The 65,119-nt window shown below is 44.2% G+C and overlaps 1 protein-coding gene across 3 annotated transcripts; it reads left to right on the forward strand.

Moving 5' to 3' along the window:
- The first annotated feature begins 27,831 nt into the window (after positions 1-27,831).
- Positions 27,832-59,802, forward strand: adad1 (adenosine deaminase domain containing 1 (testis-specific)). Of its 3 annotated transcripts, none has more exons than XM_029727891.1 (12): positions 27,832-27,955; positions 50,663-50,836; positions 50,980-51,120; positions 53,280-53,447; positions 53,573-53,647; positions 53,824-53,949; positions 57,131-57,254; positions 57,715-57,873; positions 57,988-58,220; positions 58,529-58,769; positions 58,933-59,065; positions 59,283-59,802. In XM_029727891.1, the coding sequence occupies exons 2-12, from the start codon at positions 50,671-50,673 to the stop codon at positions 59,394-59,396; spliced, it is 1,680 nt and encodes a 559-aa protein (XP_029583751.1). In that variant the 5' UTR covers positions 27,832-27,955; positions 50,663-50,670; the 3' UTR covers positions 59,397-59,802. The 3 variants fall into 3 exon arrangements, with proteins under 3 accessions (XP_029583751.1, XP_029583760.1, XP_029583745.1); XM_029727900.1 differs by having other exon boundaries at positions 57,736-57,873; XM_029727885.1 differs by having other exon boundaries at positions 27,834-27,955; positions 57,703-57,873.
- Positions 59,803-65,119: the final 5,317 nt, after the last annotated feature.

Raw genomic sequence — 65,119 nt, forward strand, 5'->3', positions numbered from 1 at the left:
CTGGTCTCAGACAATCCCGCAGGGTCCTGGGTTGGCGTGGTTACACGTGGTCTGCGGTTGTGAGGCCGGTTGGACGTACTGACAAATTCTCTAAAACAATGTTGAACATTAAAGTCTCTGGCAACAGCTCTGGTGGACATTCCTGCAGTTAGCATGCCAATTGCACGCTACCTTAAAACATAAGACATCTGCAGCATTGTGTTGTGTGACAAAACTGCACATATTTAATCAGCTTCTTGATATGCCACAGGTGAACAGACGAGTGGATGGATCATCTTGGCAAAGGAGAAATGCTCACTAACAGGGACACAAACAAATTTATGTACACAATTTGAGAGAAATAATATTTTTGTGCGTATGGAACATTTCTGGGATCTTTTATTTCAGCTCATGAAACACGGGAAAAACACTTTACATGTTGTGTTAATATTTTTGTTCAGTGTCGTTCTGGACTTTAGGAAGAGCTGTGTATTTTGACCAATTGCCAGGTTTGAAAGAATCTTTTAAATCCAGTGAATCAATTTCAGTTAAATGAATCTGAGAAATGACTGAAGAGTTGTGACGTTTCCCTTTAACACTACTTATGAAACTGAAATAAATCAAATAAAATCGGCAATAGGGTTATCGACAGATAAGTCATTAATGCCACCAATGCTACCTACATGAACATCCCTGTCACCTTCTCGTTCCCAGAGTGACGAGGGATGTGATTGCACGGAGCGGTACTGGTGAGACAGTGACACTCCAGATGGGGAGACAGGAAAGGGAACTGTCATGACAGTGGCTTGATCACACACAACCAAACACTGCAATAACAATGTTTGTAGTGCGCAACAAAAAGGAAACTCAACTGCATAAGAGGTACTTTTCACTGCAGAGGAAGTACGCTGTCTGTGACTTAACCCGGAAAACCTGCAACCAGGTTTGATTGAATTTTTTTAAACGGCAGTGAAAATGCACTCTTTCCTTTTAACAAGCCTATGTAACATATGAAGAGGTTTGTTGAGCTTTGGGCCTCGTTGATAGTGTGTTTTTAGCTGATAGTCTGTCTGTGCTTTCATTCCTCCAGTCTAGCAGAGCCTCTACTGTCAAAACAGAATACGTGTCTATATAATGAAGATGGATGACTATGTTGCTGCTGTGTGTGCAAACACTGAGGGAAACAGACAGAGAGGGGACAAGGCACATAGGGAAGCGTTTCCTCTGTGCACAGCCTTTCCTGTAACGGTTTTTACAACGTATATCTAATGCTTAGCTAACCTTGGACTACAGTGTCCAAACATTCCAAACACCAAAACAGACATGTGCTCTGTCTACGCTATGGGTGGGATGCCGGTCCTGCCTTAAGCTCTCTTTCCTCGGAACGCCATCCATTAGCGATGACCTTTGACACGACTCGTTGTGATCATGTGATAATGGAACATAGAGGTCAGACAAGCCCGGTCAAGTCAGAAGTGTTGATGAGTGAAAATGGGATAACTCCATGGTAGTTTAAAAGATCTGTTTATTGTTTTGATTAGGGAGCACAGATTCCTTGTTATCTAAAAAAAAGGTGCCATTAATTCAGTTATGTGATCTAGCTGAAGAGAGTAATGTGTATGTCTCTTGATCAACCCGTCTTTCTATAGGAAAAGGTAAAGGTGATACGTAAATCCAACAATTCAATAGAGTTAATTGTTAAATGCTCTAACGAAATATTCTCTCTGAGCGCTATTAGCCCAAAGTCCTGTATAGGACCAGAATTCATAAACACCTGATAGCTCCAATGAATCCTGCAACTCAATCCAATGAGACGTCGGATTTGCAGGTAATATTTAGTGACGTCAATAAATATCAGTTTTATTTGGATATAATTGTGGTCATCGCAAAGGTTATTGCTTTCATTGAATTTAATATTTCAAACACTTCAATTTCAGCTTTGACTGTAATTCAATCTGCCAATTGTTTTCAGCAAAAAGCCCATCATCACAAGAAGCTGCTTTTTTTTGTGATACAAGATCTGCACATTTATCAACAGCTTTGTCAAATTATGCCTAGAGTACAAACGTTCAGACCTTTCAAGCCATGGTGAATTATTTTAAAGTTAGGTATCTCTTTAAACCCATCGCTTTAATTTCCAGATCAGCATGGTTTGGTGGATGTTTGTGAAGTTGGAGAGATTGGATTTGACTGTCAATGAGCACGGTAGACAGAGAGACATGAACAACATGTCATGACTTCACTCAAATTGTGAGCGCAAATCTAAGCAGTCACTGCAATGTGGTTACACTCTCTCCTCTCCTGCTTTTACAAGGCATTACATGCTTATTGTTGCTATGATATAAGAGGAGCTTATTTCTTAGTGGTTCCTCCTGGAAGGAATCACTTTAATCCTAACTCACAATCTAATCAGTAGGGTTGTAAAATTCCGGGAACTTTCAATAAATTCCCTTGTTTACCCCAAATCCTCTTTTGGACGATTCCCAGAACCAGGAAGTAATAAGCAGGAAATCCTGCATCCTCCAACCAGGATTACTGGAGAACCAGGGAATTTATGGAAAGTTACTGGAATTTTGCAACCCTACTAATCAGGTACATACAGTATGACATATAGCATGTTATACTGTAAGGGTGGATAGGATATTAGGCTGTAAATATTTAATTTGTTTATTGATGCATCCACTTAAGTACTTCTTAACTGAGGAGTTATAGTATTGGGACTTTACAGGACATATTGTAATGATGATGGTGTCACAAATGACAAATGGCCAAAGTAACTCTTGTGACTCTAGGAACAACCTGCAAGGAGGAGTTGATAGGGGAGAGAAGGATGTTGGCGATATATAAAAAAGAGAAGGAGAGATATTGAGAGAGAGAGAGGGAGAGAGAGTAGGTTTTAAAAGGATTTTGTCGGTTATTGACTGGTTGCACTCCTCTGCTAATAGCCATTTAAAGATTATGGGCCTGCTGGTGGAAATCAAGGCCTCCATTGTTCCCCTTATTGCATTCTGGCAGATGGGGGCTGACAACAACACACAGGCTCCCTCCAGGCACACTCACTCGCTGCACGCCCACCTCCATCAGCAAATCTACTATTGAACCAGCCCTAATAACTGCCCATGCATTATTAATCTACATACGATATTGAAGGCGAAGAAAGCGGCGAGGTGAAGGGGCTTGTGGGCCAGCTGAATGAGGGAAGATTGGTGTTCAGGTGCCAGTCGGAAGGAAAAGGTCCATCCAAAGAGTCCCAGGGTGACCATTTCTCGGAACAGGGCGTAGATTCCGATAAAATATAAAATATATATTCATTAAATATCAGATTGCTGATGAAATGAGTGCGATCCATTAGTGGGCAGCCGAGTGACCGGCTAATGTTTCCCGGTCGTTCCTGGGTTGGGTGGCTTTTAGCGTAGCTGCCGCTGGAGCTTGTGGGAAAAAACTTCTTGATATGAAAAAGTTGGGGGTGGTTACGTAAGAATGGTGAGGAATAGGAAAGGAACACGGAAAGAATTAGCCGCGTGAAATCAACCAAACATTTTGGGGAAATGGAATTTTGTGGTTAGCTGTGTGGTCCCACTGGGCACACACTGGTTGAATCAATGTTGTGTTCACGTCATTTCAATGAAATTACATTGAACCAATGTGGTATAGATGTTGAATTGACATCGGTGCCCAGTGGGGTGATATTGGGTGATTTGATCATTGATCACAGTTACAGTACAACACAGTCCCAACGTCAGAGGAGTGTGGACCTACATCAGATTCCACAATGAGAACCCATGAACCTTCTCAAACATGTCAACGTCTGCTAACAAATGTGTGTATAACTAACAACAAGCATTCACAATCGTCAGGGTGTACATTCTAACATTCACGTGTCTCGGGTGTATTACCTGCAGGATAAACGGTTAACATTTGGATTTGTTTTAGAAAAGCAGCTGAGGCTCCTCTGTGAAGAAAAAGAGGCCTTTGGCAAAGCTCTTCTCCTTCCAGATGAGTCCAAATGAACTATATGTAGTGTGTGATGAATTGAATTTCCTTTGCCAAAAGGCTCACATTTGAATGAAAAATAATGAACGATGCCTGAAGAATCTCCTTTCAGATTTCATTATGAAAGATGGCCTTTAATTGTGAGGAAATGAAATTCTTCCACTTCAATATGAGTTCTGGAGCAACCACACTGATGATCTGCTGTACTTTGGGGTGAACATGGCTTGGCCTGTATCAGGATTACTAAACACACAACCTTCTAGCATATCAACATCCTTTAAGTACAACCTCCATTCTGATAGGCTAGCATAGCTAACATATCTTCACTCCATTGAAACAACCTGAACACGTGTCATGAGATAGTAGAGGCAAGGCTTTTACTGCTTCCTCAATCCACACAATGGGTGAAGATAGAGGGTGCAGGTAGAAGCCTATACCTCTCAGTAGGTGAAGATAGAGAGTGCAGGTAGTAGCCTATACCTCTCAGTAGGTGAAGATAGAGGGTGCAGGTAGTAGCCTATACCTCTCACTAGCTGAAGATAGAGGGTGCAGGTAGTAGCCTATACCTCTCAGTGGGTGAAGATAGAGGGTGCAGGTAGTAGCCTATACCTCTCAGTGGGTGAAGATAGAGGGTGCAGGTAGTAGCCTATACCTCTCAGTAGGTGAATGTAGAGGGTGGAGGTAGTAGCCTATACCTCTCAGTGGGTGAAGATAGAGGGTGCAGGTAGTAGCCTATACCTCTCAGTGGGTGAAGATAGAAGATGAAGGTAGTAGCCTATACCTCTCAGTAGGTGAACATAGATGGTGGAGGTAGTAGCCTATACCTCTCAGTAGGTGAACATAGATGGTGGAGGTAGTAGCCTATACCTCTCAGTGGGTGAAGATAGAGGGTGCAGGTAGTAGCCTATACCTCTCAGTGGGTGAAGATAGAGGGTGCAGGTAGTAGCCTATACCTCTCAGTGGGTGAAGATAGAGGGTGCAGGTAGTAGCCTATACCTCTCAGTGGGTGAAGATAGAAGATGAAGGTAGTAGCCTATACCTCTCAGTAGGTGAACATAGATGGTGGAGGTAGTAGCCTATACCTCTCAGTAGGTGAACATAGAGGGTGGAAAAAGTAGCCTATACCTCTCAGCATGATTTAACAAAGCACCACTCGCTGCCCTCAGATGTCTCTCCCCTCCTCGTGAAGACCTGCCTGAATGAACGCTCCCATTTCATCAGATGCACAGACATGAGAGGAAAAGGAAAACTAATAACCTGCTGGCGGCGAGCCAAACTAAAGACGATTAGCCTTGGGTCGCTTCCAGAGAAAACATGCCAGAACGCCCGTTGCTTGCATGATCATAATTTGCAATCCTCTGTCAGGTCGAAATAAATAGAGGGAGGAAAGAAGAAGAAGAAAAGGGAGGAAATTCCATCTGCATGGACATGGGTTGGGTGATGTGAGTGGTGCATGGACATGGACATGGTTGGGTGATGTGAGAGGTGCATGGACATGGACATGGGTTGGGAGATGTGAGAGGTGTATGGACATGGACATGGTTGGGTGATGTGAGAGGTGCACGGACATGGACATGGGTTGGGAGATGTGAGAGGTGTATGGACATGGACATGGGTTGGGTGATGTGAGAGGTGCATGGACATGGACATGGTTGGGTGATGTGAGTGGTGCACGGACATGGACATGGGTTGGGAGATGTGAGAGGTGCATGGACATGGACATGGGCTGGCAGATGTGTGAGATGCATGGACATGGACATGGGTTGGGTGATGTGAGAGGTGCATGGACATGGACATGTTTGGGTGATGTGAGAGGGGCATGGACAAGGACATGGGCTTGGTGATGTGAGTGGTGCATGGACATGGACAAGGGCTGGGTTGGGTGATGTGAGAGTTGCATGGACATGGACATGTTTGGGTGATGTGAGAGGGGCATGGACAAGGACATGGGCTGGGGGATGTGAGAGGTGCATGGACATGGGCTTGGTGATGTGAGAGGTGCATGGACATGGACATGGGCTGGCAGATGTGAGAGATGCATGGACATGGACATGGGCTGGCAGATGTGAGAGATGCATGGACATGGACATGGGTTGGGTTGGGTGATGTGAGAGTTGCATGGACATGGACATGTTTGGCTGATGTGAGAGGGGCATGGACAAGGACATGGGCTGGGGGATGTGAGAGGTGCATGGACATGGGCTGGGTGATGTGAGAGGTGCATGGACATGGACATGGGTTGGGTGATGTGAGAGGTGCATGGACATGGACATGGTTGGGTGATGTGAGTGGTGCACGGACATGGACATGGGTTGGGAGATGTGAGAGGTGCATGGACATGGACATGGGCTGGCAGATGTGTGAGATGCATGGACATGGACATGGGTTGGGTGATGTGAGAGGTGCATGGACATGGACATGTTTGGGTGATGTGAGAGGGGCATGGACAAGGACATGGGCTTGGTGATGTGAGTGGTGCATGGACATGGACAAGGGCTGGGTGATGTGAGAGATGCATGGACATGGACATGGGTTGGGAGATGCGAGAGGTGCATGGACATGGACATGGGCTGGCAGATGTGAGAGATGCATGGACATGGACATGGGTTGGGTTGGGTGATGTGAGAGTTGCATGGACATGGACATGTTTGGCTGATGTGAGAGGGGCATGGACAAGGACATGGGCTGGGGGATGTGAGAGGTGCATGGACATGGGCTTGGTGATGTGAGAGGTGCATGGACATGGACAAGGGCTGGGTGATGTGAGTGGTGCATGGACATGGACATGGGTTGGGTGATGTGAAAGGTGCATGGAATTGGACATGGGCTGGGTGATGTGAGAGGTGCATGGACATGGACATTGTTGGGTGATGTGAGTGGTGCATGGACATGGACATGGGTTTGGTGATGTGAAAGGTGCATGGATATGGACATGGTTGGATGATGTGAGTGGTGTACAGACATGGACATGGGTTGGGTGATGTGAGAGGTGCATGGGCATGAATATGGTTGTGTGATGTGAGAGGTGCATGGACACTGAGATGGGTTGGATGATGTGAGAAGTGCAAGGTAATGGACATGGTTGGATGATGTGAGTGGTGCATGGACATGGAGATGGGTTGGAGGATGTGAGAGGTGCATGGACAAGGACATGGGTTGGGTGAGGTGCATGGACATGGACATGGGTTGGGCGATGTGAGACATGCAAGGACATGGACATGGGCTGGGTGATGTGACAGGTGCATGGATACTGACATGGGTTGGGTGATGTGAGAGGTTCAAGGACATGGTTGGGTGATGTGAGACGTGCATGGACATGGATGTGGGATAGGTGATGTGAGAGGTAAATGGACATGGACATGGTTGGGTGATATGAGAGGTGCACGGACATGGACATGGGCTGGGTGATGTGAGAGGTGCATGGACATGGGTTGGGTGATGTTAGAGGTGTATGGACATGGGCTGGGTGATGTGAGAGGTGCATGGATATGGACATGGTTGGGTGATGTGAGTGGTGTGGATATGGACATGGTTGGGTGATGTGAGTGGTGTACGGACATGGACATGGGTTAGATAATGTGAGAGGTGCATGGGCATGAACATGGTTGGGTTATGTGAGAGGTGCATGGACACAGACATGGAATGGGTGATGTGAGAAGTGCAAAGACATGGACAGGAAATGGATGATGTGAGAGATGCATGGACATGAACATGGGATGGGTGATGTGAGAGGTGCATGGACATGGGTTAGATAATGTGAGAGGTGCATGGACATGAACATGGTTGTGTGATGTGAGAGGTGCACGGACATGGACATGGTGTGGGTAATGTGAGAGGTGTGTGGACATGGGTTGGGTGATAATAGAGGTGCATGGACATGGACATGGGCTTGCTGATTTGAGTCGTGAATGGCCAAGGACATGGATTGGGTGATGTGAGTGGTGCATGGACATGGACATGGGTTGGGTGATGTGAGTGGTGCATGGACATGGACATGGGTTGGGTGATGTGAGTGGTGCATGGACATGGACATGGTTGCGGGATATGAGAGGTGCATGGACATGAACATGCGCTGGGTGATGTGAGAGGTGCATGGACATGGACAGCGGATGGTTGATGTGAGAGGTGCATGGACATGGACATTGTTGGGTGATGTGAGTGGTGCTTGGACATGGACATGGGTTTGGTGATGTGAGATGTGCATGGATATGGAAATGGTTGGGTGATGTGATAGGGGCTTGGACACTGACATGGGTTGAATGATGTGTGAAGTGCATGGACATGGACATGGTAGGGTGATGTGAGAGGTGCATGGACATGGACATGGGCTGTGTTATGTGAGAGGTGCAAGGACATGGTTGGGTGATGTGAGTGGTGCATGGACATGGACATAGGTTGGGTGATGTGAGAGGTTCAAGGACATGGTTGGGTGATGTGAGAGGTGCATGGACATGGACGTGGGATAGGTGATGTGAGAGGTAAATGGACATGGACATAGTCGGGAGATTTGAGATATGGATGGACATGGACATGGGCTGGGTGATGTGAGAGGTGCATGGACATGGACAGTGGATGGGTGATGTGAGAGGTGCATGGACATGGACATGGTTGGGTGATGTGAGTGGTGTACGGACATGGACATGGGATAGGTAATGTGAGAGGTGCATGGGCATGAACATGGTTTGGTCATGTGAGAGGTGCATGTACACTGACATGGAATGGGTGATGTGAGAGGTGCATCGACATGGGTTAGGTGATGTGAGAGGTGCATAGACATGGTTTGGGTTATGTGAGAGGTGCATGGAAATGGTTGGGTGATGTGAGTGGTGTACGGACATGGACATGGGATAGGTAATGTGAGAGGTGCATGGGCATGAACATGGTTTGGTCATGTGAGAGGTGCATGTACACTGACATGGAATGGGTGATGTGAGAGGTGCATCGACATGGGTTAGGTGATGTGAGAGGTGCATGGAAATGGTTGGGTGATGTGAGAGATGCACAGACATGGACAGGAAATGGGTGATGTGAGAGATACATGGACATGGACATGGGTTGGGTGATGTGAGAGGGGCATGGGCATGAATATGGTTGTGTGATGTGAGAGGTGCTTGGACACTGACATGGGTTGGATGATGTGAGAAGTGCATGGACATGGTTGGATTATGTAAGAGGTGCATGGACATGGAGATGGGCTGGGTGATGTGAGAGGTAAATGGACATGGACATGGTTGCGTGATATGAGAGGTGCACGGACATGGACATTAGCTGTGTGATGTGAGAGGAGAATGGACATGGGTTGGGTGATGTTAGAGGTGCATGGACATGGACATGCGCTGGGTGATGTGAGAGGTGCAAGGACATGGATGTGGGCTGGGTGATTTGAGAGGTACGTGCATACGGTTGGGTGATGTGTGAGGTGCATGGACATGAACATGGTTCGGTGAGGTGCATGGACACGGGCTGGGTGATGTGAGAGGTGCATTGACATGGACATGGTTTGGGTGATGTGATAGGTGAATGGACATGGACATTGTTGGGTGATGTGAGAGGTGCATGGACATGGCCTGGGTTATGTGAGAGGTGCATGGACATGGTTGAGTAATGTGAGTGGTGCATGGACATGTACATGGGTTTGGTGAGTTGATAGGTGCTCTGAAATGGACGTGGTTGGGTGATGTGAGTGGTGCATGGACATAGGCTGGGTGATGTGAGGGGTGCATGGACATGGTTGGGTTTTATTTGGGGTGCATGGACATGGGGTGGGTGATGTGAGTTGTGCACGGAAGTGGACATGGTTGGGTGATCTGAGAGGTGCATGGACATGGACATGGGTTGGGTTATGTGAGAGGTGCATGGACATGGATATGGGCTGGGTGATGTGAGTGGTGCATGGAGATGGAGGTGGGTTGGGTGATGTGAGAGGTGCATGGACATGGACATGGTTGGGTGATGTGAGAGGTGCACAGATATGGACATGGATGGGTAATGTGGGAGGTGCATGGACATGGGTTGGGTGATGTGAGAGGTGCATGGACATGGACATTGTCTGGTTGATGTGAGTGTTGCATGGACATGAACATGGGTTGGTTGATGTGAGAGGTGCATGGACATGCACATGGATTTTGTTATGTGAGTGGTGCATGGACATGGTTGGGTGATGTGAGAGGTGCATGGACATGGGTTGGGTGATGTGAGAGGTACATGGTCATGGACATGGTTGGGTGATGTGAGTGGTTCATTGACATGGACATTGGTTGGGTGATGTGAGAGGTGTATGGACATGTGCAAGGGTTGGGTGATGTGAGAGGTGCATGGACATGGACTGGGTGATGTGAGAGGTGCATGGACATGGGCTGGGTGAGGTGAGTGGTGCATGGACATGGTCATGGGCTGGGTGATGTGAGAGTTGAATGGACTTGGATTTGGGCTGGGTGATGTGAGAGGTGCATGGGCATGGACATGGGCTGGCTGATCTGAGAGGTACATGGACATGGACGTGGTTGGGTGATGTGAGAGGTGCATGGACATGGACATGGGCTGGGTGATGTGAGTGGTGCATGAAGAGATTGAAGAGATGGAGGTGAATGAAGTCAAGGGATATACAAAGGGCTGGTTGATTTATGGCTGATCTTTCAGAAATCACCCAGCCCATCTTTCAGAAATGTTGTGTCAACCACTCCTGATGTTGAGTGGTCTACAGACAATTGGCAATAGAGAAAGCGAGAGAAAGAGAGAGAGAGAGAGAGAGAGAGAGAGAGAGAGAGAGGGTGATAGAGAGAGAGGTTCATAGATAGAGAAGTGGTTCTAGAGAGATAGATGGCAATAGAGAGAGAGGTTGATAGAGAGAGAGAGGTTGATTGAGAAAGAGAGAGAGAGAAAAGAGAGAGAGAGAGAGGTTGAACATGGCTGGCACCAGTTTGCTCTCTCTCCCTTCCATTAGCTCTGTCATCTTCTGATCCTCAAAATGGAGAGAAACCGTATGAATCATCCAGGTTGCAGTCATACAGTTTAGATATGGTGTAGACTGACTAAATGTATAAATGGATTCATATGGAAATTAGTGCATGTTATTAAGGGTCCAAGCCTCTCAATGTTATCTACCTTTTATCTACCAATGGATGCCATAGATACTGTACATACAGTAGGTCTGGTTTACAAGTGGCTGTTTGCAGGGCTGCACATCAGAGCACTAGACTACTGAACAATAATTAGGCCATAGGCTACGACATACACTGGAACCCCTATCATATACACTGAACAAAAATGTAAAACGCAACCATTTCAAAGATTTTACTGAGTTACAGTTCATATAAGGAAATCAGTCAATTGAAATTAATTCAATAGGCCCTGATATATGGATTTCACATGACTGGGAGTACAGATATGCAACTGTTGGTCATTAGATACCTTAAAAAAAGATAGGGGCATGGATCAGAAAACCAGTCAGTATCTGGTGTGACCACCATTTGCCTCATGCAGCACAACACATCTCCTTCACATAGAGTTGATCAGGCTGTTGATTGTGGCCTTTGGAATGTTGTCCCACTCTTCTTCAATAGCTGTGCGAAGTTGCTGGATACTGGCGGGAACTGGAACACGCTGTCGTGCATGTCGTTAGAGAGCATCCCAAACATGCTCAATGTGTGACATGTCTGGTGAGTATGTAGGCCATGGAAGAATTGGGACATTTCAGCTTCCAGGAACAGTGTACAGATCCTTACGACATGGTGCGGTGCATTATCATGCTGAAACATGAGGTAATGGCACAACACTGGATCTAAGGATCTCGTCATGGTATCTCTGTGCATTCAAATTGCCATCAATGAAATGCAATTGGATTCGTTGTCCGTATCTTATGCCTGTCCATACCATAGCCCCACCACCACCATGGGAAACTCTGTTCACAAAGTTGATATCCGCAAACAGCCCGCCCACACGATGCCATGCACGCTGTCTGCCATCTGGCCGGTACAGTTTAAACTAGGATTCATCTGTGAAGAGCACACTTCTCCAGCGTGCCAATGGCCATCGAAGGTAAGCATTTGCCCACTGAAGTCGGTTACGATGCTGAACTGCAGTCAGGTCAAAACCCTGGTGAGGAAGACGAGCACACAGATGAGCTTCCCTGAGACTGTTCCTGACAGTTTGTGCAAAAATTATTTGGTTGTGCAAACCTACAGTTTCATCAGCTGTCCAGGTGGCTGACCTCAGACGATCCTGCAGGTGAAGAAGTCGGATGTGGAGGTCCTGGGCTAGCGTGGTTACATGTGGTCTGCGGTTGTGAGGCTGCTTGGACATACTGCTAAATTTTCAAAAATGACATTGGAGGCGGCTTATGGTAGAGAAAAAACATTTAATTCTCTGGCAACATCTCTGGTGGACATTCCTGCAGTCAGCATGCCAATTGCAAGCCGCCTCAAAACTAGAGACATCTGTTGCATTTTGTTGTGTGACAAAACTGCACATTTTAGAGTGGTCTTTTATTGTTCCCAGCACACGATGCACCTTTGTAATGATCATGCTGTTTAATCAGCTTCTTGATTTGCCACACCTGTCAGATGGATGGATTATCTTGGCAAAGGAGAAATTCAATAACAGGGATTGAAACAAATTTGTCCACAAAATTTGAGAGAAATAAGCTTTTTGTGCATTTGAACATTTTCTAGGATATTTTATTTCAGCTCATGAAACATGGGATATGTTCCATTTATATTTTTGTTCAGTATAATATCAAAATCAGGACAAATATCCAGCAGCAGCCAAGTCTAAGCCTCCTGCAGCAGCAATTGCAAATTATCTCAAGAACATAGTGCCAAGAACCAGTGAAGGGTGTTTTTGAAGCAGCTTTGGATGTGTGCACAAATATGCCAGAGAGGAGAGAGAGAAAGAGAGAGAGCGAGAGAGAACGAGAAAGAAAATTGGAGCCTTCAGGCTGAAGATGAATGGATGGGGGTAGTGCAGCAGTGAGAGGTCAAAATGAACACCATCTGGGTACATGAAAGGGGGGGAGTGAAACAAACAAAAGCACCAGTGGTGCCAGCATGTAGCCAGCACGCCCCCCAACCCCTCACTCCCCCTGTACTCCCTCCGTCCAACATCAGGTGGAGGGTGTAGGCCGGCCATCACTCACTCACAGGCCCCCTTATTCCCCCGTGGGCACAGATCATTGCCAAAGGAGCTACAGGCCACTTGCCGGCTGACAGTCATCTCCACTAATGGGCCTGGCTGTTTATTTTGTACTGCCTGGAAGTGGATTAACAGGGGTAATTATGGTTAATGATCTGCCTGCATCACCCCAGTGATCTGTAGTCACCCATTGTTGGCTAGTTGTGTTGTAGACACCGGTACATTAATATAGTATAATGTTACCCATTAGCTATCGGAGTGTGGTGGACAATTAGGCAGGCGAGAGTAGTTCATCAAATTGAAGGACTTGAATGGGAGAAGCAGTACTGATAACTCAAAATGGGCGAATTATTGTTTTGCAAGGGACGTTTGAAAGTCTGATCTGTTGTCAAAAGTTCCAAATGTTTTTGGTCGATAATAGTACATGCTGATCAATGGTAAGGGTGGTTTTCTGCTCTGCAGGTTTTGGGTTGACATTGCTGTAACAATGCCTCAGTGGATCTATTAACTACAAAAAATGATGGAGTAGAAATAGATAAAGAAAAAGAAAACTGATAACAGGTTTATCAATGTCATTCTTGTTATAGTTGGCACAAAATGTTAATCTTTCCACGTTTATTTACTTGTGACATATTTGCCAACAGGGTGATGGTTGACTGGAAAAAACAACTTAAGGTGCAGACTTGATTGATGACATTTTTCTGTGGTTTTATGAGCAAGCTATAAATCATGCAAGTTGATGATTTTTTTTCTTCTGTATCTTCATTTATTGATGAACACACCTATTACAGGTAATCCACAGTAATGTTGAATGTGGATATTTCCGAGACATTTTGAGAGTAAAATGAAAATAGGAAATGTTCCTGTAGCTTTAATGTTCAGCATTAATCATCTTCTACATAAGCTCTTTCATCTTATAATGCAGCATTATTGGGAACAGGAGACTCTTTCCCTTGAAAAGCAACATGCTAGTTCTCCTCAGCAGAAATTGATCAATTGAAAGGGACATCCAAAAATGACATTTCAAAGAACAACCTTTTTTTGCACATACATCCATCTTCAAAATGTGTCAGTAATAGCAACAAAGTGGTTTTCCCCCCAAAATGAAGTTTTGCTTGATCGAATCAGGGGTCAGAGAAACATATTTTCGCATGAAAATGACAGGACACATCAGGGTTAAGCCAATTACAGCCTGTTAAACAGGGATTTTAGTGTCTCCATTTCAGACACATTTTCCTGCCTTTTCCAGTAATTTTTGAAAGCCTTCAAGCTGTAATAAAATATCACTTTTTGTGCATTTGTGCATTAAACGCTTATGGCCTCATTGCATTTTTCTCATCATAATCACATTTTCCTCTAACCTTCCCTCCCGTCTATTCCCATCTCCCTTTAAAGCACTTTGGTCTGTTTCGGTGAAGATGACACTAGGGCTTGGGGTATAACTGTTGCAAATGGAAAGCTTCGGCTGGGGCCCCCTCTCTTCCGGATGGCGTCAAGTGTTGATTTGGCTGCGCTAGAGAGAGGACCCGACCTCCTGGGGACTTGATAATGCTGATCATTACCCATAATGCCGCTGGAGACCCCAGGCCCCCACTTTGACGTGATACTCCCAGAGTCCTCACAGTGTGATGTACAGTGGCTTGCGAAAGTATTCACCCCGTTGGCATTTTTCCTATTATGTTGCCTTACAACCTGGAATAAAATAGATTTTGGTGGGGTTTGTATCATTTCATTTACCCAACATGCCTACCATTTTAAAGATGTAAAATATTTTTTACTGTGAAACAAGAAATAAGACAAAAAAATTAAACTTGAGCGTGCATAACTATTCACCCCCCCCCCAAAGTCAATACTTTGTAGAGTCACCTTTTGCAGCAATTACAGCTGCAAGTCTCTTTGGGTATGTCTCTATAAGCTTGGCACACCTAGCCACTGGGATTTTTGCCCATTCTTCAAGGCAAAACTGCTCCAGCTCCTTCAAGTTGGATGGGTTCCGCTGGTGTACAGCAATCTTTAAGTCATACCACAGACTTAAAGATTTAGGGCTTTGACTAGGCCATTCCAAGACATTTAAATGTTTCCCTTTAAACCCCTCGAGTGTTGCTTTAGCAGTATGCTTTGTGTCATTGTCCTGCTGGAAGGTGAACCTCCGTCCCAGTCTCAAATCTCTGGAAGACTGAAACAGGTTTCCCTCAAGAATTTCCCTGTATTTAGCGCCTCCATCATTTCTTCAATTCTGACCAGTTTCTCAGTCCCTGCCGATGAAAGACATCCCCACAGCATGATGCTGCCACCACCATGTTTCACTGTGGGGATGGTGTTCTCGGGGTGATGAGAGGTGATGGGTTTGCGCCAGACATAGCTGTGACACCCTGACCTTAGAGAGCCTTTTTATTCTCATTTTTGGTTAGATTAGGGTGTGACTAGGGTGAGTACTCTAGTTTTTTTGTATTTCTATGTTGGCCTGGTATGGTTCCCAATCAGAGGCAGCTATCTATCGTTGTCTCTGATTGGGGATCATATTTAGGCAGCCTTTTCCTGTTTGTGGGATCTTGTGATTTTGTATTGTAGCTTTTAGCCCTACAAAGCTGTACGTTTCGTTGGTTACTCTTTATTGTTTTGTTTCCGGTTATCATGAATATAAAATGATTAACCTACCCCACACTGCACCTTGGTCCGACCATTCTTACAACAACGGTCATTACAATAGCGTTTTCCTTAATGGTCAAAAAGCAACATTTTTGTCTCATCGGACCAGAGGACCTTCTTCCATATGTTTGGGGAGTCTCCCACATTCCTTTTGGCAAACACCAAACATGTTTGCTTATTTTTTTCTTAAAGCAATTTCTTTTTTGTCTTTTTCTGGCCTCTCTTCCATAAAGACCAGCTCTGTGGAGTGTACGGCTTAAAGTGGTCCTATGGACAGATACTCCAATCTCCGCTGTGGAGCTTTGCAGCTCCTTCAGGGTTAACTTTGGTCTCTTTGTTGCCTCTCTGATTATTGCCCTCCTTGCCTGGTCCGTGAGTTTTGGTGGGCGGCCCTCTCTTGGCAGGTTTGTCGTGTTGCCATATTCTTAAAAAATTTTAAGAATGAATTTAATGGTGCTCTGTGAGATGTTCAAAGTTTCTTATATTTTCTTTATAACCCAATCCTGATCTGTACTTCTCCACAACTTTGTCCCTGACCTGTTTGGAGAGCTCCTTGGTCTTCATGGTGCTGCTTGCTTGATGGTGCCCCTTGCTTAGTGGTGTTGCAGACTCTGGTGCCTTTCAGAACAGGTGTGTATATATACTGAGATCATGTGACAGATCATGTGACACTTAAATAAAGTCCACCTGTGTGCAATCTAACTAATTATGTGACTTCTGAAGGTAATTGGTTGCACCAGATCTTATTTAGGGGCTTCATAGCAAAGGGAGTGAACACATATGTACGCACCACTTTTCCATTTATTTATTTAAAAATAAAATGTAAACAAGTAATTTTTTAAATTTCACTTAACCGATTTGGACTATTTTGTGCATGTCCAGTACATGAAATCCAAATAAAAATCAATTTAAATTACAGTTTGTAATGCAACAATATAGGAACAATGCCAAGGGGATGAATACTTTTACATGGCACTGTATCCCTGTAGATCACCGGGACACTCCATTCCACCCCACCGTCGACCTGTCAATGGTGACGTTTATGGTACAGAGTTGTCACCGTAAGACTCTTGTAATACAAAGCTCCAAAAGTTTTGGGACAGTGACACATTTTGTTGTTTTGGCTCTGTACCTCAGCACTTTGGATTTGAAATGATACAATGACTGTGAGGTTAAAGTGCAGACTGTCAGCTTTAATCTGAAGGTATTTTCATCCATATTGGGTGAACCTTACGGCATTTTTTGTACAGAGCCCCCCATTTTAAGGGACCCAAAGTATTGGGGCAAATTCACTTAGAGTACCAGTCACAAGTTTGGACACACCTACTCATTCAAGGGTTTGTAGAATAATAGTACATTGTAGAATAATAGTGAAGACATCAACACTATGAAATAACACATATGGAATCATGTAGTAACCAAAAAAGTGTTAAAGTTTCGTTATCAGCTCCAGGCGAATCGTCGCCGGATTCCAGCTCCCGCTTATGCCATCGGTGATAAGGTATGGTTGGCTACATGGGATCTTCCTCTGCGGACTGAGTCAAGGAAACTGTCACCGAAGTTCATTGGTCCGTTTGTGGTGGAGAAGGTGATCAATCCTGTTGTGGTTCGACTCAAGTTGCCTAAGACGCTCAGAGTCCACCCCACCTTTCATGTCTCCTGCCTCAAGCCTGTGCACCTCAGTCCTCTGCTACCTCCTCCTCCTCGGATGATCGGAGGTGGTCCAGTCTACACGGTGCGCCGCATTATGGATTCCAGACGGCGGGGTCGGGGTTTCCAGTATCTCGTGGACTGGGAGGGGTATGGTCCTGAGGAGAGGAGTTGGATTCCTCGGCGTCAGATCCTGGATGATACCATCCTTCGTGACTTCTACCGCCTCCATCCTGGCGCTCCGGGTTGTCTGCCCGGTGGCGTTCGTCGGAGGGGGGGTACTGTCAAGAATCCCGCTTCCTGAGTCTGTTTTCTGCCTGAGCTGACTGTTTTTTGTTTTGGAGTCTTTTGTCTGAGGTTCCTGAACACACCCTGTCTGGTTGCCAGGCGACGAAGCTAGGCGGGAGTACTTTTGATTACCCGCACCTGCATCTCATCAACCATCTGCACACCTGGTCCTGATCATCACCTCTTCATAAGCCCTGACCTGACATCCATTCCCTGCCGGATCGTTAGCAACGAACAGTATGTTGTGCCAGCGTATCAGCCTCATGTTTCCTGAGTTTGTTTTGTTGTTATGTACTTGTTGCCGGTTACTCACTCCCGTTTACTCTGTCTAGTCATTCTCCCGGAACATTCAACTCCCTTGCCTGGCCGTCGGTGGATTCAGTGACTTCATTGGATCAACCCATTTACTCTCATCAACTCACCTCCGCTGCCGTTCCGTCTCCTGGATTATTCAATTTACACATCAAGACTACCAATAAATACTCACCTTCATTTTACTCACCTTGTCCTGGTCTGCTTCTGGGTTCTGTCTTAGAGAATCGTGACACTTTGAACAATATAAAATATATTTGTTTAACATTCTTTTGGTTACTACATGATTCCATATGTGTTATTTCATAGTTTTAATGTCTTCACTATTATTATACAATGTAGAAAAATTGTAAAAATAAAGAAAAACCCTTGAATGAGTAGGTGTGTCTGAACTTTTGACTGGTACTGTATATGTGTATTAATGTAGTCAAAGGTTTAGTATTTGATCCCATATTTCTAACATACAGTGACTACATCAAGCTTGTGACTGCAAAATTGTTGGATGCATACACATAAGTGAATTTGTCCCAATACTTTTGGTTCCCTAAAAAGGCGGGACTATGTACAAAAGGGCTGTAATTTCTACACGGTTCACCCGATATGAATGAAAATGCCTGGAGTACAGAGCCAAAACAACCAAACATGTCACTGTCCCGATACTGTTGGAGCTAACTGTATGTGCAGGCCTAATATGTTTTTCCTTAATGCGTCAACCTGAAAGTGCTTATGTCCCTGCCATTATCGTAACGCAGATCTATTAAGTTGTCTAAATATGCCTCAAAATGTGATTGCGTTGGGTGACCAATGGATGATTGCGATCAAATTGTGGGCAATGACTTCAAAATAAGGATGAGGGTCATAAACGGAAGGGGGCATGCTGGTAGTCTGCTCCCATTCACACATTCATTTTTGTGTTTGGCTGCCAACCGGTTTGGCATCCTGCAACCATCTCGAGTTCTCACTATTAACCCTTCCCTACCTAGACGACTCTGGTTGAACAGAGATGGTGCTCCAGGTGTTGGAGAGAGGGGCGGAGCTCGTTTAATGAAAGCCCTGGCATCTGGATCCGATTAATCATCAGTCAGCCTCCCGCCGCCGTCTCTGCCCCTAACGAAACCCCAGCATGCCTTGCAACGAGGCACTTTAATTACTTTCTGTGGTGCTGAATGGCGGAGTAGGAGACACCCCGACAGTGACAGACAGGTGCAGCGATCCTGATTCATTAAAATAAAACAAACGGGTGGAGGGAGAATAAACAGGAGGACAAAAAGATGGGCTTTGAGGCGGAGGCGATGGGATAGTGGACCGGGGGCGGGGCTTTGATTTGCTGCGTGACAAGGGTGGCTTTCCGCCTTCGGGGCCTGACAGGGATTTATATAGAAGGGGGGCGTGCTGCTTGTCCCGTTCATGTCCTCAGGCCTTTCCTATAGTTCCAGTGAGGGGACAGAATGCTCACGTGTCTGACTGTCACATGCTGGAGAGCCAGACCAGTGCATGGCTGTCAATAGAGGATTAACTTAATAAAGAAACTTTTCAGTGATTCATCTGACTAATGGTTATATATTTGATATTGATATATTTAATCATGTGGGTTAAGAAATCAAATAATATGACATCAAAACATTCAATATTGCTAAATGCTGCAATGATGCGAATGATCAAAATCGACAACTTTTTCAATTTAAATCTCAACCTTAGACCTTATATTCATCCTAATCTTAAATAGCTAACTTTAAGGGTGGAGAAAACTATCATTCACCCCTTTGGCAGGAGGAAACCTGAGGGCGGTAAGTTTGTTGCTGGATCGAAACACCGAGCTGACAAGGAAAAAAATCTGTCGTTCTGCCCCTGAGCAAGGCAGTTAACCCACTGTTCCCCGGGCGCCGAAGACGTGGACCTTGATTAAGGCCTCTCTGATTCAGAGGGGTTGGGTTAAATGCGGAAGACACATTTCAGTTGAATACATTCAGTTGGACAACTGACTAGGTATCTCCCTTTCCCTTTTGTGTCTTTGAAAGCTGACCTGCAGTGCCAACATCCTAAAGCTTCCACATAGAGTTGACATATCTCAGCTGAGCATGTAAGAGAAACACAGATGAGCAACAACGATGTGGAAAGGACCAGCATGTTTACTACCTCCGTCTGAAAGGACCAGCATGTTTACTACCTCCATCTGAAATAAAATACTACAAGCTGCCAGGAGGTCAGGCCATTATGAAAACCCAGCATAAACTACAGTAAATGTATTACCAAATATTATTGGAGAAAACAATCCATACATCCTTCCAAACCATAAGTAACATCTATATCAGAGATCATCCACAGCTATTGTTGCTTGAGAAACCTTTCCATAGTTTCAGAAAAAATATGAGATATAAAAACAGACCTTTAAAACAAAAAAACGATCAACATCTGTCACCATGGTGGAAAGCTCAATGGCCTATTCGCTGCAATAAACAGTAGGGCAATCATTTCTAACGAGCTGAAAAGCCATCAGTCACAATATGAAAACACAATTTGCTTGTATTATTGACGATATTATTGCTGGGTAATTATCAAATTGCATGTTAATGACTTATAATATATTAGATAGCTAATTAGGCTAAGCTGATGCATAGATCCGAAAGGCGTACCAATGGGTGGTTAAAATGTAATTTGACAGAAATTATTATTTAAAGAGCCTCTAAGTCAATACCATGCATGCACAGGAGAAGACGCATCCGCTACAAGAAATCATTAATAGAAAGGTTTGATTTGACAGATAATGACTTTTCATTCTTTAATTTCTCAATGAAGAACAACAAAGTAAAGCAACTTTTGCCAATGAGGTTTCTTTATTACTTTCCCACAGAGGCAGACAAGGCATATATCAGTCATTGCTGTCATGATTAGGGTCCTTGGAATCCATCATGTAAATACCAAGATAATGTAGGAAGGAGAGTCTACATCACCTAGCACTAGGCTAAACATGGGAAATTAGAGTGCTATACGCCACCTTATGGACACACATTGTATTAGTATGATCCAAGACAATGCTTGGTAGGTGTTCTCACTGGTTTTGATTCAAGAAAATAAATGGCACATTAATTGTTGTTTCACATTTACAGGCAGGTACAGCATTTCCCCCCTTTACTTAAAATAAAAAACGTTATTTTAATTCTGTGTGCTTGTTTCTCGTCAACAACATCATCAAAACTGATTGGACATACAATTTAAATACAGAAGCCCAAAGTAACTTATCTACAAAAGTAAATAAAAATCACTGTCTTATGTAAAAGCATTTTACTGCTGTGTACGGTAGTTAGTGTGAGGAAAGTAAACAGCCCTGTAAAAGCTACGTGCCATTTATTGTTTTCATATCTGATGAACAGTGACACATAACAAACGGGATTCTTTAACCGTGATGGATTTGACAGGAGACGAAACTGTTTGATTATTTTTAGTTACGAGTCTGTGCCCATCCCAAAAAAAGCAATTTGAAGAGCCAGACTGCCTCGCCCTACTGTCTAATATGAGACTCCCTCTATTTGGCTCAAGTCAGGCTGGAGTGTCGGTAATATTAGCTCCCACTTTATTGAGAGATCCATTAATCGTAGCCTTCTGCCGGTGACCCCTGACCTCCCAGACTGACCCTTTAACATCGTGTTACTGTCTGGCCCAGATAACTTATGTACCAGCCCCCTTGGTTCTCATGAGTGGCAGCAGTTCCCTTCAGAGCTAAATCATTAGACGGCTATGAAAAGAGGACCAGGGGAGAACTTTATACAATCAAACACTGCCGTAATATACAGCTTCCCTGCAAATAACCATGGGTAGTGTTTCACTGGAGCAAAAATTTATCAGGACGTAATTGCAATCCTTTTTTTTGCAGTTATGGTAATAATAATTGTCTAAAATTATGATAGGAATAACTTCCCAAATAATACAAAATATGCTTATTCAGTTGCTACTAGCTTTTTCATAGGTGTTCACTAGACATATTTATTTTAAAAAGGTCCAATGAGGTCGTTTTTATCTCAATATCAAATAATTTCTGGGTAACAATTAAGTACCTTACTGTGATTGTTAATAGTGATTACTTCTTAGCAAAGAGCCATTTCTCAAGCAAGAATTTCACTAGGACTGTCTAGGAGTGGTCAGAGTAGGGAGGGGTATACTGAAATATAGCTGTTATTGGCAGAGAGGTTTGGAACTCTATTTATTGGTCTACTTTCTAATTTACTGTCTGGTGATGTCACCATGCAGGCCAAAACTCCATCCCACCAAAACAGGCTGAAATTTCAGGCAGTCTTTTCAAAAAGCTCCTACACTAATGATAATTTTCACAATTTCACAGTATTATTCCAACCGCACAGTGTGGGAATATATATGAAACACAGGAAAATCCCATTTCTGACTGCACTGGGCCTTTAATTTTACATTAGGTAATTTAGGTATCATTTTCCCAGCGCTTCAGAGAATACCTTCATCCGCTATAAAAGCACCAAACAGAAGAAATACTTGTGTAACTTTATATAAGCCATAGATGGCTACAACAAACTGCACTCTGCCTGTTTTAGACAGCCAGGGCTTAGCTAGGACGAGTGTTGAAAGCAAATACCTGATTGTATTAGTGTCTCCCTTTAAGCTGTTGTCACCTAGCTGACCGATTATGGGCAATTACCTGATCTGTCGGAATCCCAGCCGAATAGATTGAATTCGGATTGATTTCTGCCCAGGAAAGAGGAGGGAATTTAAAGGCTTTTTTAATTGGGTATTTGGTGTGTGCTGATCTGAACACCATGGCCTTCCCAGGGGATCCTTTATAGGGCAATAATGGCATTGGGCTGCAGTCTCGTCTGCTGACTCCCTCCCAAGGCCATAACCCTGCATTTGCTCTGAGTGCTTTTCTATTATGCATTGATAGTTGAGCATCAATCAATAAGTGGAACCAAAAACCCAGCGAAACCAACTTCTTAAGTGTAAAACTCCTCTTAATACCGGGCCTTTCAAACAACTTAACCTGGACGCTTTCTCTCTTCTGCTCCCTCAGCACTTTGAACACATTTACAGGTGCCTGGCGACAAGATGTTTTATTTAGCAGGCTGGGTCTACAGTATGTGTTGGGGGTGGAAATGCCCTGTGCTTGAGTCATAACTCAGACTGTTAGGGAATAAATATAACATGCGTATGATGACAGAAGAAGCCCTATTTGATGAAAACCTGACCACCAGGTTCTCGGTAAGGGTCACAGCTAGGTCTATTTCTTCTTTTTGCGTTGAGAGCATGTACAGCCATTTGTTTTTAGCCTACACAATGTTGTGTGACCTTTGTCGATTCCACATAATGGTCACACTGAAAAAACAATATATTTTGTATTTGCTGTTAGCAAATGATTGTATTTATATCTTTGTATTACCATGTTTTGCAATAACAGCTTTAATACAAAATTGTAAAATTATCATTCTAAACGGAGGACATATGAAGCCAAAAATATTATTCTACAACAGTCACTTTTCATATTACCAGGCACTGCCATAGTTTACTACATGGGGAGGATTCCGAAAGAAACTGTGGGAGAACCCAGTCTGTCCTATTGTATAGTATTTAACTCAGTCTAGAACTCAGTCTGTCCTATGGTATAGTATTTAACTCAGTCTAGAACTCAGTCTGCCCTGTAGTATAGTATTTAACTCAGTCTAGAACTCAGACTGTCTTATAGTATTTATTCACTCAGTCTAGAACTCAGTCTGTCTTATAGAATAGTATTTAAGACAAATACTGTAAGAGGGAGACGGTCACAGCTATGACTCGCCACATAATACAGAAGCCCACGTCTAAATCTCCCATAAGCCCCGGTCCCCATCAGCCTGCCTGTCACCACTAATGCACCTTTTCCTTTAGGACAAAGCCCAAGACGCCCAGTACGCCGTAAGGTTATCTGCGGCGAATTTCTCGGAATTGGCAAGTTCACCTTTCCCTGTGTTCAGATGATAGGAAGCGATAGTCAGAGGGATCGATTGCCGATCATTGTTGATACGTATAATGTATGTCTTGGTCTGACGTATTCAACCACAGTTCATCAAAGAAATTCAAACAGACTGTGCTGTAAAAAATGTATGAAACAGGCAAAATAGTAATGTTCACTCTTACGTTGTTTTCTGGGGTTGGTGTTACCTGGGTAATGCGGTTTATTGGGTTTGCACCATGGTCTGATCATCATTGCTTGGTAGCAGATTTATCCTTCAAGAAATGTCCACTATTTCCCTGGATTGAATTGCATACACACATAACCTCACATTGTTCAACCAAGAATAAACAATTCGGTGTTATTAAGGTCCCATTGCTAATAGTAAATAATGCATCATGGTTATCAATTGATGGTGTTGAGCTCATTCACTGGGCTCCACCTAAAGAGTTATTCTTATTGGAGTTAATTGCTACAGGCTTCAGAGGACTGTAGTAGTGAAATCATCGTTGGGAACATTTGTTCTAATCAGTGAGAGTGAAACACCTTCTCAGATGACCTCTAGTTTACCCTTACTGCATGTCTTAGAAGGCTGCCCAAGGAACCATTTAAGTCATCATTATTGCCAGAAGGTGGGTTTGTGCCTTAATGGCCATGTACTCTTGTTCAAGGCATTCAAACTGTAACTCCCCTGATGTAGAGTCAGTTTTAACTCGTTTAACACCACCGCTACAGTATAAACATTCTTCGTGAACCCGCAGTGCGTTTTTCCTTAATCTGACAATGATTGAATTGGGGCAATGGTTCAGCTTGTGAGATATAACACCATCACGCCCCAGTGGTCTGTTGAGAAATCACCCATCCACCTGTCAATCTACAGTACAGAAATGGGTGAAAATTACCGCATGAACAACTGTCAAAAATATGAATAAAGAACAAACCTTCTTTTTATGCATCAATGACCAACCAATACATGAGGAGGTTGTATAATTATACCATCATTACAAAGTAACAAAAATGTCCCTCATCAACCATGCTCCTGGAAAACCTAAGAAGTAGAGGGAGGTGCCCTGGTGAAGCAACAAGGCCCTCCAATCTACTTTGGTTACACAAACTTTGTTTACAGTCTCAATACATCAGAGCCCAGAGCCCTCTCCACTCCGTCTACCATCTGCTCGTGAAGAATCTGTTTCACTCGATGAGCCAAGCCCAGCCTCTATTTGTCCTAATGGCACTATCAGCTGAGCCGCCAAACCCAATTACTGCTTAAAAAGGGAGGCCACCCCAGCTAATCATGGCCGCCTAACCTGATTTCCCTGTGATGAAGAGAGGGGATAAAGAGCAGTTAATGGAGGGAGAATGATCTCTCAAATACAAAAAACTCAATTCATTTCTCCGGGAGAGCAATCTGTCTGATTCAGCCTTAATGGAGTGGAGTTTCATTAGACACCAGGCCTTAGTAGTAACGCCGATGTCCCCTTATCAACCAAATGACAAGATTTTCGACATCAAATGGGCCCCACTCATAAGTGCCATGTTGGAAGGATAATATAGCAGACATGAGCTAGAATCATAGTCAATTCACCTAGATGTGATATTAAACATTTTTGGAGGGGATTTGTTAAATGTGGCAACAGTACCAACTGATATTCTGCAGAAGCTTAAAGCACTTCAGGTGGCTTACCTGATGTCATGTGATTGATCATTGCATCATACTTAGCATGCATTATGTCACTTTAGCATAGCTTTTTTTTGGATGCCACATTTGTCACATCGCCCTAACAACCTGTTATCTCACCCTTTTAAACAGAATATAATTTGCTTGCTTATATGGGATTTGTATAGAGGCATTACGTAGGCTTTACTACATTCAAATTCAAAGTACTCATCATTCATCACTTATCAAGTGTTGCAACCTTGGCATGACCAGTGAATCCTCTCAACTGGAGTCATGGACTGCTTATAACAAGGCCTAACTGACATCACTGCCCCTCACCTGAGGGAGAATTGAAGAACAATTGACATTGGCCACTCAACAGTATTTACCACACAGTAAATTGTTCACTAGTTACAGTATACAAGGTCAGCAGCAGGTATGTTGTCCTGGACATTCGAGGGGTACCAAGGGAGCATATTAGGTCCATGTGTAAAAATATGACTTTTTATGGAAATTTGAGTTAAATTATGGGTTCCTGGAATTCAATCAAAGTGAGTGTCCCATCCCTCACTGAGTCAGATGTTGAAAGACCTCAGGCTTTTCCCATGTTCTGTCTCTGACTATAACTGAATGTCACCTGTATACATGTCCTATCAATTTAATGTCTTTCTATGTCTTTCTGGGAATGAGTCATAAGGGCAGAGTACGACTGGCAATCTGTGCATATGGAAGGACGACACAGCAGCACACACACACACACACACACACACACACACACACACACACACACACACACACACACACACACACACACACACACACACACACACACACACACACACACAGAGACAGATATGATCCAGAGGGCACTGGTTGGCTAGGGCACAGGGCCACAGCCAGGGTCTGCAGACGGACATTAGGCCAAGCCCAAGTTAAAATCCTATTAGTTTGAGTTGGGAATCGGATTATCGTCGTCGAGAATCACTCGTCTGGCAACTAGGGTCTAATTTATGCCAATCAACGACAATTATTGAGGGGAAGGGAGCTCCTATTAGAGAACCTCATCCACTTAGTCTAATGAATGGGGAAGATTCAATCTCTGCTGTGGAGACGGAGCATTGGGGAGCTGCAGCTGGAGGCGATTGCTCCAGGCTGGAGAGCCAGTGCTGTTATCTATCAACAAGGGGGTGCTGTCAGGGCAAACATGAGCTGGGGAGAGGGCACTCTATGGTAGGGGCATTGCAGAGGCTAATGGCATATTTCTGTATTTCTCTGATAGAAATGTGTCACTCCCTAATCTATGGTCATCCATCAAAACAAATGAAAGATTATGAATTTGCTAACAAATTTCATAAACTAGGGATAGTTTTCTTCCCAAATCATACATGTCATTTAATACATTGAGGGATTGGCTTCTAGGGCCATCTAATGATGTGACTCAGACACCAAATGCAGAATTACAGTTCACATTCACCAAATGTAAAATTATAGGGTGTCAATGACTTTCTGTCACATCAGTTTCATTACATAATGAACACAGTAAATTGTTAGATTTTCTAGAAGGTAGATAGATATTTGTTATAAACTGTAGATAGGTATTGAAACAGAAGGGTTAAAATGTAGTCATGTATTTATGTGTAAATACTGCCCTCTAGTCTCAGAGTTGCAAATAGTAGGCTTGAAGCTTTTCACACAAAACAAACACAAACGTCCAATAATGCATTCAGTATCAGAAGAAAATCAATGACTTACTATGGCAAAATAAATTGTCCCTTTCTGTAATGAATGGCAAATGATAAAATCATATTGGCAGACACACAATCATAGCCTGATCCCAGACAGTTTTTTTTTGCCTACTCAATTGTCATAGTCAAACTAAACATGTTTGGAATAGAAATTCCATAAGGAGTTGGCAAGAGAGTACAAACAGACTTGGCACCCCGGCAAACACAATCCCTTCATTTTGCAAGAATGCCACATTGGCCACACATTCAATTAGCCCTCAGCTGGAATCTATGAATGGAGATGAGCATCAGTGTTTCGTGGGTCAAACATTTTTCCATGCTACTATATATATATATACACACACACACACACACATATATATATAATTGTTTTCCTCATGCTGACACTACTTAAATTCTAACGCAAATCCCAAGTAAGATATTTGAGAATATGGCCCAAAAACGTTTAGTGCCCTAATTTGCATTCACCTTGGTTTCGGAATGTTTTGATACGACACTCAAGAAATAACCTATCAGTGGCCTGCATCCTTTTAAATTTGAACTGCATTCATGCAGAATCTGCTGAGTGACTGACCCGCTAGCCGCACTTGACATTCAAGACAGCAGGTAACGTTAGGTGCTGTTTTTGAATTAGCTAGCTGGTTATCAGCTAGTATAAAATGACTATTTTGGAAATGTTTGTCAATAGGTACCTAGCTAAGTAACTATTTAGCTACAGTAGCTATATCCCCACGTGCAATAACTAGCTCCAGACAGTTCTACAAGATGTTAGCTAACTCGCTACATAGTTAACACACACGTTTTAGCTATCAGCAAATTGCATTTTATTTTGACGACGTGCTAGCTAGGTAGACACCGTTTGTAAACGCAGAGACGCAATAATGTAACTAACGTTAACTACACGACTAGCTACTGCATACGCCGCGTTTACCTAATGACGGCTGAGATCCGTCACGCGTAAATTCTAGTGATGTGCAGTTCGCGACTATTTTTACTTAGTCGTACAGAGGAAGGTCTAGCCATTATACGAGAGACCCTACTGCAGCCTATAGTCATCATGATTCGTTTTTCTGAGAAACTCGTTCATTTTGTCCATCGTTTGACCTGCTGGCCGCAGTGACTGTTATGGAGCGAGATGCCTGCCAAAAGGTTGAACGTACATATCGTTAGGATCATAAGAAAGCCATACATAAATTGTTAGGGTCGAAAGAAAAGCCATGTGTGAAATGTCAATGTTAATTTAGACATACTATTGGTTACGTACTATTGTTTACGTCTATTAATGAATATTTACACGTTCAATTCTTACTTTGTCTCCCTTAATTTGGTTACAGATGTGTGTTTTTTTTTAAATACAAACTTTTGTCAGTATTGTGGCATCTGCAAAGGACATGAACGAATGTAGCTATTCGAAGTTAGCTAGTCAATCAACTCTAGCCCAGATGTTAGTTGCTTTGCAGCTTCTGGCTTTTCATTTCCAAAATAGCTTGTTTTAGAACTGCATTCAATAACGATGTTACACCGGTAGATGGCGTAGTATAGGCTTGGGCCATCAGTAAATGACTTATGTGAGAGTGATAAAGAAAGTATATATGATTTAAGCTAGGCCAATTCTGCTCTTTAAATATGTCATGCTGTTGTGTTTAATGGCCATATAATTGCATAATTTATTTTTTATAGCTGCCAGGGCTACTGTGGTGATCATGTAACCTAATAAATCATACTTTTTCCAGTATTTGGGAGTATAGATGGTAGGCCTTATATTAGGCATTTTGACTGTTGTAATAGTGTATTCCACTCTATGTCGGCTTGTTATAGCCATTTGCGTTGCACAACCGCATCACGCAAAGGCTAAATCCATATAAATAAATTAGACAAAACAAAATATTGATTAAGTCTTGGCTATAACCTGTCCTGAGCAAAATAGCCAAGGGGTCAGAAATGGACAAGGCTATCTATAGCCTATTCTTATTTCTAGATCTGTTTTCCGTCTCAACCACTGCACGTGCTTCAACTATTTTTGTTTAACATTTATTTAGAGGCTATATTTAGAGGCCTGTGAGCTAGGGTCTCATTTTAAAGGGAGCCCTATAATGAAAACAGTTATACAACACAAATAGTGTTGTAAAATTATTCAGTGAGTTACCAGTACCCTAAATTACAATGCCTACAAGTTGAAGGCCTATTTTTTTATTTATTTGGATAGGCCTAATTAAACATTTAATTATTAAAGTGATAGGCTAAAGAACTTTGTAGAATTTAGATAATTTTGAATACACACATGGATAAGACTGTTCTATTCTCTTTGATTTAGTTTATTTTGCAACTCAGACAAATGACTGAATAGATGACATACTGACTGAATAGATGACATACTGACTGAACTGAATGAAGGATGAATTAAATGTTCAAATATGTTGGAATGATGAGTTGCATGTATCATGCATGCTCTGCACTTTATTTGGCTAGTAAGCAAATAGGCCTACATTAGGGTATAATGACTGACTGCATGCCTCCAGAAGGGCATCTTCTGAGGCTGAGGGGTGCTTTTCCGAAGGCGCGTGGTGCTGCATGGAGATCACAAGCTCTTCAGCTGGGCAGCGGTGTCGCGATGGAGGGAATAACCCAAATGGAGACTACCTAAGAAAACAGCAACAGTTATTGTAAAGTGTGGGAATAAGCTTATGCCAGACTTAGCCTACATTTAACCTCTCCTTTGTTCCTTTCAATGTCCATATGTTCATGATGTTCATGTTCATGTCCCCCAGAGATACAGTGGGGGGAAAAGTATTTGATCCCCTGCTGATTTTGTACGTTTGCCCACTGACAAAGAAAGGATCAGTCTATAATTTTAATGGTAGGTTTATTTGAACAGTGAGAGACAGAATAACAACAAAAATATCCAGAAAAACGCATGTCAAAAATGTTATAAATTGATATGCATTTTAATGAGAGAAATAAGTATTTCACCCCCTCTCAATCAGAAAGATTTCTGGCTCCCAGGTGTCTTTTATACAGGTAACGAGCTGAGATTAGGAGCACACTCTTAAAGGGAGTGCTCCTAACCGCAGCTTGTTACCTGTAAAAAAGACACATGTCCACAGAAGCAATCAATCAATCAGATTCCAAACTCTCCACCATGGCAAAGACCAAAGAGCTCTCCAAGGATGTCAGGGACAAGATTGTAGACCTACACAAGGCTGGAATGGGCTACAAGACCATCGCCAAGCAGCTTGGTGAGAAGGTGACAACATTTGGTGCGATTATTCGCAAATGGAAGAAACACAAAAGAACTGTCAATCTCCCTCGGCCTGGGGCTCCATGCAAGATCTCACCTCGTGGAGTTGCAATGATCATGAGAACGGTGAGGAATCAGCCCACAACTACACGGGAGGATCTTGTCAATGATCTCAAGGCAGCTGGGACCATAGTCACCAAGAAAACAATTGGTAACACACTACGCTGTGAAGGACTGAAATCCTGCAGCGCCCGCAAGGTCCCCCTGCTCAAGAATACATATACAGGCCCGTCTGAAGTCTGCCAATGAACATCTGAATGACTCAGAGGACAACTGGTGAAAGTGTTGTGGTCAGATGAGACCAGAATGGAGCTCTTTGACATCAACTCAACTCGCCGTGTTTGGAGGCGGAGGAATGCTGCCTATGACCCCAAGAACACCATCTCCACCGTCAAACATGGAGGTGGAAACATTATGCTTTGGGGGTGTTTTTCTGCTAAGGGGACAGGACAACTTCACCGCATCAAAGGGACGATGGACGGGGCCATGTACCGTCAAATCTTGGTGAGAACCTCCTTCCCTCAGCCAGGGCATTGAAAATGGGTCGTGGATGGGTATTCCAGCATGAAAATGACCCAAAACACACGGCCAAGGCAACAAAGGAGTGGCTCAAGAAGAAGCACATTAAGGTCCTGGAGTGGCCTAGCCAGTCTCCAGACCTTAATCCCATAGAAAATCTGTAGAGGGAGCTGAAGGTTCGAGTTGCCAAACGTCAGCCTCGAAACCTTAATGACTTGGACAAGATCTGCAAAGAGGAGTGGGACAAAATCCCTCCTGAGATGTGTGCAAACCTGGTGGCCAACTACAAGAAACGTCTGACCTCTGTGATTGCCAACAAGGGTTTTGCCACCAAGTACTAAGTCATGTTTTGCAGAGGGGTCAAATACTTATTTCCCTCATTAAAATGCAAATAATTTCATAACATTTTTGACATGCGTTTTTCTGCATTTTTTGTTGTTATTCTGTCTCTCACTGTTCAAATTAACCTACTATTAAAATTATAGACTGATCATTTCTTTGTAAGTGGGCAAACGTACAAAATCAGCAGGGGATCAAAAAATAATTTCCCCCACGGTATGCCTATGCTGTAGAGATACACCTAGCGAACTGAAACTTCACTGTTGTAGGCATGATACAGCTAGTGCTGTCTAGACTTGCGATGGCAAACAAATCCATGACATTAGCTACCTAAATGTGTAGTAAACTCAACTGAGGAGTAATGGAGACTTTTAACTTGAAAACGTGCAGGATACCTCTTTCCGGTTTCCCTGACTTCAGTTTTTTTTATACTGTGTTATGCATTAGTGATGGGCATTCCATCTCTTTTCAGTGAGCCGGCTCGTTCGGCTCAGCACCCAAAATTTTTTTTTGGTATTTTTTCAAGTCAAACTGTTTGCGATAGTTTGACTATAATTGGTGTTAAAACAATTCTAATTAAATTATTAAATGAAATCATACTCTACCTTAACCACAATGTATTTAAAAATGCATTGGTTTGTTATGAAAAAGAATGCTATTAAACATTTGCATTTAAAGTATAACTGTTTTAATGTATATCAACAAAGTGCATATAAATGTAACAATTCAAAACTAATACAATCTGAAGAACATAATAATAGAATATTGCACCATATCAAAGAAAAATAAATAACAATTTGCAAAACTGCAGCATCCCACTTAAAACATTAAACTGGTCCCTCTTTTCTCTCTCTTCTTTATTGCCATGTTATAACCAGCAGCACACAGTAATGCTGACCATGTTTTGCTGACCACAGAAATGCAAGCTGCCTCACTTTAGAGGGGCTGATGCGGTTTCTTCTCTCAGTAATTATTTGTCCCGTTTTCGAGAAGACCCTCTGAGGGAACGGATTTGGCAACTATACAGAGTCTCCCTGTCGTGACATTAGTAAGCCGTGGGTAGACAGAGGCCTTGTTCTTCCACCAGCTCAGAGGATCTGCAGATCTTTGGAGGAGGGGCTCCTCCTATTCGGATCGGACCTCCATTATGGCTGCTGAGGGATTCCTTCGTGCTGCATCCCCGGTTGCTCTCTCGTCAAACAGCAGACGTTTGTGGCACTACTGCTGGTGCTTCTGCTCCATCTGATCTCTATTCTTCCTGTTGCCCTGGTGCCTGAGCCAGCTGACTGCTGGGGCTGTCCCTCCCTGCTGCTGAGGTTATTCTTTGAAGAGCCTCATCAATCCCTCTGGCATCACTGAAGGCTAATTTCTTAAACCTGGGGTCAAGTGCAGCGATTTCTGATAGCACGTGATTGATTATATTCCATTCTGTGGAACTTTCTGTACATTGATGAACATAGGGCGTTCCATCAACTCTGTCACATGTCCTGTGGTTACTTTGCTTCTCTCTGGCGGTTGGCTGTGATTCGCTGCAGACCCTTACACAGGAGTATCATTTTTGAGGCTGTCACATAGCTGAAAAAAGTGAACAGTAACTTATTAGTTCATGTTTTGTCTACTGATACTACTGCTCATTTACATATATAATACAGGATTAAATAATGATGTAGTAATAACTGCTTACCGTACCTATCTCCACAGAGACCTGCTCAAAGGGTTCCAGGACTCTGCATACCTCCTCCACCACCTCCCATTCCTCTTGGGTCAGAGCATCAACAGGTGCATTGACAACGGCCAGGGTAGAGATGATGGCATCCTTTGACTCAAGAAACCGCTTCAACATAAAAAATGTTGAATTCCACCTTGTGTTGCAGTCTTGTTTAGGCCCATCTGGCATTGTGTAGACTTGTAGTTTTTCAGCACCAACTGTGCTCCTGTGGAAGTATTCCACAGCTGCTTTCACAGCTGCTTTCACTTTGTCCAGCTAGACTTTGAAAAATCTTCAATGAAGTGACATGTAACCAACATGTGGTTACCCTTGATGTCCAGCAGTCTGTGGTAAGGCAAACTGCAGTAGCTTTTTGGACTCTTTCCCGCACTGAAGCCTGTGTGCTCTCGTACAGTTGTGGAATAAGTGATTTTGAAAGGGTTTTCCTGCTTGGAATTGTGTACATGGGATTTAGACTACTGCTATAATTTCTAAAACTTTTGTCCTTCACGATTGAAAATGGCTGGAAATTGGTGGCAATCATTTTAGCCAATTCAATATCAATTTGGCCTTGTTTTGCTACAGACATAGACTTTGGCATAAACTGGTCCATAGAAGACTGCGTTGCTGTGGGTCGCGGAGTAGGCCTACTTGACTGAGTGGATACATCTCCACATGTGGAGGTGCAGGCTCCACCGCTATCACTAGCAGGCCGCTAGTTTCTCGAAGCTCCGCTACAGCTAGCTTCACAGTTGGGTGCACAGTTCGCATATGCCGGTGTAGGTTGTGCGTAGAACCGGCTTTATATGAGATTTTGTTTTGGCAAATTCTACACTGTGCTCTAACATTGTCTACATTATTAAAATGCATCCAAATGCTACTGTGCTTCCGACTCATTTTCCAGCTGTTGTTTTCACAGCTGTCCTTCCTCGGCTGCTAAGTGTGTGACTGAGTGAGTTGGCTCGGCCCTCCCTCACGCATCTTTGGTTCATTAGTTGACACTGCGTGTCTGATTGACAGGAACAACAGGTGAGGCTGTTAGTCTGAGCAGACAGTCAGAATGAATGTGTGCGCTTGAGCATGTAGGCCTATATTATTTTATTTATTTTTTTCGTTTATTTTTTCGTTCTTTGAATTAGTTAATTCTATTAATTTAAATCTTAATTTTTTAAGAAATAGATTTGTCTCTTCTGATATGCGAGCCGGCTCCCAACGTTCACCTACAAGAGCCGGCTCTTAGAGCGAACGACCCATCACTCCTCACTTGCTGTATGGTGTACTTTTTTGTTGTTGTTTTGTTGGTGAGATGAAACTGCCAAAACTCTGAAAGGTATTATTGTGTGTCATTGGTTCCTTCATGAACACCCCCCACTCAAACATCCCATTGGCCCTTTGAGTCAAAAGAGAAATAAAAGTATTTTGAGTTGTTTCACTCCTGACTGCGGAACAGAACACCTGCGCTCACCATCATTAACAGAACTGCGGGAAAACAGTGCCCAAAGAACACTGTCTACCGGTCGCCTCCCACTAGTACAGCAGGCGGGAGGCTGCAACGACACCGTGTGCTAACTAGCTAGCTAGCTACACTGTGCGATAGCTTGCTAGTTAGCTAGCTATCACACCGTGTCGCCCCCGCTTGCTGTGTACCGGAGAAAACCATGCCCGACAGGCAGGGGCAAAGGACACTGTCTACTGGTGTTGCCACCGCCTACCGCTAACTACTCAGGCGCACAGGAGGCGGGGGGCCAACGCTGTGTGCTAGTTAGATAGCTAGCACGCGGTGTGGCTCCCGCCTGCTGTGTACCGGAGGCCTCCTTAGGACTAGGTGGCACACACTGTCTTTCGCTCACACCTGTTGAACCTCTGCCATTACCATTATTAACAGAACTGCAGGGAAACAGTCGCAGACAGGCGGGGACGATGGACACTACCGGTGTGTAATAGATCATGCTGCAGGCAGCAATAACAGCATGGAGAAGGAAAAAGACATGTTTGCACGATGAAATGTAATGAATTCATTATTGAATGGTGTGATGGAGACTAGAGGTCGACCGATTAATTAGGGCCGATTTCTGTTTTCATAACAATCGGTAATCGGCATTGTTGGACACTGATCATGGCCGATTACATTGCACTCCACGAGGAGACTGCGTGGCAGGCTGACTACCTGTTATGCGAGTGCAGCAAGGAGCCAAGGTAAGGTGCTAGCTAGCATTAAACATATCTTAGAAAAAACAATCAGTCTGAACATAATCACTAGTTAACTACACATGGTTGATGATATTACTAGTTGATCTAGTGTCGGGACGTTGTATTAGTTAATGTGACGACTGTTGCTCATCGAATGATTAACGGTTTATAATTGCGTGATTAAATGAATAAAGCAATTATTAACTCATTAACCTGGGGCACCATGGGAAAATTTGTTTTATTGAGTTTGTATTTCCCAAATTAATTCAAAGAATATCAGAATATAGATTTTATAACAGTCGCTAATTAATCAATTTCCTCTACAGTCTCATTCTGAACGTCGCATAATCTGGGAATCTGCACGGACCCGGGTCCCACCAATGAGTTCGTACCACACCAATCTTAGTTGATTATTTATTTACTAGAAAGCTAAAATGATACACAAAACACAGTCTAGGCTATTGATTAGGACTTAGTATAACGGGCCAACACACTATGGTGCGTGATACCCAAAATGGGGATTTAAAAGAGAGAGAAAAAGAGAAAGTACACGAGAGAAATATACATTTGGGTGCATTCGTCAACTATGCTTATTTTAACCTTAGCCTTGCCCCGAACTGCCGCTCTTATGGGTCAGAATATAATGATGTAATTACGTGTTGGAGGTCTCAGATGGGAAGCGCCGCGTGGGTCGTTTAGGCTTCTCAATGACGCACTTCTCCGGCGCAACTCTCTGATTGTCCTCACGATGTCAGTGTTCTTTTGGCTTAGTGGTCTAATTCCTCGCCCTTGCTCTGATAGAGGTCGTCTAAGGACAGACAGCTCTGTAGCTCAGAGCTCACAGCGTAGGAATAAAACAGCGTAGATACCACGATTCGATGGGGAGTGTAGGCCAGGTGTTCCGGCTTGAGTTCACCCGCTTAGACACTGCTCCTCATCCATAGCATGGGTAGAAAAATATTTCTTCTTCCTTGTGTTGCGTTTTGGGGTTCGTTGATTTTTTAGACCTCTGTTGCAGCTTGGGTCACTTAGTCTCCTCTGTTCATTCTTAACCCCCATGTCTTATACCCTCGGGTCAGAAGTGGGCGTAACCGCCTTTAGGGCAATTCTCTGGGCGTACCAAGTTAAGAGGCAAGGTCTAGATTTTACTCAAATCCAATTTTAGACAACTAACTTCACATTTCATCTTTACCAAAACATTCTCTTTGATTTGGACATTTTCCACACAACGTACAGGCATATACTGGGAAAACTCTTAAAGTTACAATGTTTTCGTAATAACCTCATCTATTAACCTTTTAATAACAACACAACAATTACATACATTTTCATATTCCATCTATCGTCATGACCACCATTGTGGCTGACGGAAACCATTGTTCCAAGGTCCCTTTATTGCATGTTTAATGTTCTGAGGCTGGTTTTCCATAGTGTGAGGACAAAGAAATTTTGTCTGTGGCCTAAGATTTATCATGGGCGTGAGGGGTCATAAAACCCCCACATCTTCAGACCCCTAGATCTCTCCTCCTCTGTTGGGGGTGAGAGATACTCTGTAGGTTTGTGGTCTCCTGTAACCTGACCTGAGCAGGACAGTCATGACAGTCCCCCTCTGGTAGGTTCAACTTGGAAGGGTTCTGCATGTTGCAACCCACCATAAGAATGACCATCGGATGTCCTGGTTTGTGGATCATCATAGCAGTCCCACCCCCGTGGTGGTTCACCCCGGTAGGATTTCCGCAAGCTGCGGATCACCACCAGAATGGACCTGAGAGACCCGGCAGTGGCTCTGTGTTCCGGCCCGTCGTCCGGTTATCCCGGCTAGTGCACCTAGGCAGTAACTTGGCAGGCGTTAATAACGCACAACACTCAGGCAATACATCATTACATTTCCTCCCCAAACGAGCGGCGTTTTGGCTCTACTGCTTCCTAAGTGTCAAAGGAAATTAAACAAAAAATTGGAATAGAAACATGAAAGTATACAAAATGTGTCTACCACACCTTAATCATCTAATATGGACTATGTTCTATATATGTCCAAGGTCTTGGCTATATGACTCTATCATGACATTGTCTCTAATGTCATGTCTAGGGTGATCCTACTTGCAGGTGGGTAGTTAAGGCACTTAACTACCCACCACTTAAAAACTTGACCCCTGATGGCCAAAGCTTACATTGGGGACATTACTGGACTGACCTAGCGAGTTCGGGAAAGGAGGCTGGGACTGGGCCCCCTGAGGGGGTTTCAGGATCTATTGCCAACTTTCCAAAAATTGGGTTGCTTCCGTCCCACGGGGGATCTTAGTATAAGACCTCATTAGGTCTTCCATTGCACGTGTGCGCCTGTGTACGTAGTTGGTGCACACGCCAAGGGAAATAAGACCAAGGATCATGGTAACAGTCAGGATACTGTCCTGCACCATCCAAGAGCGGGCGATCTTTTGGTCTGTAGTCAGTCGGGTCGACTAAAAGTGCCTCATCCAGTACGCTAAGATCAACAGTCATGGGTCCCTCGTACTGGATTTGGTATTGAATGGCTTGTGGTAACTCAAGGGAACGTTTAGCAAAAGCGTCCGGAATTTCAATCTCTGTGTCTATCCTGTCGTCGGGAAGTTGGTATAGAGCGAGGTCGTCTATGTGAATAATCGCCCCCTCTGGTACCTTAACAAAAACAGTCTGGTTGGGGTGGTTCAATTGGGTGATGGAGTCATGGCGGCGGACGTGAACGGTGTCTTGACCAACCATCGGTTCCCTACCACCTCCACTTGTGTGGTGGTGGCCCCATCCCTGGCTGTTAGTTTGGCTCTACAGCGTTCTTCGCTGGTGATAGCTTTAATACCACAAAGACGCTCAGTGTTATCCCTGACAAACAGTTTGCTAGGACAGAGGTAGTGGACATCTTTGATTAGAGTACACATTAGCAGGTTAGGGGTGAGATAGAAATCTGGGTTGTTTTCCTGGTAAGCTACAACTGGGGGCGTGGCAATCTTTACGTGGGTACTGTCGCGCCAAAATCCTACATTGAAAACGGTTCTCAATCTATAGATATTCTCCAGTTCAACAACTGGCAGCGTCAGTAGAAAACCCACAATCAACATCAACGTGTATTGGGATGGCCGACCCCAGACTATAGGCCAAATGAGACTGTAACGGCCTTATCGTGGTTGAAGTAGCTGAGGTCAATAAGTCGTGCACCATTGAGAGGGGCACTAGATATGAGGGGATTCTATTCATGGCCAAGTGGTCCATAGAAGAGCTAACTTCACGGAGAAAATCCTCCAGTAACAATCGAACCAATTGGACATGGGCATAGTCATGGTTCATGACCTCTGCTAGCTTTACTACAGACAGGATAGTTTTGTTCAGGAGAGTAGCGTGTGTGTTGACCACCAGAATAGTGTCCTGGAGAGACTTTCCCACATGTTGCAACCTGATGGCCTGTGCCTTCATCTGCTGCTGGATAAGTGGCTTCTCTTCAGTAATCTCCCTGTCACGTCCTGACCCTTGTAAGATGTAATTTTCTATAGTAGAGTAGGTCAGGGCGTGACGGGGTGTTTTGGGTGGTTTTCTATGTTTTCTATTTCTATGTTTTTTTGGGGGGGTTGATCTCCAATTGGAGGCAGCTGGTCCTCGTTGCCTCTAATTGGAGATCATATTTAAGTTGGGTTTTTTTCTATTTTGTTGGTGGGTAGTTGTTTTCCGTTTTGTCAAGTGTACCTGACGGAACTGTTGGCTGTCGTTTTGTTGTTTTGTTTAAGTGTCAAGAAATGAGCGCTCTACACGCTGCGCCTTGGTCCCCTTTAGACGACCCACGTTACACTCCCTAACATTCCTCTTGACTGTGGCTAGACTGACTGCGTTGACGGCAGTGGTACCTAGGGCAAATAGTGACCCTACGGCTGCCCCTATTGATAGTAGCGCCCCGATGAATCGTTTCTCTCGCCTGGGCTCGGCTAGTTCTGACTGGGTTACTGTGAATTTTTGGAGTTGGGCCAACATAAGGGCAGTGTCTAGATGGGCGTGCTTAATTGCCTGGCTGGTCCAGTCAGCCCCGGCCCAACTCAAACGCGCCGCAGGTGGAATGTGTTGGCGGTACACATTCTCTGCATCTAGGCGGACATATACCCTCTGCGTGTGTACTCTGCTGTTAGTTATGAGGAGTCCTGGATAGTCGCGGAAAACAATTCCCATAGGGGGTCCGTTTGTGATTACGTCTGCTGGGTTGGTTTTGACCAGGACGCAGTGTCAGGATTATCCAAAGGAACTCCATCCTACAGAAACGCATAATCAGAGATTGTTGGATTATTTCAGTTATTTGTATTTGTAAACAAAAATGTTTTGACAACTATTTTTCTGGTTTTCTTATTTTGAAACAGGACAGCGCAGGATGATATCAATAGTGACAACGGATGTATATCTGGTAGCTGGGAAGAGAATAAAAGATGTTAGGTGCAACGTACTGATCTCCTGGAAGGGATCAGCTGAGGGTACTTAAGAATTTTCTTAAAATCCTAGCAAACCAGAGGTACTATCTATTCGGTGCTGGCTAGCACCCCTTCTAATCCAATGGGGGGAGTGTACAACTTGATTTGGTTCCGGTGGACCCACTTCAATGTGGCATTTTGTCGACCTTTGCTGATTTTGATCTGGTAAGCTACAGGGGATAGCTTCACCACAATCTCGTGTGGCCCCGTCCAGTGGGGCAGGAACTTTGTGCGACGCCCGCGGGTTTGGTGTATATGTAGTACCACACCTTATCCCCGACCTCGAACACCTGGTGTGAGGCTTTTTTGTCGTAATAGGTCTTGTCACCTTCTGCACTTCTTTCTAACTGTCCTTGAGCATACGCAAAGGTAGTCTGGAGATGGTTCCGCAAGTCGGTCATGTATTGATGAGCCGTATAGGCGGTGGCTGCGGCGACATCTCCCGGTTGGTACAGGAGATGCAGTGGAAGTGTCATTTGCCGGCCCATCATCTCGAAGGGTGTTATTCCCGTAGACCTGTTGCGTGTGGCTCTGATCACCATCAGTACCAATGGGAGTTTGATGTCCCAATCTTTGTGGTTGGCTGCCACATATTTCCTCAAGATTCTGATGATTGTTTGGTTGCTGTCCACGGTTTCTCCACGGTTTCTCCTTGCAGGTCGAAACGACTGAAAACGTGGTTTAGCAAAAGAACGGCCGTGGTTTCCGCTGTGTCATTGGTCGCCGGCAGGCACTCCACCCACTTTGTGAATGCGCAAGTCACTGTGAGGCGATACTTGTTGCCTCTGGCCGACCTGGCAACTGGGCCGACCCAGTCGATCTGGATCGAGCTCCAGGGGTAAGACACACCCTTGCGTTGCAGGGGTGCTCTGTGAAGTGGCTTGGAGGGTTGAAACTGGCAGCAAACTAGACACCCCCTCACGTATTGTGCCACGTCTTGTTCCATGTGAGGCCAGTAGGCCATCTGTCGCAATGTTTCACATGTAGCCTTGACCCCCCTATGGCCTCCACATGGCTCGTCGTGGGCATGGGCTATCATTATCCCCCTCTGTGTTCTAGGAACCACCCACCTTCGAGCGGTGTCGGTTTCTGAAACATACACCAGTAGGTCATCTACAAGTGTGAGGTGCTGTTTAGATGCGTACAGTGAACGCAAGTCGTGTGAACCTGCCAAAGCCAGTTCGGACACTGGGTGGTTGACAGGATCCGACAGGAACGCCATCAAAGTGGCGAGGGACTCATCTTGGTGTTGCATTGCTACCAGGTCGTCATTCAGGAATGAATGCGTTAGCAACACATTATGTTTGTGCGAAGACGTTTTCCGTGGTGCTACATGGCTACGCGTTACCGTAGACACCATAGCTTCCTCAGTGTTTTTTTTCGTTCCGAGCATCAAACACCCAAGGGGTGCCGTGAGTTGCACCGGATTTCGCCATGCTGTCGGCATGGCCGTTGCCAAGTTTGTCACGACCAGGTGATTTGGAGTGTCCCTTGACTTTCTTCCAATACACCTGTATGTCGTGTTTGCTGATGAGGTCATCACAAGCTAGAATGAGCTCTTTGTTTTTCACCTCTTTACCACTTGAAGTAGTCATGTGCTTTTGTTCCCAAAACGGCAAGTGGCATAAGAAGGTGAGTCTCGCGTAGTTTGAGTCGGTGCATATCGCCAGTTCTGACAATTCGTGTTTCACCGCCGTTTGCGGGGTGATCAGCACGCCAGCCACTTCTGCAAACTGGCTGGTCTTGTTGCCAAGCTGAAATTGAAGTGGTTTGCACAGAATGTCGTTGTGCCATACCAATCCCACCCCAGCTTGCAAGTGGTCTAGATGGCGGTAAGAACAGCCATCTACAAATGCCATCGGCATGTCGAGACACACGTTGTCTTCGAAGTAGTGATGGTTCGAAGGCAATGGCGGAGCGATGTCACACGGGGGTGGTGCGGAGTCGGTTTCATCGTCACCAGTGTTGACACACCGCCAAAGCACTGCCCAAAGGCAGGTTTTTCGCTTTTGCGTAGTTGATTACTACATCATGGCTCTGCAGCGTCATGAGCCAAGCCGCTATCCTGCTGTTGTGTACAGCACCCTCACGGATTCGTTGGCTTTTCAGAAAAGGCACAGGCGCTTTTTCGCAGTCTGAGTATTTGTGTTCAGCAGGGTTGAGTGTTTTGCTCGCGTAAGCAACCACATGTTTGTCTTGGTCGTATTTTTGGTACAACCCAGCGCTAAGGCAGTGCTCTGAGAAACCGACTTCCAAAAAGAATGTCTTGTCTTTGTTGGGGTATACCAGGCAGGGTGCCTCGCAAAGCAGGTTTTTCAAGCAAGCCACAGCTTTGTTGTGAGTGGAATCCCAAACGAATGGGGTGTCTTTCTGAAGAAGACGAGTCAACGGTTTTGACAAGTCTGCATTTTTTTTCGATGAATTGACGGAAGTAATTACATACTCCCAAGAAGGTTGTGAAGGTTTGTAGGCGTTTTGATGTTGCGGACTGCTTGGATTCTGTTAGACTATGGCAGGATGCCCTCGGCACCCACCAGAAGCCCAACGTAGTTTACCTTGGTCCTGCACCATTGTCCTTTCATGATGGCCAACTTAGCCCCTGCAGTCCCGAGTTGGGTGAGAACGTGGTCCATTTCATTGAGGTGATGTGACCAAGTCTCACTTCTCATGAGAACGTCGTCCACGTAAATTATCGTCCCCCTAGAGGCTGCTTCTGGCATTGCCTTGTGCAGGAAGATGTTGAACTCTGAGGGGGAGTTCGCATACCCGAATCGGCAACGATTGAACGTGAAGAGGTTGTGCGAGAACGAGAAAGCCAACTTGTGTTGGTCACGAGGGTCGACTTTCATGGTCCAGAAACCATTCGCCACGTCGACAGTGAAGTACTTGGCGTTTGCCACCTTTGGCAACTCTTGGTCGAGCTGTGTCATTGGCCAACTAGACAACGGAATCAGTTTGTTGAGTTGTCTATAGTCAACGGTAATTCGCCATTTACCCGTTGGTTTTAGAACGGGCCACACGGGAGCACTGTACGTACTGTTACATTCCCTGATTATCTGTTTAGCTAATAAGGAATCGATAATCTCTTGTACCGCTGCTTATGCTGCGAGCGGGATTTTGTATTGTCTAACAAACGTAGGAGTTGCTCCGGGTTGCGTAGGAATACGCACCACATGGATACCCGTAACTCCGCAATCCAGCGAGTCTGTCGACCAGATCTCACTGTGTTTGTTAAACAATTCTCTCAACTGATGGCGTTCAGTGTCATTGACAAAAGCATCAGCCTCCGACAGTAGTTGTATTACCTGTGCATGGAAACCAGGATATGGTTCGGCGACATTGTACAGGTCTTCATCGGGTGGTGACGGCATGTCACTTTTGTAAGAGTCATCGGTTGTTACCTCACAAGAGTGTACTTCGCATGCAGGAGACGCGATATCATCCTCCGTGATGATGGAGTATATTAACAGGTTGTTGTCAGAATCGACATCCAGCCTGAACGTTGATGTGTCGTCAAGTGGCAATACGGGAGTTAGTGCGATTGCTTTTGACTGACAAGTAAACAGCGTACCTCCCTCGCCATCTAGGTCTAGGGAGGAAGGAAGAGGCCCAATCACGGGAACAACCAGTTCAAAATCATGGAAGGAGTAATCGATCAATGTTCCTAGCTGAGTGTGCCGAGAAATGGAAATATCCGCTTGAGTCAGATTTTGTACAAGGAGGTAAGTGGCTCTAGCGGTTAGTTCCAACAGCGGGTTGCCATTGATAGTTAGCCCCAAGTTGAATAGTTGCGGAGAGGGTTGGAAGAACGCAGTGGTGCCTTCCATCCGGTATCCGGGCGCCAGGTTCAGTCTTACAGAAACTTCTGTGGTTCTTCCCGGAATCAACATGGTGGACTCAGTTATCACCTTGCAATTTTCAGGAATAGTCTGCCCAGATGCCATTCGCACCATGTTGGTTTGGCTGCGCCAAAGACCAAAGTACTTGGTGTATGGTATCGAGTTTAACACCCAATCTTACCAAAATGTCCGCTCCCACATAGACTGTATGTGAGAGGTTCGCGACAACCAGTAGGTAGTGAGATACTTCCTTGGTTCCAATGCGGATCGATAGCGCACACACCCCTATTGCGGTGAGCGTCGTCTGGGGAGTCGTTCCCAGTGGAAATCTAAACGTTTTCGGCACAAGGGGATGGCAGTTAGCCGTTTTTGAAATTTTGTTGAACATTTCCAAACTGATTGCGGATTTTTCTGACCAGGTTGCCAGCCTGGTAACCTCAACCGTAGTGCCATTTAGGCACACGCCACCTATCAGAGGATGGCGGTAAGTGTCGGCTGGTGAATCACCCAAGCCACACAGGAAAACCTCATGTTCGGTTAAGTTCCGAGTTGAACTCACCTTGTCATTTGCCACCAATGGCGGGCTCATGGCCAAGTTCACCGGGTTTGCATCAGATGCTGATGTCGAACCCACGTCATTGCACAATGTATGGCAGGTAGCCTTCGAAGAATGCGGTGAAGTCAACGGAGTTGGCATAAGTATTTGTGACCAGATTTGATTGGTTTTTCAATCCATTAGTGGTACCAAACGGTCAATTAAATCAATCCCAATCAGCATCCGTTCGATTTCGATGCTAGTCACATACACAGGGTGGATCAGTGACACACTTTCGAAGTTGAGTTTAAGTAGGAGACGTTTGGTTAGGGGTGAGAGCTTGAGTGAAGCCTCGAAGATTCGTATTGCAATGTTCGGTTTTCAACCAATGTTTTGCTGGGTCCACTGCACTTTTTAGTTCATCCAGCAAGGTTTCGGATATGAAGGAAATTGTCGAACCCGAATCTATCAGAGCGTGACAGGTCAAACAGTCCTCCAGGACTGTTCTAAGGTATGGCCTGTTCGAGTTGGTTTTTCTCGTCATATCCCCAACAAAATGGAGTGGGTTGGGAGAACGGAGCGGTTTGTAATCTGTGTTGATTTCCAAGACAGATAAATCACCTACGTTACCCAGTGGGTCCTCTATTGGTGTCACGGCTGTTATAAGGAGCGGACCAAGATGCAGCGTTTTCGTAGTTCCACATTTTTTATTGACCGTGAAACTAAATGCCATACATAAATAAACTTGAATTACAAAGGCAACAAACCGTGATGCAGAGAGGGAAATAAACACACTACTCAAAATATAATAACCCACAAACAACTGTCACGGTTGTCGTCTTCGTCTTCTGACGATAGTGCGAAATCGTCATCAGAAAATGTAGACCAATACGCAGCAGGTACGTGTATGCTCATCTTGAGTTTTATTGACTACAAAAAATGAACGTACAAAAATAACAAAGAAACGAACGAACGAACGAACAGCTACAAACAGTCTGGCCAAGCTAAGCTTAACACAGAACAATCACCCACAAATCACAAACACAATCACACCCTTATATATGGGACTCTCAATCAAAGGCAGATAGACAACACCTGCCTTCAACTGAGAGTCCCAACCCCAATTAACCAACATAGAAACACACTCACCAGACTAGACATAGAAATACATAAACAGACTATAAACCAAAACCCCGGAAATACTAAATCAAACACCCCTTAACCAAACACACCACCCTGAACCACATAAAACAAATACCCTCTGTCACGCCTTGACCAAACTACAAAACAATTAACCTTATATACTGGCCAGGACGTGACAACAACAATGAGAAAAACCCTACTTAAATATGATCTCTAATCAGAGGCAATGAGGATCAGCTGCCTACAATTAGAGATCAACCCCAAACAATCCCAACATAGAAATAGAAAACTAGAATTTAAACATAGAACTAGAAAACATAGATCAGCCCAAAAACACCCCCTGTCCTGCCCTACTCTACTATAGAAAATGACATCTTACTAGGGTCAGGACGTCACAGTACCCCCCCCAAAAGGTGCAGACTCCGAATTCACACACAAATAAAAAACCCAACAAAACAACCACAAAACACAAAGGGAGAGTAAGGTGGGTGACTAGTGTCTATGGCGGGGGCTCTGGTTCCGGGCGTAGTTCTCACACTGCCCGCTGATCCCCCCGCTTCTGTATGTCCGGAGGAACCAGACCATGGATCATCGCCGCGGACCGCCAACCGCCACTGAAGACTCTGGGCTAAAGCCGCCGCTGAAGACACTGAGCTGCAGGCCGCCGCTGAAGACACTGGGCTGCAGACCGCCGCTGAAGGCCGAGTGCTCACAGCAGGCACTGGCTGTACCGGGCTATGGGTGCGCACTGGAGGGAGAGTGTGTGGAGCAGGAACAGGACGTACTGGACTGGGCAGGCGCACTGGAGGCCTGATGCGTGGAGCTGGCTTTGGAGGTGCCAGACTAGTAACACGCACCCAGGGCTAGTGCGTGAGCAGGAACAGAACGTACTGGACTGGGCAGGCGCACTGGAGGCCTGATGCGTGGGGCTGGCTTTGGAGGCGCCAGACTAGTAACACGCACCTCAGGGCGAGTGCGGGGAGCAGGAACAGGACGTACTGGACTGGGCAGGCACACTGGAGGTTTGGAGCGCACGGCCTGCACAACCCGTACTGGCTGGATGGTCACTGTAGCCCGGCACGGGCGGAGCGCTGGCACAGAGCGAACTGGGCTGTGCTGGGGAATGAGGGCTGCCGTGCGTAGAGCAGGCGCAGGATAAACTGGGCCGAGGAGACGCACTGGCGGCCAGATGCGCTGAGCAGGCACACTCCTTCCTGGCTTGAGTGCCAACTCTAGCATGGCAATGCTGCGGAGCCCGTACCGACAGCACCGGACTGTGTGTGCGTATGAGCGATACAGTACGCATTTCCGCATAGCTCGGTGCTTTCCTCGTCACCCGCTCCCCACGGTAAGCACGGGGAGTTGGCTCAGGTCTCCATCCTGACTTAGCAAACCTCCCCGTATGCCCCCCCCCAAAACATTTTCTGATATTGTTAGCCAATGAGCTATCGTGTTTGTGAGTCGCAGAACCACTGAATTCTATTTTCAAAACCGTGGCAAGTTTAGCATAGTCGTTTTGCACGTGTTGCTCTTGTAGACTGATGAACCTTGTCACATGTCTGTTGGATGTTCGCTTCAAAAGGTAGAGCCTGTCTGCATTCGTAGCGTTTGGGTAGCCATCCAAGGCGTCCTCTATGTCTGCTAAGAATGTCTCAGTGTCGTTTGGCTTTCCTGGAATGGGGTCGAAGAGGCGGAAACTTTTGACGATTTTGTCAAGGCGATCCCCGCCAAGTGCGCGGGGAGCATCTGCACTCTCCCGTGGGGAATTGTGGGCCGAGAGGCCAAGAGGAAAAGTCAAGCTGTGGTTGTGTTGGCGAGGAGGCCCCAATTCACTGTGTGCCGAATGGCCAAGAGAAAGAGGCTGAAATCTCCTGTCATCTACATTCCCTCGTTCTCTGAGCTCCAGATGTGAGCTAGGTTGCTTGGTTTGGTTGTCCCGCGATAGCGCGTGACTGTTCTGGAGTTCCTCCAGATGATACCTAAGGGTGGTGTTCTGCTGCATCGCAGAGTCCACCTGGGAGATGAGGGTGTTTATCTTAGACACGTAGGTGTCGCCCTTGCTCCGCTCGGCCTCGTACTTATCTGTCATGGTTTGCAGGGAGAGGTCTCGAGTGTGGAGTATCCAGTGATGCGATGTCCTCCTTTTGTTTAGAGGTCACATTTCCAACTTTCTCACCTGGTCTTTCTCATCCTTCATGAAATCAGCGACTTCAATGAGTTCTGTTGTTTTGTCCTCCAACTTGGTCATTGTGTTCATTTAACTGATCGTCTTTGGTCTGCAGCTTTTGGAATAGAGCATTATTGCTTTGAGTGGTTTCATTCACAACCGTTTGCAGGGCATCAAGTTGCTCGCCCCGTTTTCTAGCTAGCTCGTCCGATTCATTTAGTTTTGCGTGGACTTCATCGTATTTAGTTTTGGCTAAAACGAGTTGTTCCTTTAGAATACGGACTTGGTCAAGAGTTTGTTCGCGTTCTTTGTTATAAGTGTTAGACGGATCTTTCAATTTATCTGTTCTCACACACAGTTCCACGGCTAGCAGTAGCTTATCTTTTTTGGCTTTAAATGCCAGCTCCTTGGTTCTCTCCACCTGTGCCTTGAACTCCCCAGCTTCCTGCTCGTGCCTCTGCTGGGCACTGAGGTACTGGTACACTGTCCATCTCTGCTGGTGGGCATAGTTGAGGGCTAAACTGGAGAGAACCTTCACAAGGCCTCTGCCTGATGGTCTATTTTGAAGAGCGTCTGTCGCAATGTCTGCATTTTTCTCGCTTATGGCATCGAAATCTAACATTTTCAGCCCCTCGGCATAGTTAGGATTTGCATCGTTGCTGAGGTCAGCGATCAATCTTTCCGTGGGTGAAGGTCCACTGATTAGAGGGGAAATGGGTGGAAACCCATCTGATGGATTGCTCATTGTTATGATTATCAGTTATTTCAATTTACGTAATGTTTGGGTTTTTGAGTTGGAGGCTGCAAACACGATTTAACTCAGTTTGTAAACGTCAATGAATCATCAAGACTGGGTCAGTAATGTGAGTTTGTTATTGCTGAACATGCCAAAACAGGTTTAATTGATTAAATCGATTTTAATGATAAATCTAACCTCTATAGGCTATTTGGGAATTTTAACTTTAATTCACCTGAAAGAGTTGCTATCTCTAAGTTAACGTTGAAAAGTTTAACGATGTCTCGTTGGTTAGAACACCATTAGTTTGCGTATTATTCCAATAACCAACCTGGAAAGGTAGTGTAGCAATTTAATGTATGTATTAAATTGAATGAGACAATGATATCCAATCAGTTGAGACTGGTTAGATATCGTACAGCATAACCTGAATTATTTTAAAATAATTACTGGTGATTCTTCACCACCGGAGGTCACTGTTAACACAAGCTAAAATCGACCAGGTACCAGTTAAGGTAGAATTTCACAATGCTGTTAAAAAGGTCTCCCTAAACACCATTAAGCTGGTAAAACAGATTTAATCTATTAATCAATTTGAATGATTAGTCAACCCCGTATAGGCTAAAGGAATTAGCTTTAATTAACCTGAAATAGTTGCTATATCTAAGTTACTGTGGAACAGTTTAACCATGTCTCATTGGTTAGAACACATTAGTTTGTGTATTATTCCAAAAGGTAGTGTATCAATTTAATGTATGTATAAAATTTAATGAGACAATGATATCCAATCAGTTAAGACTGGTTTGATATCCTACAGCGTAACCTGAATTATTTCACGAAAAATGACTGGCGATTCTTCGCCAGAGGTTACTGATAGCGCAAGCTGAGATCTCACAGGATTCCCGCCTGGCGTGGGAATTCACTATGAACAAAGACAGCCAACTTCCCCAAACGGTGGATGATTTAACAAAAGCTAATTTGCGAAAAAAGCACAATTGTTGCACGAATGTGCCTAACCATAAACATCAATGCCTTTCTTCAAATCAATACACAGAAGTATATTTTTTTTAAACCTGCATATTTAGTTCAAATAAATGAATGTTTGCAGGCAATATTAAATTAGGGAAATTGTGTCACTTCTCCTGCGTTCATTGCACGCAGAGTCAGGGTATACGCAACAGTTTGGGCCGCCTGGCTTGTTGCGAACTAATTTGCCATAATTGTACGTAATTATGACATAACATGGAAGGTTGTGCAATGTAACAGCAATATTTAGACTTATGGATGCCACCCGTTAGATAAAATACGGAACGGTTCTGTATTTCACTGAAAGAATAAACGTTTTGTTTTCGAAATGGTAGTTTCCGGATTTGACCATATTAATGACCTAAGGCTCGTACTTCTGTGTGTTATCATATTATAAATAAGTCTATGATTTGATAGAGCAGTCTGACTGACCGGTGGTAGGCAGCAGCAGGCTCGTAAGCATTCATTCAAACAGCACTGTCCTGCATTTGCCAGCAGCTCTTCGCTGTGCTTCAAGCATTGCGCTGTTTGACTTCAAGCCTATCAACTCCCGAGATTAGGCTGGCAATACTAAAGTACCTATTAGAACATCCAATAGTCAAAGGTATATGAAATACAAATGGTATAGAGAGAAATAGTCCTATAATAACTACAACCTAAAACTTCTTACCTGGGAATATTGAAGACTCATGTTAAAAGGAACCACCAGTTTTCATATGTTCTCATGTTCTGAGCAAGGAACTTAAACGTTAGCTTTTTTACATGGCACATATTGCACTTTTACTTTCTTCTCCAACACTTTGTTTTTGCATTATTTAAACCAAATTGAACGTTTCATTATTTATTTGAGACTATGTTGATTTTATTGATGTATTATATTAAGCTAAAATAAGTGTTCATTGTTCATTCAGTGTTGTTGTAATTGTCATTATTACAAATATATATAAATATCGGCCGATTTTAATCGGTAGCAGCTTTTTTTTTGGTTCTTATCGGTGTTAAATCATAATCGGTTGACCTCATGGAGACAGCTTTGTAGACCCAAAACCTACAGTCTGCGCAACAAACAAACTTAAGAACGAATAATTTGGGGTGCTGCAGTTTGCAAAATATATTGTGCTTATCGCCCTCATGGCAGTCAAGCAATGCATTCCAACTAGGTAGCCATTCTCTCTTACCAACAACTTCAAATACTGCCCTCTAGTGTCACTTGCAATCACAATTCAATAACGAGCAAGAGAGCAGAGACTGGCATCCAGGCTACTGGAAGTTGGGCGAGGCCCGTTTGCAGTCCAGTGCGAAAACCTATGACATGTTACTCTTTCTCTACAGTTTCCAAGATGGCTTGGACTCGAGGTGGATCATTTCGTGGTTCTAGGGGTGCCAGCTTTGCCCAAATCCTCAAGAAAAATATTTGTGCCCCACCTGGATTGGCAGTGGCATATGTGTCTCCGGCTGTCTCAGAAGTTAACAACAACCTCTTTGATCCGGCATGCAACACCAATTGTAAGCTTAAGTAAATGTTGTGAAAGGGATGGGTCCTGTTGGTTTCTGTGCTTACGGTTTGTGAAGGTGAAAATGGTCACCCATCCCACTTTGGCACTAGCACCAGAAACTGATGTTTGGTGGGTCTTGTTGTTCTGCCACAGGTGGTGGCATCAGATCGAAAAGCATTCCCCAAGAGTTGATTGACCGGTACAAGCGGGGTGAGACCCACGCAGTGTCAGCTCTGTACCAGCTCTCTCAGGTTCTACAGTTCCAGGTTGAGTTAAAGGAAACGGTAACCACAGGTACGTCTCAAACCATGTCAAATCAAAATCAAATCAAATTTATTTATATAGCCCTTCGTACATCAGCTGAAATCTCAAAGTGCTGTACAGAAACCCAGCCTAAAACCCCAAACAGCAAGCAATGCATGTGAAAGAAGCACGGTGGCTGGGAAAAACTCCCTAGGAAAAACTCCTGAGAAAGGCCAAAAACCTAGGAAGAAACCTAGAGAGGAACCAGGCTATGAGGGGTGGCCAGTCCTCTTCTGGCTGTGCCGGGTGGATATTATAACAGAACATAGTCAAGATGTTAAAATGTTCGTAAATGACCAGCATGGTCAAATAATAATAATCATAGTAATTGTCGAGGGTGCAACAAGCACGTCCGGTGAACAGGTCAGGGTTCCGTAGCCGCAGGCAGAACAGTTGAAACTGGAGCAGCAGCATGGCCAGGTGGACTGGGGACAGCAAGGAGTCATCATGCCAGGTAGTCCTAGGGCTCAGGTCCTCCGAGAGAAAGAAAGAAAGAAAGAAAGAGAGAATTAGAGAGAGCATATTTACATTCACACAGGACACCGGATAAGACAAGAGAATACTCCAGATGTAACAGACTGACCCTAGCCCCCCGACACATAAACTACTGCAGCATAAATACTGGAGGCTGAGACAGGAGGGATCAGAAGACACTGTGGCCCCATCCGATGATACCCCCGGACAGGGCCAAACAGGCAGGATATAACCCCACCCACTTTGCCAAAGCACAGCCCCCCACACCACTAGAGGGATATCTACAACCACCAACTTACCGTCCGAAGACAAGGCCGAGTATAGCCCACAAAGATGTCCGCCACGGCACAACCCAAGGGGGGGCGCCAACCCAGACAGGAAGACCACGTCAGTGGCTCAACCTACTCAAGTGACGCACCCCTCCCATGGACGGCATGGAAGAACACCAGTAAGTCAGTGACTCAGCCCCTGTAAAAGGGTTAGAGGCAGAGAATCCCAGTGGGAAGAGGGGAACCGACAAGGCAGAGACAGCAAGGGCGGTTCGTTGCTCCAGCCTTTCCGTTCACCTTCACACTCCTGGGCCAGACTACACTTAATCATAGGACCTACTGAAGAGATAAGTCTTCAGTAAAGACTTAAAGGTTGAGACTGAGTCTGCGTCTCTCACATGGGTAGGCAGACCATTCCATAAAAATGGAGCTCTATAGGAGAAAGCCCTACCTCCAGCCGTTTGCTTAGAAATTCTAGGGACAATTTGGAGGCCTGCGTCTTGTGACCGTAGCGTACGTGTAGGTATGTACGGCAGGACCAAATCGGAAAGATAGGTAGGAGCAAGCCCATGTAATGCTTTGTAGGTTAGCAGTAAAACCTTGAAATCAGCCCTTGCCTTAACAGGAAGCCAGTGTAGGGAAGCTAGCACTGGAGTAATATGATCAAATTTTTTGGTTCTAGTCAGGATTCTAGCAGCCGTATTTAGCACTAACTGAAGTTTGTTTAGTGCTTTATCCGGGTAGCCGGAAAGTAGAGCATTGCAGTAGTCGAGCCTAGAAGTAACAAAAGCATGGATTAATTTTTCTGCGTCATTTTTGGACAGAAAGTTTCTGATTTTTGCAATGTTACGTAGATGGAAAAAAGCTGTCCTTGAAGCAGTCTTGATATGTTCTTCAAAAGAGAGATCAGGGTCCAGAGTAACGCCGAGGTCCTTCACAGTTTTATTTGAGACGACTGTACAACCATCCAGATTAATTGTCAGATTCAACAGAAGATCTCTTTGTTTCTTGGGACCTAGGACAAGCATCTCTGTTTTGTCCGAGTTTAAAAGTAGAAAATTTGCAGCCATCCACTTCCTTATGTCTGAAACACAGGCTTCTAGCGAGAGCAATTTTGGGGCTTCACCATGTTTCATTGAAATGTACAGCTGTGTGTCGTCCGCATAGCAGTGAAATTTAACATTATGTTTTCGAATGACATCCCCAAGAGGTAAAATATATAGTGAAAACAATAGTGGTCCTAGAACGGAACCTTGAGGAACACCGAAATTTACAATTGATTTGTCAGAGGACGAACCATTCACAGAGACAAACTGATATCTTGTCCTCCATTGATCCTCCATCCATAGGCTCTTATTCATGGCAGTGTATATACATGGTCAGTAATATGATGTGATGCCTGTCCAGGTAACATCCCAGGCTTCTATTTTGCCTTCTGTGTCGTGATTGACGGGGTGAAGTACAAGACTGGGATGGGGATCAATAAGAAGGAGGCCAGGGCCAGTGCAGCCCAGCTGGCCCTTGAGGACCTGCTGCCCACCTTGGATGGAGATTCTCTGCTTCCAGAGGCATTGGGTGAATAGCTGTACCAACTAGTTTGATGAAATGTTTGTGATTGGAAATAGATTTTCAATTCAAATTCAATGTTTTAGGGATGGTTTGTAAATGGACTGTCATTATAAGATAGTGTGTGGTTTCAGATGGCCCTCCTCCCTTGCCAGTGAAAGAGAGTCAGTCTACAGGCTCAGAGATACATCCTAGAAGAGCCATTTATGGCAAGTCATTTATTTTTTCATTATTCAGTTATTTTATTTATGTTTTGTAGTTGTTGGAAAGCACATTGTCAAAGTTGCTTAAAACTTTTCGATTTTGATCTGCAAACAATGACATGTTAGGGGTTGTTTTTGGACATTAAGCAGTGATGGTGTTGTTTCCCCCTACTGTACCGCAGAGCGTCAGAACCCCATCAACGAGTATGTTCCTCAGGCAGTGAGAGAGCTGCTGAGTAAGCTGATGGACAGCTACCCCGAGTTCTCTGCCTGCAGGAGCACAGTGGCAGCATTTATCACTCAGTCACGTAATTAAGGGGGCACTAGGAGACACTCTTTTTCCATGTCTGGTTATATATTGGCTACATTTAAATGTTATATACAGTACTGTGCAAAAGCTTTTGGCAGGTGTGAAGAAATGCTGTAAAGTAAGAATGCTTTCAAAAATAGTCATGTTAATAGATTATATTTATCAATCAACTAAATGCAAAGTGAGTGAACAAGGGAAATCTAAATTAAATCCATATTTGGTATGACCACCCTTTGCCTTCAAAACAGCATCAATTCTTCTAGGTACACTTACACAAGTCACAGATTTTGTAGGCATATAGTCAAGTGTATGATTAAACAATTATACCAAACAGGTGCTAATGATCATCAATATGTAGGTTGAAACACAATCATTAACTGAAACAGAAACAGCTGTGTAGGAGGAAGGAAACTGAGTGAGGAACAGCCAAACTCGGCTAACATGGTGAGGTTGCTGAAGACAGTTTACTGTCAAAAGTCATACACCATGGCAAGACTGAGCACAGCAACAAGACACAAGGTAGTGCATCAGCAAGGTCTCTCCCAGGCAGAAATATCATGTCAGACAGGGGTTTCCAGATGTGCTGTCCAAGCTCTTTTGAAGAAGCACAAAGAAACGGGCAATGTTGAGGACCGTAGACGCAGTGGTCGGCCAAGGACACTTACTGCAGCAGATGAAAAACACATGCTTACTTCTCTTCGCAATCCGAAGATGTCCAGCAGTGGGACCCTGGTACACCCATCTACTGCCCGGAGAAGTCTGGTCAGAAGTGGCCTTCATGGAAGACTTGCGGCCAAAAAGCCATACCTCCGACGTGGAAACAAGGCCAAGCGACTCAACTATTCACGAAAACACAGGGACTGGGGGTGCAGAAAAATGGCAGCAGGTGCTCTGGACTGATGAGTCAACATTTGAAATATTTGGCTGTAGCAGAAGGCAGTTTGTTCGCTGACGGGCTGGAGAGTGGTACACGAATGAGTGTCTGCGGGCAACAGTGAAGCATGTTGGAGGTTCCTTACAAGTTTGGGGCTGCATTTCTGCAAATGGAGTTGGGGATTTGGTCAGAATTAATGGTCTCCTCAATGCTGAGAAGCACAGGCAGATACCTATGCATAATGCAGTACCATCAGGGAGGCATCTGGTTGGCCCCAAATTTATCTTGCTGCATGACAACGACCTGGAAGTGATGCTATGGCCCCCTCAGAGCTCTGATCTCAACATCATTGAATCTCTCTGGGATTACATGAAGAGAGAGAAGCACCTGAAATCCACAGAAGAACTGTGCTTAGTTCTCCAAGATATTTGGGCCAACCTACCTGCCGAGTTACTTCAAAAACTCTGCAAGTGTATCTAGAATAATTGATGTTTTTTTGAAGGCAAAGGGTGGTCACACCAAATATTGATTTGATGTAGATTTTTCTTATGTTCACTCACTTTGCATATGTGGCCCAGCATTCTTACTTTACAACCTTTTTTTACACCTGCCTTAAACTTTTGCACAGTACCGCGCGCGCACACACACACAGTGTATTCGGAAAGTATTCAGACCCCTTGACTTTTCTACATTTTGTTACGTTACTTATTCTAAAATTGTTTAAATAGTTTCCCCTCATCAATCTACACACAATACCCCATAATGACAAAGCAAAAACAGATTTTTAGAAATGTAAGCAAATTTATACAAAACAACTAAACCTCAAAACATTTACATAAGTATTCAGACCCTTTACTCAGTACTTTGTTGAAGCATCTTTGGCAGCGATTACAGCCTCGCGTCTTGGGTATGACGCTTCAAGCTTGGTACACCTGCATTTCGGGAGTTTCTCCCATTCTTCTCTGCAGATCCTCTCAAGCTCTGTCAGGTTGGATGGGGAGCGTCGCTGCACAGTTATTTTCAGGTCTCTCCAGAGATGTTTGATCGGATTCAAGTCCGGGCTCTGGCTGGGCCACTCATGGGCATTCAGAGACTTGTCCCGAAGCCACTCCTGTGTTGTCTTGCCTGTGTGCTTAGGGTTGTTGTCCTGTTGGAAGGTGAACCTTCGCCCCAGTCTAAGGACCTGCTCCAGAGCGCTCAGGACTTCATCAAGGATCCCTCTGTACTTTACTTTGTTCATCTTTCCCTCAATCCTGACTAGTCTCCCAGTCCCTGCCGCTGTCAAACATCCCCACATGCTGCCACCACTGTGCTTCACCGTAGGGATGATGCCAGGTTTCTTCCAGACATGACGCTTGGCATCAGACCAAAGAGTTCAATCTTGGTTTCATCAGACCAGAGAATCTTGTTTCTCATGGTCTGAAAGTTTTTAGGTGCCTTTTGGCAAACTCTAAGCGGGCTGTCATGTGCTTTTTACTGAGGAGTGGCTTCCATCTGGCCACTCTACCATAAAGGCCTGATTGTTGGAGTGCTGCAGAGATGGTTGTCCTTCTGAAAGGTTTTCCCATCTCCACAGAGGAACTCTGGAGCTCTGTCAGTGACCATCGGGTTCTTGGTCACTTCCCTGACCAAGGCCCTTCTCCCCCGATTGCTCAGTTTGGCTGGGCGGCCAGCTTTAGGAAGATTGTTGGTGGTTTAAAACATCTTCCATTTAAGAATGATGGAGGCCACTGTTATTGGGTACCTTCAATGCTGCAGACATTTTTTGGTACCCTTTTCCTCGGCACAATCCTGTCTCGGCGCTCTACGGACAATTCCTTTGACCTCATGGCTTGGTTTTTTCTCTGACATGCACTGTCAACTGTGGGACCTTATATAGACAGTTGTGTTCCTTTCCAAATCATGTCCAATCAACTGAATTTACCACAGGTGGACTCCAATCAAGTTGTAGTAACAATTCAAGGATGATCAATGGAAACCGGATTCAACTGAGCACAATTTTGAATACTTATGTAAATAAGGGTCTAAATGCTTATGTACAATTTTTTATTATAAAAAAAAAAAAAATGTGTAAGAAAAAACTGTTTTCGCCTTGTCATTGTAGGATATTGTGTGTGTAGATTTTTATTTTATTTAATCCAATTTTGAATAAGGCTCTAACATAACAAAATGTGGGAAAAGTCAAGGGGTCCGAATACTTTCCGAAGGCACATTTTGAATTATATTGGATACATTTTAAGTTGCTATCATGAATGTTACCGGTAAATGTGTGTTCTCTGTGTGTGGCCCATGATCATCCATCTAGCCAGTGGATGTGAAGTGGTGGCCATTGGAACAGGAAATTACAACACTAAGGAGAGCGCGTCACCAAATGGCCGGGTTCTTCACGACTCCCATGCAGTTGTAACAGCAAGGAGATCACTGATGCGGTACGTTTATCTCCATCTGTGTATTCATGAATGTGAAAAAACATCCCTTCAAAACACCCTTTTTTCTTTATATTCCGGAAGCAAAGATGGTTCTGAGAAAGTTTAAATTGTTCTTATGTGGTTCCTGTTGTATTTCCTGGAACTTTTCCACGCTCTGAGAACACTGCTAAGATCATGTAATTTACAACATCGTAAGTCAGTCAAGGGCAATTACAAATGAACCTGACAAAGCTGGTTATATTTTTTCCAATCCCTCTCACTACAACCCAGCAATATTCAATAATAGTTCATTCATTCATTCATTCACTGCCTCCTACAATTTTCTCCCTATAAACTTTAGAGCACCAAGATTCCATACAAACATTCCCTTATTTCACATTACTTTCAGGGTACCAAATATGCATTAGTTTGTAGTAGTTATACATGTATAATCATGTTTTATTTGCAGTTATCTGTACAGGCACCTGTTGCTGTTCTTTAGTAAGAATCGCAGCCTTGAGGAGAAGTCCATGTTCCAGCAGGACAAGAACACCAAGCTGCTCAGTCTGAAGAGCAACATCACGCTCCACCTGTACATGAACCAGATGCCCAAAGGAGCTGCCCAGATCCCCTCCAATCTGTTAGTGACTGGCACTTCTAAAACTCCTTATGCCCCACCAGTACTCAGCTTACAGCCAAGTTGATATTTTCCAGCCTGTCTATCCCTTCAGCCTTGATCTTTTTCTCCCCTCAGGCGCCTGAACCCGCTCTCCATCTCAGCCTGGGAGGTGAACAACCAGATCAGCCTGCACGTGACGGTGGAGGGCAAGGTGTTCTCAGTCTTCTCCCCCACCTTCGACCAGGCCGCCTCCAGGGTGGTTAGCATGTCGGCCAGTGACAAGATCACCCAGTGGCAGGTGCTGGGTTTTCAGGGAGCCCTGCTCAGTCACTTCACTGAGCCCATCTACGTCAGCAGCATCCTCGTAGGCAAGTCCCTCAATCATAGGTTACACCTCAATAGTCTGAAAAGCAGTGTTTCTCAACTCCAGTCGTATGTAGCCCAGTGGACAGCACGTTTGTGTTCTATCCCTGCACTAACACACCTGATTTAACGCATCAACTGATCAGATCATTGAGCACATAAGTTGTATCAGGTGATGTAGTGCTGGATTGGAACAAAAACGGTCATTCTCTCCTAGTCTTTCCCTCTGGGCTGATTTCAAAGAATAGATTTCTTTCAAATGGTGTAAAACGAAGGCGAGTTCTTCTGCCATCATCCTCAACCTCAAATGCAGGCGACGTGAGCTGCTGTGACGTGCGGGGCATGGAGATTGCGGTGAACCAGCGTGTGGACGGCATCACCCCCCGCCTACCCATGTACTACTGCGTGTACCGGCCCCACATCAGCCTGGTGCCCACGGCGTGCCCTGAGGGTTGCGCCAACACCAACGCCCAGTGGAGCCACGGCATCAACTGGAGCCAGGGGGACGTCTCCCTGGAGGTGGTGGACGGCCTGGAGGGCAAGACGGTGGAGGCGTAAGACTATTTCATAGTCAGACTTTCCCCAAATGTTCTGAAATAATATGCACTTCATGATATGAAATATGAAATAGGCCCCATTCTGGCTTGAAAGCCCAGGGAATCTACAGGTGATCTGTTAGCTGATTCTTTACAGCGGCCATGTTGATTTGTGTGTCAGGTCTCCGTTTAAGAGCGGCCCTGCCCTGGCCAGTCGCCTGTGTAAAGCAGCCATGCTGAGTCGCTTCAACCTGGTGGCCAAGGAGGCTTCAAGACGGGACCTGCTGGCTACAGTCTCCTACAGAGAGGCCAAGGTAATGAAAACTCTCCGCTCGTCTACCCCACCACGGTTGGGCTCCATTCAATTTGAATTCATGCCCTGCCCACTAGCTCCACTAGGAGACCATGAGTGGATGTGGGACAGGATCAATTACAAACCCTCTTAGATGTTACCTTTTACAAACCTCTGTGTGAAGTCTCCTGTCCCATTGTCTAGCATTAATATCCATGTCCCATTAATGGGTTTTCTAGATGATGGCCAAACCCTACCAGGAGGCCAAGAGTGTGCTGAGGTCCTACTTAGCGCAGCAGGGCTACGGCTCTTGGGTGGCCAAGCCTCCAGTGAGCGATCACTTCAGCATGTGAGAGGACCCCAGCGTGACTCTGCAATAAAAAAGACATTTGTGAAACTTCTCCACCTACACTTGAACACAAAAGGACATCAAAAAAGAATACCTCAGCAGGACAAATGGGAGCATAAAATAATAGGTTGACATGATGCCCTTAAACTGCAAGTTAATCTTCCACAGAAAAATGGGTCCAAAGAAGAGGGATGAGGTTTATATTTGTTTAATTTTTCAATTGTTTTTGAGGCGTGTCACAATTTGTTAGAAGGCACAAAAACCACGTTTCTGAAAATGTTTTTCTCATAGATTTTTTTATGTTCTATTTAGTTCTGTGGTCACGTTGTTGTGCATTATGCTTTGAGATAAGAAATTGAATATAAATAAATAAATAAAACCTCTCAAAAGATAAAGGTTTGGCAATAATATCAAGAGATTTAATTGATTGTGTGCTTTTTGACAAAGAACTATGCCATTCAAAGTTGAAGGTAAGACTTTCTCTGTAATACAGCCAAGATATTGTATGAACTAGTCCAGTCAACTCTTGGGGCTGATGGGAATTCATGCAATGATCTTCATTATGTATGCAACCAGAGCAATTCAAAACATGATTGAATTTAGACTAAGGATCTGCAATGCATTTAAGTCAATCATCCAACGTGCTCTTATCAGGAGTTGTCTGCTTGCACCTTGACATCGCACATGAGAACAAGTCAATTGCATACCAATGTATTATCAGTTTGTATGAAGTCATGTTGTGTGTCAGAGGTCTGTAGTTGTGATTTTGCGTTGCGTTGATACCGCCAGTGGTTTCACAAGCTGATCCCACCATCTAAGAACGAGCACGGTCTTTACTATAAACACTCACACACAGGAAATGCTATGGTTTCCTGTGCAGGCGACGCAGCATATCATATCACTCGTTTTAATGTTTACACAGCCCTGTTTTGTTGTATTAACCTGGCTTCTTTTAACTTCCTTGTACACAGGAAGTCTCCCGTGCATTAAAGGACCTGACGCTCCAGGATCAAACACCTGAATAGTATGTATGAACCACTAGATCTGCTGTTTGTGGCATGCCTGGATGTGTTATCATGTAAAGCCTAGTATTTATGCAAATATGCTGCAAGGCTGGATGCAAAATTGTTCATAGTGAAGGTGTCACTGTAGTGACATGAATGGAACACATTGATATTGAAACTGTCTTGATACGAGCCTTGGACGCTGATGTCCATTCAGACGTACATTGTCATTGTTTATCTGAATTACATGTTAAACATTCATTGACGAGTGACTACAGTCAAGGCTTGGTTTGGATGCATGAAATTGTCCTTTCATTTCGAGCTAGTATATAGAAGATACTGTGGTGTTTGAGGCATTTGGTTATTGACGTCCAAAAGACCCGATGTACAAACAGGGATGGCCGAAGACTCTGCTGATACACAAGGGGTTGGCCAGAGTGAGTCATTATCTGATTCTTAAATCACCGACTCCCAAACAACTGATCCAGATCCTTGTTATCAGAAGGTGTGTGAACCATATAATTGGAATAGTAATGAATAGGATCTCTGGTGTGATTAAAGTGCTTGGCACAGCAGCCCTGTCGAAATAGTAGATATGGAGATAAACAGGATATCCAGTTCTCTTGATGTGGTCGCACACTGCTTTTTAGACCTACCTCTCATTTGGGTAAGCTAGATTTAGGTCATACAGCCCGTGTTTAGAATAGTCATGTTTGAGGCACAATGTTATCTTGATCCTGGAAAACGTTTCCTGTTCACATAAGATGGGTGGGTGGCCCAACGGATACGAAGGGAAGGATTGTCAGTAGAATAAAGTCAACCCGCAGATGCGTTTGTGTGCTTGTAGCTTTTCGAGTAGTTTACACATTACTGGAAGGCAGCTACTTGGGCTGTGTTTTAGAACAGCAAAATGACTGTTTAAGCCCTTCTAAGATTCCAATGTGTTTAAGGAGCTTCAACACATTGCATTAGCTACATCGTATCCATACTACTGGTGATGTCAATGGGTTTTGTTTTAGGCCAGGTGCAGCAGACCAGCCCACCGTAAACATGAATCACTGCATTACCCGAGCTTGAGGTTAGAATGTCACTTACCTTTAGTATCATTTTGTGGATGAAGACGAGCTCATTTTCCATCCATGGCCTTTATTTGTTTATTGCCCTATAACTGACAAGGGAATTCCCCCTCCTACAGAGGTCACCTATAGGAACCCACCTCCTAAGTTGGCCTGCCTTTCACTCTCGATTTTAGCATAGACCCGGCAACAATTGGTTCAAACCACAGTACACTGTCAGATATTGTGATATTCCATTGAAACATACAGTAGGAGACGGAAGGATGCTCAGTAGAGATTAATTTAGATGCTGCTGACAGCCCCAGACTCTGACACCTCCGAACTATCCCCACATGGGCCGATAAGCAATTTATACTTGTACAATGAAGTGGTCCCACGAGCCGCGAACGTAGGAACCCACCTAAGTCTAGGCGACGAGGATTCCAGATTCGGGCAAAAGGGCATTCGACTCGTGGTCTTACTGCTCAGAACTGTAATTCACACATAATTAACAGTAAAACCAATCAATTTAAATGTATCTCATTTTCTACATTAGTGTTAGCAATGTTTAACCCTAAAAAAAACTAAGTAAATTCATTTCAAATACTTTTAATTGCAAATTTATTATCAAGGTTATAGGAACAGTCCATGTGTAGAAATCAAAATATAATAAATATGTAATAAATACATAAATAAATAACTTAATTAGAGCTTTTTAGAAGCTTAAATACATTATAGTTAACAGACATTGAGAACTCAAACACTTGCATTCAGAGCAGTTCAGGCACAGTATATGGATATCACATCATTAAACAGAATCTACAGTAGCCCCTTCCTTCATTATGTAGGGCTTTCATCCCAGGTTTGTAAGGACATCCAGTAAGACATATAAAATATATATATATTTAAAAGCTGGTGTCACACAATGTTACACAAATTGTTAGAGATAATATATAGTATCAGTGCAATGACAATCTACTTCCTGTGACCCCATCCTCCCCCCATGCAACTGGGAGATAAAATAGGTTCTATCATTTGGACGATTTGACAGATAGAGCTTGACCTAAACTGATCATATTCTCCAGGAACTCCTTGCAAGACTTTTTGAACAGCGGTTTCTCACGGCTGCATTCTGACGAGTCCGTTCTCTGAGGAGATAAGGTATGATTTAGTCCAACGCCATGTAAAGTGGTACACCAACGTATATGAGCCGACCTGTTTACTAAGAACACTTTTTTTTTTTTAACTGCCAAGATGTTTAGGGAAAGTAATAAGACTTACGATGTCATCAACAAATGTCGCTTGCAGGACCTTCAAAGTCTTGTTGATATGATGCTGCAGATTGGCGTTATCGAGGTGGTTCAGTTGTTGAATAGAACAGGCCAGTGCTCCAGCAATGCTTTTCTGCAACCGAGAAAAAGAGACGTAACTGTTTGCCCTGGGGCTCTTTGATTTTGTGACATGGAAAAAGAGGCTGTGGATTAGTTGTGGTGAATTGCACTGCCAAGACGGGAGTGGGTTTTAGTTGTTCAAAGTGCTATATGAAATGAGTTAAACCACCGTCTGCAGCCTTGCTGTGTTTCCTGTACTAGTGGTCTTCTATGAACCGTCGAAGCAGAAATGATGCTTTAGCAAGTCAGAAACCCAGCTAGGGCTAGAGACTACATGTGAGTGGAAAGGTTAAGGGCTACTGTGTTGTCCATTTGCAGATATCAGTTGTTGAACATGTTTAGTTAGCCTTACCTCTACATCCGCTGGAGACGGAGCATAGAAGACTGTACCTTCTGGCTACAGGACAATATGGAAAAAGAGAAATGTTAGTTGATCACAGAAATGCAGAAATACATTCAAATGATTTGAACATCTCTTATGTCATGAAGGGACTTACACATTTAATATTGTTTTGTAGATGTTGTATTCCAATTTTAATTCTCTCTAAATTGTTAGCCGGATGTCCTTGAAGACCAACTGAGAGAAAAAGCATCAAAAAGGCACTCCTGAAAATGTTTTCCATGATAATCTGAAGGTCTTGTAGGCAGTGTCCTGTGAGATGTACACGAAGGGAGGTCTGGAGTCTAAATGTTTGTCATCTTAGATTGTTAGCAATCTTTTATATACCCTGCTGTGTGGAAAATCAAAGGGCGGGTTGAATTTATTGCTCTAGATATTACCACATGCAAGCAGCTATATTTTTCCTCTTGATGACTGTTGGGATTTTTTCTCTGCATAGTTGTTACAAGGTGGTAAAATCCCCTTGGTGTCATATAGTGGCACAGCATTAGACTGTACACAGTAGATAGACTTTTCAATTTGTGGTGGATGAGGGGTGATTCTTGAGCTGACGTGTGGGTTTACTAACGTGTCATCTGGAGTTTGTGGTCGTTGGTCAGTTCTGAGCATCACTTGCAAAAGATTTTAACTCCAAGGAAAGGGAGATACCTCTAAATATCAAATGTGTTGCTTTGTCCATAGCGCCCTTAAAATATTCCCATATCTGGTTAAAATGTGCCAGTTGAAAAGCCATTTCAACAAAGAAACTACAACACAATTGTGCTTGCAGAGAGCCACATTTGTCTGTAAAGTTACTAAAGGAACAGTAGCTATTATTTTCCCTCAACATGTGATCAGTTAATTATGTTGCTGCCAACGTGGTGATCAGTTAATATTGTTGCTGCCAACGTGGTGATCAGTTAATTATGTTGCTGCCAACGTGGTGATCAGTTAATTATGTTGCTGCCAACGTGATCAGTTAATATTGTTGCTGCCAACGTGGTGATCAGTTAATATTGTTGCTGCCAACGTGGTGATCAGTTAATTATGTTGCTGCCAACGTGGTGATCAGTTAATTATGTTGCTGCCAACGTGATCAGTTAATATTGTTGCTGCCAACGTGGTGATCAGTTAATATTGTTGCTGCCAACGTGGTGATCAGTTAATATTGTTGCTGCCAACGTGGTGATCAGTTAATTATGTTGCTGCCAACGTGGTGATCAGTTAATTATGTTGCTGCCAACGTGGTGATCAGTTAATATTGTTGCTGCCAACGTAGTGATCAGTTAATTATGTTGCTGCCAACGTGGTGATCAGTTAATATTGTTGCTGCCAACGTGGTGATCAGTTAATATTGTTGCTGCCAACGTAGTGATCAGTTAATATTGTTGCTGCCAACGTAGTGATCAGTTAATTATGTTGCTGCCAACGTGGTGATCAGTTAATTATGTTGCTGCCAACGTGGTGATCAGTTAATTATGTTGCTGCCAACGTGGTGATCAGTTAATATTGTTGCTGCCAACGTGGTGATCAGTTAATATTGTTGCTGCCAACGTGGTGATCAGTTAATATTGTTGCTGCCAACGTGGTGATCAGTTAATATTGTTGCTGCCAACGTGGTGATCAGTTAATATTGTTGCTGCCAACGTGGTGATCAGTTAATATTGTTGCTGCCAACGTGGTGAATCAGTTAATTATGTTGCTTGCCAACGTGGTGATCAGTTAATTATGTTGCTGCCAACGTGGTGATCAGTTAATATTGTTGCTAGCCAACGTGGTGATCAGTTAATAATGGTTGCTGCCAACGTGGTGATAAGTTAATTATGTTGCTGGGCCAACGTGGGTGATCAGTTAATTATGTTGGCTGCCAACGTGGTGATCAGTTAATTATGTTGCTG

Source organism: Salmo trutta, chromosome 3, assembly GCF_901001165.1.
Source record: "Salmo trutta chromosome 3, fSalTru1.1, whole genome shotgun sequence".
Classification (NCBI taxonomy): Eukaryota; Metazoa; Chordata; class Actinopteri; order Salmoniformes; family Salmonidae; genus Salmo; species Salmo trutta.

Coding starts and splice junctions, on each gene's coding strand:
- adad1 (XM_029727885.1), top strand. CDS start 50,671: ATGGCTTGGACTCGAGGTGGATCATTTCGTGGTTCTAGGGGTGCCAGC. Junction 53,648..53,823: donor TCCTAGAAGAGCCATTTATG/GCAAGTCATTTA, acceptor ACTGTACCGCAG/AGCGTCAGAACCCCATCAAC. Junction 57,255..57,702: donor GCAAGGAGATCACTGATGCG/GTACGTTTATCT, acceptor TTTTATTTGCAG/TTATCTGTACAGGCACCTGT.